Raw genomic sequence first — 60948 nt, 5'->3', positions numbered from 1 at the left:
AATCTGTGATCCCATAGGAACAAGCTGGTCTCTGGTGAACCCAAGGGAACACCTAAGACGATCGGGCTGTGAGTGATCCCGTCAAATCACTCAAATCATGTCTATGTCAATATCAATGTCAGACTGGCGGTCCCATCGGACTACGCAGTCATAAGTGTGAGCGATCCCGTCGGATCTCTCAAATCATGTCTGTGTCAATGACAATGTCGGACTGGTGGTCTCGTCGGACTACGCTGTCCTAAAAAGGTGGTGATCCCGAAGGACACCCATGTGGGTAGGACTCTAATAGATAAAGTTAACAGAACATCCTATCCATAGCATGTAGCACAACATAACATCATAACATGGCATGAATATTAATCTTAACGTCCTTTATCATGTGATTAATATATCATGCATCAACAATCATCAACAACATACTACCAGTCATTAACGTAACATCAGTCATCATCATCAATCATCCATAAAATGACAGTCATTATCAATAGCATCAAGTTATGCATTTTAGCTACCATCAATGCATAATCATAATTACATGCAGTCTCTTAAATTCAGTTCGAAGGCCTAGTAGGAGAATCTCTTACCTTGAGATTTTAGCCAAACAAAGGTACTCCCTAACTGACAGTAAAAATTCTCCAATTAACTTGATCCTAATCATAAAGGAAAACTCAATATCTTAATTAATGAAATTAGCAATTGGCTAACATCCAAAAATTCTCCCAAAATAATTAACATCTCAAACAAAAGAGGTTGAAACCAATTCAACCTTGATTGGGAAAAATCCAAGATTTTTAGATCTTAAAAAGTTTAGCCAATTGAACCTTTAAAGAAACCCCAAATAGATCCAAAATTAAATTAATAAAATATTAATTTAATTTCATTAGCTTACCAAGGTTACTCAGATGGAGGTTGAAAAATCCTCTTATCCTTGATGGAAAAATTCATCACTTTAAATTCTCTTAACTTCAACTGATGAGGCGACAACAACAGAGGGTTATCTTAGAGAAGAAGATGAAGAATCTTTTTTTTTTTTTTTTACTTTCTGACTTAAGCATTCCAATGCTATTTATAGATCCAATTAATAACAATAATATTTATTATTATTATTTCCTTTTGCTTTTCCTTTTAAGATATATATATAATACCAAAAATATACATATATCTTTATTCCCATTATCTTTTCTAAATAAATGCCTTAAATGCACAAAATCTTAGGCATTTATAACCATTAATAATAATAATAATACTTCTTTATTATTATTATTATTATTTTCTCTCATCAAAATCTAGAATAAATATATATATTTATTTAAACTATTATTCTCTCTTATAAATAAATATATATCTTTTTCGTCCAATCAAAACAACCATCTCTCTCCTCATGGATTATCTTCTTTTCCAAACAAATATAATTATATTCCATCATATAATTAACTTCACTTTTCCAAATTATTAATTAAATAAATATATATATATATATATATATATATCCATATATATATACTCAATTAAATCCAACTCCACCAAAACCAACTTTTCCCTCCAAAATCTCAAATTAACTTAGATCCTCAATTATTTTAATCAATCAAAAATTTTCCAATAAATCACTTATGACTTCCAACATGAATTAGCTTAACCCAACCATAACAACTCCACTCCATAATCAAGATTATCTTTCTGCAAAATAATTAATTATTTTCCACAATAATTAATTATTATTTATCTTTATCTAAAATAATTATCCTTTTACAAATAATTATATTTTCCCAAAACATAATTATTTTACTTTTTCTCCCTTACTAAATATCCTTTCTCCAAAATACAATTATCTTTTCCTTAAATAATTATATTTCAACAAATATAATTATCTTTTCCTTTAACATAATAATTATATATATATCTCCACATATACATATAATTATCAAATCTCCAACAAACTTTTCACCCCACAATTTAATTAAATAACATCCATAATTATTTAATTAAATTCAACTTCAACAACACTAAAAATTCACAACTTTACTCAATTCTCTTAACTTACCATTTAATCAAAAACTCAACAAACACCACATGCCAAAACCTTTAATTAATTAAATATTCATCCAACAAATATTTAACTAATTTCAATTCTCACATAAATCCAATAATTCTCATTAAATGAATTCAAAATAACGCCCAATAAATTAAATCTAATTAAACAAAATTAAGATAATTAACTCCAAAATTATCTTAATTTTTGGGGCGTTACAAAACCACCTTAACTTTTGTACCTACAAATGATAGAAAAGGAGCCAATGCTAGTAATTTTGTGACTACATTGTTTAGCCGATCAGCATGGAAACGAGCATGTGCTAAGATGATAATTATGAATGAGTTGTCATTTAGATTTGTTGAGACTTAGGGTTTTAGACACTTTTGTAGTATTGCGTGTCCTAAGTTTGACGTTCCATCGAGAGTAACAATGGCTAGAGATATATATCAACTATATTTGAAGAGAAGAAAAAATTGAAATCATTTTTACTTAAAAACTCTAAGAGAATTTGTCTTACTACGGACACTTGAACTTCACTACAAAATGTGAACTACATGGTCATCACGACACATTTCATTGATTCTGAATGGGTCTTACATAAGAAGATTTTGAGTTTTTGTTAAGTTGCTAATTATAAAGGGGAGACTATTGAGAGGGCAATAGAAAGTTGTTTGTTGGAGTGAGGGATTGATAAAATCTTCATAATCACTGTTGATAATGCAAGTTCCAACGATGTGGCTATTCCATATGTTAAGAGAAGACTTAAAAGTTGGAAATCCATTGTTTTAGATGGAGAGCTATTGCATATGAGGTGTTGTGCTCATATAATTAATCTTATTGTAAATGATGGATTGAAAGATATGCATGATTCTATTGCTAGTGTTCGTAATGTTGTGAGATATGTACGATCATCACCTAAGAGAATGGATAATTTTAAAGCATGTGTGAAGCAAGAAAAAATTCAATGTAAGGCTTTTTTTTTTGTTTAGATGTAGCTACTAGGTGAAATTCTACATATTTAATGCTTGAACATGTAATTATATTTGAAAAAGCTTTCAAAATTTTCAAAACTTTAGAGGAAGAGAAAGAGTACTAAGATTTTGTTGAGTATTATGAGGAAGATGATCGTGGAAATAAGAGATTGGGGCCCCAATTGTGTTTGATTGGTTGGAGGTAGGTGTGTTTATAAAGTTTTTGAAAGGGTTTTATGAAACTACTACAGAAATAAGTGGATCTTCATATGTGACTTCTAATGTTGGTTATAAGGAGATTGACAAAATTCAATTTATTTTGAACAAATGGAGCTACAACAACTCTGTTCTTAGTTTGATGGCTATGAATATGAAAACGAAGTGTGATAAGTATTGGGGTTCGCTTGAGAAGATGAATAAGTTGATGTTTGACGGCTATGGTGATTGATCCTCGATACAAGTTAAAGTACTTCACTTATTGTCTTTCCAATGTTTATGAGAGTGATGTTGTTAAGGATGTAGTTGAGAGCGTGAAGATATATTTGTATCGTCTATATGACTTTTACAAATCACAACACAACCCTTCTACTCAAATTGGTCATAACATGGATGATGAAAGTGGAGAACAATGAAGAAGTTGATCCATGGATAACATTTTGTGCTTTGAGAGAAGAAGAAAGCTCAATGAAAGTGGAGAATGACTTGACTTCTTATTTTTCTGACAAGGATGTAATAGATAAAGAGGAATTTGATATAATATATTAGTGAAAAATGAACGGGTACAAATATCCCATTCTATCAACAATTGTTCGTGATGTTTTGGCGGTTTTAATATCTACGGTGGCTTCTGAATCTACATTTAGTACAGGTCAGAGGATTCTTGATTCCTTTCGTAGTTCTTTGACTCCTAGAACAATCGAAACCTTGATATGTATGCAAAATTGGATTTGATGCGGCTCGGTGTTATTAGATCTTCATCCATAACTTGAAGAGTTAGAGACTTATGTGAATATTGAGACAGGTAATTGATTGCTTTCTTTATTCTCGACTAACATATATTATTCTAAGTATATTTTTATTTACTTTTGTATGATTTATTTTGTAGAGAACCCATCATCTTCTATTATTTTGGATTAATGAATTGGATTTGGAAGAATAACTTATTGATAATTAGTGTGAGTTTTTATAGCATTATATGTTATTACTTATATTATATGCAATTCTTATGTGTTTGTATTTCTTTCAGAAGAACAATCACCCAAACAAGTTTGAATGTTTTTTTTGTTGAACTTTGAACATTTTAACGTATTTTTAGTGGACATTATTTAATTTTGAACTTTTGAATCTATTTTTCAATTTGAATTGACATTATTAAACATTATTGACATTCTTTATTAATATCTGTATGAATATGAGTTTTTGAATGTATTTTTAAATTTTAATGAACATTGTTATTTTGTGTGATTATTAATTTTTTTTAATCATTTTGAACTTTTGAATGAATATTATTGTAGACTTAGAATTTAAAAACAATATGAAAATTTGGGTCGAAAGACTATGAAAATGATGAAAATTGAATTCTTACCATTATAAAAATTTGAAATACAATATAATTACAAAAAGGCCAACCCGCCAACCCAACCCGGCCCAACCAGAATTTTTTCGGTTGGGTTGACCTTTGAATATTGAATCATAGGGTTCAAATTTTGCCATCTCGATCACTTTTGGTTGGTCCATATTTTTCCTCCAATCCGATCCAACCTGGCTTATATACACCCCTAATTCGGCCCAACCTGGCTTATGTACACCCCTAATTTGTTTAGAGTAAGATTACTTGCATACCTGTGTGGTCGATTAATCGCATGTTGACAGAGATAATTTTTGTATTTCTCATGCTAGACCTGTGGCCTTTTTCCATTTTTAAAATGATTGTGTATGGTGTAAACATTTTATTAGTTTGATATATTTAAAAAAAACCTAAAGTAATTAGATATTTTAAAAAATAAATAATTTAAAATTTGAATTGAATAAAATTCAATTTCAATTTGAATTTTAGGTGATAATTCAAGATGCAAATTGAGATGGTAAGTGAGCTTCGTGCATATAATCTAATTGGACCTCGAACTCCACCTTGTTTCTCTATAATTAAGTATTATTTATAGGCAAATTGGATTTGCATAAGAGAAAAATATATATCTCAATATTATTTGAGCAATTGATGGAGGATGTTAGAGCCTTTCTTTTTAGTTCATTTTTCTCTCTCAAATATAGGGGTGTAAGAATAACCCGAGCAATATGACAAATGGGTTAAATTTTTTGATGCTTTTCGGGTTGGGTTGGGTTGCGGGTCAACCCAATCCAACCCGAATTAATATAATAAATATAGATATTAAATAAATATATATTATATTTCATTATTATTTATTTATTTAATCTTGAGTTTCGAGAGTTTTTTTTTTTTGCTTAACTTAATGCAAAACATATTTGATTTACGGTTGATGCTTTCCATTTACAAACATTAAAATTTAGAAACGAAAAAAAAAAATAAAAATAATACAACCCGACAACTCAACCCAACCCCACATATATTTTACAGGTTGGGATGGATTGGTAACTTAATTCGGGTTGGCAATGTAACGATTCAACTTTCCGGACTAAGCTAAAGTCACTACGTATTACTACGACTCGACGTAAAACACACAACTTATAAAAGACCTATTACGATTAATTAAAAACATTCGAAATGTCACAAAAACAGTTTTGGACCCTATTTTAAATCACGTTCCCAAAAGTTCCAAAATATAGTTCACAAAATCATCAAAACAAAATAACCAATCAAATGTTCTAACCAAGAATCTATTTAGTTCTCAAAAGAAATAGAAATTAACAAACACGTCAGCGGAAGCATAAACAAATTAGACGCGTCCAGATGGCCTTCACGCACCATTCTTGCCCTTTGCCATACCATTACCTGAAAAGTTTAAAGAGAAAAAGGGTGAGTATAAGACATACCCAGTAAGGGACTCACTACTGGGCCCATTAGGGTAATAACAGTTACCTTCCTATTAAGGGGGTACCCTACATAAAAAGTCTAGTGGTTCCGTAAAACGCACACATCAATCAGCCTAGTGATCCCGTCGGATGCACATATCAGTCTAGTAATCTCGAAGGATGCACATATCAGTCTAGTGATTCCGAAGGATGCACATATCAGTCGAGTGATCCTGAATGATACACATATCAGTCTAGTGATTCCGAAGGATGTACATATCAGTCTAGTGATCTCGAAGGATGCACATATCAGTCTCGTGATCTTGAAAAATACATATATCAGTCTCGTGATCCCGAAGGATGCACATATTAGTTTAGTGATCTCGAAGGACACTGTGCCTGTAAGGTATGCTACCCCATAGATAAAGCTAATCGTTACCCCCTATTCCATACTAAACCATTTACAATAGTCACATCACAATACAAGTTAATGGTTCAGTTATAAGCTTAGCCAGTCAGATAGTTTAGGTTTAATCAACAGTCTTCTCAGTCGCTATAAGTATATCTAATTCACACGTCATCGTGACATTTCCTTAAATCCAATCAACTAGTCAAATCATCACTTTGTGAATTCACCTGACGGTAGTTCGTCTCAGTTCAAACTCTAGCACATCTACAGGTAATCTATGTTATGCATAACGTCCATATTATGCATAACAGTCGTATTCAGTCTATAGCACAGTTCAACAGCATATACACAATCTACACAAGAGGTTTCTGAACTCTTAGTCCCTCCATGACGTAACTCCATAACCAGTATCCCGACAACAGACTTCAACTTTACATAACATTAAGATTTTCATAATCCATCGACATTACTATTCCAGTTAACAGCACAGCCCATCAACATAACTACAGTACACAAAACATTTGGGCATCTGTGCCTATTCGTAGAAATAACTCATTAACGTATATAAGTACATAGGCTACAACTAACGATCACGTGACATTTAATCAGTCAAGAGTGCATATTAGTGATGTTTTCTAGGCAAACATGCATCAATCAATTTGGTACAGTTGCTATCATATAATTCACATGTAGGTTACTACGTTTCCAGTCTCGGTCTGAGGTCCAGTAGTAGAAAATCCCTTACCTGAACTGTAGCTAAAATTCTTGTTCAATTCGACGTCCAAACGAATCCACCTAAACACAAACATAAGGGTTTAACAATGACATCACCAAAAATTCACATTACAACACGTTCCAAAGCAACATCTACCAACTTACCCAAATAGAGGAGAGTTGGCTCCAACTACACTTGCCGTAACACCCGAGAACCTGAGCGTCACCTCGCTAACACCTTCAGGGGATCAACAGTTAACCCAACCAATAAGTTCAACATTTTAATTCAACATTTAAACTTGCATTGACTATTGAAAATGTTAGAAATTCCTCACATTGTCCTTACCAAGACTCGGCACGAATGGACATGGCTTAAGTGGCTCGGTGGATAACGAGATTGACTTGGAAAATCGACTTGGCTGGTTTAGCTCGCGGCTCGGCTTGGCTTGGTTCAGCTCGCTCGACTTGCCTCGGTCGTTTGTAGCCAGCGCATATGTGAACAGCTATTTTTCTGCTTCACGCGACGACGGCTGAAAGAGGGACGCATGACGGCGAAAATGAGCGGTACAGCGACGACGATTCTGGGACGAAAAGGATGAAGATGGAAGAGTTGACGGACTACCGACTGCGGGTAGAGACGGCTGACTCCCTCGCATTCGTCCGACATTGCTGGTGTAGAAAGGACGTAACCTGCACGGACGATGGCGGCGGAGAAGAGACGCCGAAATGAACAGAAGGGGACGGCGAGCGGTTAAGGGTTTAAAAAAAAATATAATAATAATAATAATAATAATAATAATAATATAATTTATATTACATTATTATTATTATTATTATTATTATTATTATATCATATTATTAAAATTTATACCTTTCATTTTATTTTTCTTTTCTCCTCTAAACCAAATAAAATTTAACACTCAAAATTTTAAATTCTCGAAAATTAACATAAAAAAGTTAAAACTTACCTCGAAATTTTGGGGCGTTACAGGCAAACCAACCAATCAGAAAATATGGGTTGAGTTGAGAATGTCTCTCAACTCAACCCAACCTAACCCGTTTACACCCCTACTCAAATACACAGTAAAATTGATCATCAATTCGATTCTAACTCGCATGATCGTCTACTGCTTGAAATTCTAGAAATTGATCGACGAAACCGATCAAGTATTACAGGTGAATTTCAAATTTAAAGATTAGTGTTCTTGATTTTTTTTTCAATTACAATGTCATGTTCATTCGATGAAATTAGAGTGTTATTTTGAATTCTACTTTTGTTGTCATGCTTGTTCATCCATCCATTGGTATCAGAGCATGTTTGGAATACTCAGTTTCATGTGGTGGATGTTATTTTTTTCATCAAATGTTCTTGGTTGCTCATTTTTTGAATCCTACGTTTTGGAAAATTTTCCAAGCTTTTTTAGTTGATTAAAGCTGTATCTATTGAGTTGTATATATTCTTGGGTGTGTAAAGAGTATTGTGTAATTTTTAGAGATTTTTTCGGGTTGAAATCGTGCTGAAAATTGAGATCCAAACTTGCATCCATGGCTGGCTGAAAGAAAACAGTGCACCTGGAGCTTGAAATCCGGAAATTTGTTCACTGTGTTCACGAGAAATGAAGAAGAAGATGGGTGGACTGGACCGGTTCAACTGAACCGGTTGGGTTGGTTTGACCAATATTGGTCGATTTAGCCTATTTTTAGACCATTTTTTCCGGTTCAAGCTATTTCTAGGCTATTTGGGTCGTTTGGAAGTGTTCTAGCCCGAGTTCTTCATTTATTTAAATTGTTTTCCCTTAAAAGATTGTCAAAACCCGGTCCAATTTGAGTTTGTTTTATTAATTGTGCATATTTAATGAATGTTTTAATTAAATTGAACATTTCTGTGTATATAGTATGTCATTTAGATTTAAACATCCATTGTAGATTAACATGTTCGGTACTTGTTATAATGGTTATAATGTATAGTATGCATGTTAATTAATTAATATGTTTTGAATTAATTTTGATTAAATATGATCTAATGAATTTAATTAATTAATTATTTTTTGATTTATTTGGTTTAATTAAATGTTAAATAAATTAAAATTTATATTAATTGATTTTTTTGTATAATAGTTATATAATGTTTGGAAGAATGTTATAGTGTTGTCTATTTATTTATAATTTATAAGTGTTACAAAATGAATTAGACTTTTAAAATCTATAACAAAGATAAGTTGCATGTGCTCACCTAGGTTAAACATATCAACCTTCTTTTTTTTTTTTTTTTTATAAAACTAGGTCGATATCTTGTTACTGGTTACAAGAAACTCACCTTATTCGATCTGGTCAAGAAGTCAGATAAGATGACTAAGGTTGAAGGTTCTTAAATTGACAGTTCACAAAACACCTGCTACTTAGAGATCGTAATCAGTTCTTAAGCCTAGTTAACCTAGTTTTATGAGCATGCGTGAGAGATGTAAGGTTATAAAACTGGTTTATCATCTAGACATTGTAGGTGAAAATCCAGTATAAAAGTTATACTGGTCCCTTGTAGGTTAAATATTAAAGTATTTTATAATGAGCACATGTGATATCTCTTGTACAATCTTGAATTTATCTTTGTAAACCTAATCTAATATATTTGAGATTATGAATTTATTAAGAAAAATGTTTGGGAAATCAAAATCGTCTCTAAGACACGAGCCAATCAAATACATTTACACTAAGCGAATGAAGGATAAGACATCAGTTAGAGAACATGTCCTAGACATGATGATGCACTTTAATATTGTTGAAGTAAATGGTGGTACCATCAACAAGGCTAATCAGGTTAGTTTTTTCTTAGATTCTCTTTTGAGGAGCTTCATACCATTTTAGATGAATGTGTCTCTGAATAAGATATAGTTTAATATGACAATCCTTCTAAACGAGCTCCAGCGATTCCAGAACCTTACCATGGACTTAAGAATATTTTGTATGTACCTCAAATGAAAAAAAAAAAAATATCTATCTCTTGTATTTTGGAACAAATGTATTAAATACCTTTTGAAATTAATGAAGCATTTATTTTCTATAAAGGTATTCAAGTTCGTTTTGCTATACTTAAAAACAACCTTTATAAGTTAAGATCAACTAGAGAAAATTTTGTCTTAAATACTGAAAGAAGAACAAAAACTCAGAGTAAAACACAAAAAGTTTCTTTTAATTCCCATTTATAGCACTTGAGACTTGATTACGTAAATTTCAATAGGATTGGGAGATTAGTTAAGAGTGGACTTCTAAGTCAGTTAGAATATAACTCTTTACCTCCTTATCAATCTTGTTTTGAAGGAAAAATGACCAAGCGATCTTTTACTGGAAAAGATCTTAGAGCCAAAGTACCTTTAGAGCTCGTACATTCGGATCTCTATCGACCAATGAATGTTAAAGCTCGAGGTAGGTATGAATATTTCATCAGTTTCATTCATTTAATCAATGACTATCCAAGATTTGTTCATGTTTACTTAGTATGTCACGAGTTTGATTCTCTTGAAAAGTTCAAAGAATATAAGGCTAAAGTTGAGAATGAATTAGGTAAAACAATAAAGATACTTCAATCAGATCGAGGTGGATAGTATATGGACTTACGATTTTAATACTATTTGATAGAACATGAAATCAAGTCACAACTCTTTGCACTTAGTATGCTTCAGCAGAATGGTGTATCAGAAAAAAGAAACAAAACCTTATTTGACATGGTTCACTCTATGGGCTTTGCTCTGTTACCAAATTCCTTTTGCGGATATGCTTTAGAGACAGTTGTCTATATTTTGAATAATGTTCCCCCTAAAAGTGTTTCATAAACAACTTATGAGCTATGGAAAGGACGTAAAGGAAGTTTACGTCACTTTAAAATTTGGGGATGGCTGATACACATGTTGGTGTAAAATCTTAAGAAATTGGAACATCATTCAAAATTATGCCTATCCGTAGGTTATATATTTTAAGGAATTAAGAGGTGGTTTGTTTTATGATCCTCAAGATAATAAAGTAGTCTTAGAGGAAGACCACATCGAGGATCGTCAACCTCATAGTAAACTAGTATTAAATGAGATTTTCAAATATGCTACAAATATACCCAATTCATCCACTAAAGTAGTCGATAAAACTAGGAAAAATCTGGTCAATCACATTCTTCTCAAGAGTTAAGAGAGCCTCGACGTAGTGGAAGGATTGTTCATCAGCCTGATCTTTACTTGGGTTTAATTGAAACTCAAGTCATCATATCTGATTATGGCGTAAAGGGTCCATTAACCTATAAACAGGCAGTGAATGACGTGGAACGTGACTGGAGGATGAAATCCATGGACCTCGAAATGGAAACTATATACTTCAATTCTGTCTGAACTTAATAGATCAACTTGAAGAGATGAAAGCTCTTGCACAGCGAAAGTATTACAAAACCAAAACTTAATTTTAATTGGAACCTAAAAATTGCATTTCTGGATGAAGGAGTTAATTTTTTTGTTAAAATCTTATTTTGGTACTTGAATTTTGTATCTTGTTCTATTTTGGTCCCTATAATTTTAAAAGTGTATGTTTTGGTGCTTTAACTATTGAAAAAACTTACTTTGGTCCCCGTTGTAAGAGTTAACAGAATAATGACGTGGCTTGTATAATTGAATGATTAGGCTCTAGATTAATTATATTAATTAAATTGAAAAATAACCAAGAAATCTTACAAATTTAGTCCATAAATCTTTTATGTCAACACCACTTGAATCAAATAAAACCAAAATTTAAAATAATTTTGTTTCTTTTTCTTCAAAAAAATTTAAATCTCTCATATACCATTTCCTTCTCCCTACCCTTTATTTATTTATTTTTTCAAATTGAAATCTTGAAGCAAATCAAGAGGACGACATTGAGTAGAATAATAATAAAGAAAGAACTGATATATTGGTGATAACATTCATGATAAAATAAAATAAACTAGAAAATAAAAATATGTACAACACATGTATAAAATAAACTATATGGAATTGCTGATAAATATTTCCATTATGAATCATAAAAGCCGAAAAAGAAAGGAAGACGAAAGAATTAAGAGGAAGAGAAAAAAAGCACCACAATAAATCACAAAATAAGCGAAACTTGAGGCACTTAAAAATTTGTATGTGGATTCATTGCATCTAGCATGTGTGTCGAGAAAATGACGGTAGAATGACAATTCACTAAAATAGTGATAATTAAAATCTTGAAGACAAAGTGATCTTTTGAGTTTTTCGCTAAAACATCAATTTACCATCTAGCCTTTGATTAAAAATCAAAACCTTATATTATAATAGTCATCCAAATGTAGAAGTCATCTCATTATTTCATTAGAGTTAACGAAATCTTAACGACAAGGATCAAAACATGCTCTTTATAAAAGTTAAGGGACTAAAACAAACGTTTTTAAAAGTTTAGGGATCAAAATAGAATAAGATATAAAGTTTAGGGACCAAAATAGATTTAAACCTAAATTTTTTTCATAGTTTTTCTAGCCAGGTTGTTTCGTTATTCCATGTGACAACATTAAAGTCTCCTCCAATAAGCCAATTTGGAGCACAATCATCGTGTAAGGTATAGAGCTCTTCCCAAAACTCATTTTTATTTCTTCTATTTGCAGGTCCGTAAACAATCGTGATCCACCAACTGAACCCATCATCGAAAGTAATGTTAGTAGATCTAGAAATGGAGAGGTTTCCTTCAATGTAGTTGGTGACCGAGTGCCTAAGATCATTCCACATTACTAATGTATCCCCAGATTTGCCTTTTGCTTTTATAAAAAGTCATTTGATACTGATGAAGCTTTATAAAGATTTGATCAAGGTTTTGTTAATAGAGTGCAGTTTAGTTTCAAATAGTAATACAATGCTAGAAATATAAGATGAAATTGCAAGTTTTATTTGGGTTCTTTTGGAAGGAAAGTCTAACCCTCTTACATTCCAAGTCATAATTTTCAAGAACTATTAAACCTCGACGGATCTAAGCCTATGTTTCCCTTATTGTCACCCTGTGGATTTACACTAGAAGTACTCAACATTGAACTAAAGAATGGTTCTAGTTTCAAATTGTTTTCTTGTAACCATTTCGCTAGTTGTTGCTAGAAAGCCTTTTCATAATTCTCTATTTTCCCAAGAAGGTTAGCTTCTCTTCAATTTGCTCTTCTTCCTCACGGGTCAACATGGACCCCAAGCTATCAAGGATGATTTCAGATTGAGTGAGAGATTGTTGAGTAGAGGAAGATGTAAGGATTTCAGGGTTCCATACATAACCGATATCATCATTCTCCAATAGGGGAAATATATCTTAAATCAATTGTTAAGGAGAATCCTTGTTTCAACATTTATGGTGTGGTTTCGTAAGCCTGAGTCTTTATGTCACAGGTTGGCCTTTTATTTGTAGTGCTTTCGGCTATCTTCTTTAATCTGTATATATACTTTTGGGTCTTCTTCCATGGAGTTTTAGTCCCATTTGGACAAGTAGGGATGCACTCTATTGGGTTTTTTAATCTAAATAGGCTGATTGGGGCTTTTTCAAGATTAAAGAAAAAAGTTCGTTTTTTGGTGATGGAAATGATACTTTTCTATTAGAATTTGAAAAGCCAGTGAGATAATCAATTAGAACTCTAGTTAATAGTAAAGCTAATAACAATTGTAATAGCTAGAGGGGCAGCAGAGAAGAATAACACACGAAACTTTGTTAACCCAGTTCGACTAGTATTGCTTACGTATGGGGAGCTGCGTACAGCCCTGATGAGTAATCTTTATTAATATTCACTTGAGTTAATATATATCGATACAACATATGGTACTCTACTCAATAATATAACTTTATAACATGCGTCTTGACATCAAACTCCAGGCTCCCCCTGAGTTACTTATCTTCACGATGTCTAGCTTCAGGCTCCCCTTGAACACATGAATGAATATCTTTGGCGACGTCTTTAGACCCCTTTAAAGGTCCTCGTGATCATACCAATCACTTGTTTTCTCTGTTACTCATCATTAATTGTTACTACGATCAACATGACGATCTCATTGACATAAGATCATCGTACCTTTTTAACTCCGTAGCTTCTCGGACGACCTTGATGCAAACGACCGTCTTCAACCTGTGTTTTTCGCTTTTTTGCCACACAACCTCTCCACAGCATAACGTCACATATATAATATATGTATAGATCTTCTTATCTTAACAAGATTCCTAGAATAGTGGGAAATCTTTTTATCTCTTAAATATCTCATCTTTTAATTCATTAATCAAAGATAATTAGTCAAAGATATTCCATAAAATCTTTTAGACAAAAACTCCAACAAAATTAGATGTAATTTGATACTTGCCATAGTTATCATTGTGGATCATAATTCCCTTTCCTTTCTTCATTTTCAGGTTCATGAAACAAGTTTGGGCTTATTTTCACTACTTCTACCAACATCAGTGATAGTAAGTGCCTCCGATTTTGTACATTTAAAATTTGAATTTTCTACTCTTCAACTTTCAGTTGGGTTCTATTTCGAGTTTTTTCAGTGATATGCGTCACCACGTATCCGAGACGATGCGGAGCAACCAACGTCCTTAAAAAGGATTTAATTTTAAAAACGAAAAAAAAATCGCCACCAATCTTTTTTACGGTGTAATTGGATACCAAAATAAAGTAAATCATTTTAAATAAAACAAAACTGGTTTACGAAAAAAAATTAGAGCTGAGTTCGGGAGTCATTTATGTATGGGGAATGTGTTAGTATCCCGTAACACCCGTTTAGAAAACGGTGGCCAAATTTAATGTCTTGAATAAAATTCATTTTTTTTAAAAAAAATATGTCTTATTTGATTGTTCACCACTCCAATATTTGAAGCAATGATCCCATAAAATAAGTGGGATACACACATTAATTAAACTATATTGAGAAAAAATTCCCCACCTTAAGAGAATGAGAAATTACTACAATTTCTCAAATTCTATCATAGGCTAATCTTCGAATAAAGTATTTTTTTTAAAACATTGATTAAATTTATTTTTTCTTGGGATCAAATCTCGAACTCCCAAAGATATTGATCCTCATCTCAAGAATCTAGAAATAATAAACTCCTAGAATTTTTATTATTTCTAGATTCCATCGTAGGGGTTTTTTTAGCGAAATCGACCTGGGTTATTACAAAAAAAGTTAATTAGGAAAACTTATGAAATATATATTTAATTTTGAGTTTAAAAGAAATAATTTTAAAGCAAAAAAAATTCTAAATGGTTTAAAGAGAAATTTTTTAAAAAGATTTCGAAATTACATGTAATTAATGTTAAAAATATTTTAAAAACTTCAAGAAATTTTTAACGATGGTCAAATAGGAATAATGTACCATAAAACAAATCAGATATACCACACAATAAATAAGGCAAATAACGTAAGATATCAATGCATATATCTATGTATTTGAAGCCATAATATAATAATTATTAAGATGGTAATGAAAACGAGTTAAAAGAAAATAAAAAAGAAACAAATAGGGAAAGATGAGAGAAAGAAAAAAAAGAAAAAAATAGATAATTAATCGAAGAAGAAGAAAGAAAGAAAAGAAATAAGAGGGGCGACAAAAAAAAATATAAACATATATATATAATAATAATAATAATAATAATAATTATTATTATTATTATTATTATTATTGTAAATATAATGATATATTATAAATGTAGATATCCATAACGTACGTAGGTTACAATTTTCATATAACTCTCACATTCAATTCCATATTGTAACATTCATCCCATTGAATTCCATAATGTAACCTATATTATAATATGTCCTATAAATAGAGGAGTGTGGTGCCTTTGTAAGACACCACAATTGAGTTCAATTGTCTTCTTTTCTTTCTCTCTTCTCTATTCTTCTCTTTGTTTGTTTCATTATCATTTATTTTATAATAATAATAATAATAAGTTTAAAAATTATAAATAAAAGAAAAACTAAATAAATAAATAGAAAATAGAAAAGAAAAATAATAAAATATATAAATGATAATAATAGATTCATCCTTATTTCTCTTTTCTTTCTCTCTATTTTTTCAGAGAGAAAGAAAAATGTGGCTTTTTTTTATAGAATAATGATAAAAAATGTAAAAAACATAAGAAAATTTCCTTATACATTTTTTTTCTTTCTCTCTAAGTTTAAAAAAGAGAATAACAAAAATAAGGATTCAATCTCGAAGAAAATTACTTGTTGTATGACGTGCGGATCATTGAGAGTAAACCTTACCTAATGCAACCTCCAACCAAGTTTTTCCTTCGTTATGCGATTAGATTTAGGGTAAAAAAAACAATAGGAAGATAAAAATAAAAACAATAAAGCAAAAAAGCTAAGAACCCACATTTTTGCAAAGGAATATGTTTCTTCAAAATCCATTGCAACTTGCATAGTAAAGGTTCCATGGTGATAACGTATGAAATATACTATCTATTTTCACTTAATTTAGGCTTGCTCCATGATTTTATGTTCTTGATTGGATGTTTTATAGATGCTTAGCAATTAAAAGGTAGAATTTGGAGTTGATGGCATTTTGGAGCTAATTCGAGCCATTTGGAATCATGCGACATCAATCGAAGCGAATTGAGCTAATATGGAGCAAGAATTTGAACATTGACATTATGAGCCTCAATGTGAGGCAACACCGAAAGGCAGAAGCTACTGCCTTTCACATAAAAAGCCAAACGTCGTAGTGCTCTGAAGTTGAAGATTGACATCATAAGCTGGGGCGCTATAGTGCCGTGTGTTTTTAGATATATCGACGTGTGTCGCCAACTGAACACCATTCCGAAAACCAACCATTTCTTTCCACTTTTCTGATCCCTATTTTCTATAATTTTTTATGTTGTTTTCAATCTCGAACGATCCCTTATCATCTAACATCTGAATGAGAGACTAAGGTACTCGTTTTTTGGCTTGGTTTCTTAGTTTCTCCCTTTATCCCTATGAATTTATGAGAACTTTACTTAGTTTTATGTAATCTTTGGTTTAATTTTGTTATTGAATGATGTTTTGTCATATGTTTAGATGCATGGAAAATATATAACTCTCACTTTGCATCGAATCGTTGGCTCGTGACAATTAGATAAAATTTGGTTAGAAGCAATAGGTTATGTTAGCTTGTAAATCTACTTTGATGCACATTGATTTTAACCAACCTAGAATTGTATTTATTGAATGTCAATTAGACGCATGGAAATTAGGCACTCCACCTAAGGATCTCTAGAACTTCATGTTATTGGGAAATTCAATATTGCATGCTTAATTATATTGGATCAGAATAATTATAACCTTGTGACAATTTAGTTATCTGAAGTAATTAAATTGGTTAGGTGAAGGTTGCATTTAGATAAGTGATGATGATTTGATGAATGAATTATATGGATAATAGAGAAGTTCTAATAACCCAAGCGAGATTCCTTTTGTCATTGAATTTTTATAAGTTTCACTTTCTTTCTCTACAATTAACAATTAATTTCAACTCAAAACCCTCCCTTCAATTACATGGTTGAAATTTAGTTTGTTAGAGAATCGATATGCTTGTTGTGATCGACTCAGACTTACAACTAAGACTAGTGCTTTGTGAGTGAATTCAATTATTTATTTGGCACGAGTGTAACGAAACCCGTCTACCACATGGATTCTTGCATTTTTTTTCAACAAGTCATCTTCTCTCTGTTTGGGTCACTGTTTAGACAATATATCTATTTCCAATTTCATCAATAATGTTTATCTAAGTTTGGGTGAAGCTTGTGTAGTTATGTTTCACTTTTATCTTAGCTTCAAAATATCCGTTTTCTCCCATGTTCCTTTTACAACTTCCATGAAACCCCTTACTTGCATCACCAATATGTTCGAAGGAGTTCATGCTCCATACATAAAGGGAATGCCTTTGATTCATATCCATCCACTAGCTAAGGATAGGTTTTTGACATGCATGTATATGAGAGACCATTTTTCAAACTCCACACTAGAAGTGTAAGAATAACCCGATAACCTAGATAATTCATACTATCCAACCCATATTATAAGGGTTGAATTGAGTTAGTTTAAAAATTGGGTTGGGTTGGGTTGAGTTTCTATTTATTTTCTTTTGATTGAAAATTTTGATTCAACTAAATCCAACCCGAATTAATGATATATATATACATATGTATATGTAATGTATATGTATATACATATCCGTATGTATACACATGTATATGCATATCCGGATGTATACATGTGTATAATATATATATATATATATATATATATATATATATATATATATATATATATATATATATATATATATATATATATATATATATATGAAAATTGTTAAAAATTGAACATTTGACAAAATATTCACACTTCATAAAATTGTTATTTTTATTGTTATTTTTAGTGGTTTTATTATATATAGTATAAATAGTTTGACAAATTTTCTATTTTTGAAAAAATCTATATATATATTTATATAGTTTTATAATTTTATTATTAATTTTGTAAATACAAAATAGGTCAGAATTTTCAATTTCACGCCACTTCAAGAGGTCGTTCACGCCGCCTCTCTAACTCACCTCTAGTCTCGACCTCTCATCTCACGCTGTCGCCGGCGTTCAATCGTCCCTCCTTCTCAGTCACCGACGTTGATCTCCGACCGTCTCTCCTCCTCAGAAGTCTCGTGCTCGGCTCTCCCTCACCGTTGCGTTGTTGTGTTGTCGCCGGCTACCAATCAGATTATTTTTCTCAAGGTAAATAACTTTGTTTCTGCATTGCTTGAGTGAGTACATATTTTTGCTCCACTTAGAATTTTTGGATGACAATTATGAACCTACTTAACAATATCTATTCTATAGATTGTACAACTTATTATCCTAGAGTTCTTCGAATTGTTGGATGACATTTTTGCTTTGGTAGTTTTATCATTTATTATCTACTTGGTTTCATTCCACTTTGTTTAAGTGAAAATGAGGGTGGAGAATGGGGAAAAACAAGTCATATTGACCTTATTTGTTTGTCTTCAAAAACACTCTTATTTTCACTTAAAATAATATAATCTAGGTTGGGTTGTGTTATGAATTTGGTTATTCGGATTGGTCCCAAGATGTCCCCAACCTTACCTAAGCTTAAATGTAGGAAGGAATAAAGCAGTGACAAATGCAGCAGCTTTAGTAATTTTATTCTGGTTTAGAGCATAAATGTATGAAAGAACAAAGCATGACAATAGTAGCAGCTTCAAATGTTTCTTTAGTAAATTAACATATGGAATGACTTTTTAGGTGATTTGTTAAATCGATTAAATGTTAGGGTGCGTTTGGGGCAAAGAAAGAGTTATGGGAAAAATGATTATAATAATCCTAAGATTATGATAATCCTAGTGCTATAATAATATGTGTTTGGGGGAAATGTTATTATTGGTAGTGTTATGGTAATATGTGTTTGGGGGAAAAAAATAATAAGGGTAGTGTTATAATAATATGTGTTTGAGAGAGAGATTATGATAGTAATGTTATAATAATATGTGTTTGAGGGAAGATTATGATTGTAGTAATTTAAAAAATAATAATAGAATTTGGATTGGGTTATTTGGATAGGATAATGTAAGGTTATAAAAAAGTAAAAAAGAGGATAAAATAGGGTTATTTAGGATTAGATAATCCTAATCCCTATTTATCATATTCGTTGGACCAAACACGGTTTAGAGTTTAGGGCCAAACCGTGTGTGGCCAAATTTCCTAATCCTTTTCCTTCTAAAATCCCATACCAAATACACCCTTAAAGTGTGAGCCGTCAAATGTGTGAAATCAAAACTTTAAAACCCTAAACGGATCCACTAAAACCTTTTTTTTTTTTTTTTTTTTTTTATCTTTATAACAAATTTAGGAACTCGTTGAAGAATAAAGGATACTTTGTTTTATGTATAAATATTTTGGCAGGTTTTGGAAACAGACTTAGGTTGATTTAAAAAGTTTCAAAACCCTAATCTAAAACCCTTTATTCTCTTATCGACACATTTAGAAATTCCGAGAAACAAAGGTCACCATGGCTCTGAGCTTCGTGTTCGAACCACCCAGCGATGAGGAAATTGATCTCTCCGAAGAAGAAGAACAGCAAGAACAAGCGGATCAAGGAGGAGAAGAGGAGGAAGACGAACCTCTTTCTCGCCGTCGTACTGAGTCTCCTTGGGATTTTGCTTCATACTCCGAGTCAGTGGCTGATGAACATGCTCGTAGAAGCACTACTTCTGTTGATTTCAAAATCTCCAAATTGCTTGAAAATCGCTCTGCAAACTTCACTCCCACTGCCGATGATGATGGTCAAAGTTCGGAAGAAGAATCTGATAGACAAGTAACTTTTGTCGCTCTATTTCTTTTGAGGCAAATGTGAATTCATTTAATGCTAATTCTGCCGTTTTGATTTTTAGGAAGATTATAGACCGGAAGACGACGACGATGGAACTAGTAATGCTGGTGACAGTACGTCGTTTTTTGCGCCTTCCGATGGGGCTTCCTTTCATGCCAATTCATTCATGGAGCTCAATTTGTCGCGCCCTCTGATTCGAGCATGTGAGGCTTTGGGATATGCAAAGCCGACGCCAATTCAGGTTCTTTTTTTGTGAATTTTTTTCTTTAATATTATTAATATTTTGTGGTTTTGAATTTGATTTTCTTACTACTCTTCTTGTGTAGGCGGCCTGCATACCGTTGGCATTGACTGGACGAGATATATGCGGAAGTGCTATTACTGGTTCTGGGAAGGTGAGGATTTATCATAAGTTTCTTTGTAGTAAATTGCCACGAGAGTTAGAGTTATTGGAATAGGACGGTAGTTTTGGCTTTTGGGGAATTAGTTTTATTAACTATTTTAGAAATTCTGTGAGCTGGATTAGTATGGAGTGATTTGGAAAATAAGTGTGAAAACTCTAGTATTGCTATTGCTACTGATCTTACTCTTTTCTGACAGACTGCGGCCTTTTCACTACCTACTTTGGAGAGGTTACTATATCGGCCAAAACGTGATCGGGCAATAAGAGTTCTAATCCTTACTCCCGCTAGAGAATTGGCAATCCAGTAAGTATGTTCTTAAAGATTGACTATTTTTCCTCGCTTGTTTCCATGTAATCAACCTATTTATATGCCATTTTAGATTCAGTCTGCAGATTTGTCTTGTGGGAAAGTTGTTAGTTAGCTTTTAATGAAGTGCCCATTTTTAGTTCTTGTGGCTCGGTGCATGGTTAGGCCTTATTGTAGAAATATCTACTTGAAAGATATTGAAAGAGTTTTTTAGGGCTAGATTCTTATTAGTTAAGAGGCTTTAAAGGGTTAGACTGGATTAGTCGAAGTCTCAGAGTTATGTTGGAAAGGTTAGGATGCAGGTTAAAGAAAAACTGATTTCAGGAGGTTGTGGAAAAGAGAGGGAAGGACATAGGAAGTAAGAAGAGAAAGAGATGATAAATATATCATAATATTAAGAAGAGTGAAATAGTGATGGATCAAATTAAGGTGGAAAGAGATATTAGAGGTACAGGCAGGAAAAAGAGTATTTTGAAGGAAAAAAGAACATCGGATGTAAAGAAAATGGAGAAGACCTGTTATTGAAAATGAAGGAGAAATAGAAGAGGAATAAAAAAGCTGGTGGGAAAATGAGTAAGTGAAAGATGAAAGAGTGAAAAAGATAAAGGCTTTAATATCTCAGATTCACGAAGTCCATCTGTTTTGGTTTCAGCTTGCCGGCCCATTCCTTGGGGAAGCTGAAGGAGTGGGTAAATCCTTTAACATGAAGCCCAAAACGCAATCCAACGGGAAGCATCTAGCTTCTCTAACCTTATGAGAAGCCCCTGTCAACAAGAACATGCTTTGAGAGATTGTAAACCCATGTAAACCCACATTTTATTCAATAGTTACGAGTTGGTCCAGTGGTAAAAAAGGGACATGAATTTAACTAAAGGACTTGGAGCCGAGGGGATGGGTGCAATCCATGGCGGTCACCTGTCTAGGATTTAATATCATACAAGTTGCTTTAGATGGATTGTAGAATTAGATGGGTTGTCTTGTAAGATTAGTTAAGTTGTGTAACCTTGCTCAAACACTCACACTTAAAGCATAGGAACTTCTCCCTGAGGCAAAAGAATGCAACATTATTGTCTTTGACAGCCTAATTTCTTGCCTTTTTACTCAACGAAATCAGTTGTATCCTAGTCAACATTCCGTTAAGTCAGTAACTGTTCTGATATCTCAAGGACTAAAATTGAGCATTACTGAAATCTCAAGAACAAAAGTGTTAGATTTTGAAACATAGGGAAGAAACTAAACCTAAAATCTAGGGACCAAAGGGTACTTTTCCCTTAAAAAAATATTGTTTTTGACCACCTAATTTCTCCCGATAAAGGTATATTTCATTTAGTGCCCCATCAAACTGAAAGCAAAGATTAAACATTCTTTGAAGGATCTATTTTGTATGCATTTCTCCTGTACATTTTCATGTTAATACTAAATGAAAATAAGGAAACTGTGCCGTTTTTTCCTCCAGAGTTCACAGTATGATAGAGAAACTTGCTCAATTTACTGATATCAGATGTTGCCTGATCGTTGGTGGGCTTTCAAGAAAGGTATTTGTCGTATGACCTAATTTATTATTTTTCTGTTTATTTTTTATGACCTAGTTTACTTTGATGACATTATTTCCATGAAGAAGAAATTTTGATCTGTTTATATATATCATTTACTAGGATTCTTATTCTATATTCTAATGACTGGGATTCTTATTCTATATTCTAATGTACTTTCTAATTAATCTGTCATGTATATCTTCAGTTCACATTATATATCATGGTTCTGTTTCATCGTAAATGTGAAGATATAATAAAGAATCAAAATGCATTGCTGCAGGGTTGTTGGATTTGTCTTGCGAAGAAATATGTTTGATGCTTTCCTTTTTTTAGTTAAGGATATTTTATTAATTTAATTTTGTCCAGGAGCAAGAGGCTGCCTTAAGATCAATGCCTGATGTTGTTGTGGCAACTCCAGGACGCATGATCGATCATCTGCGCAATTCCATGTCCGTAGATTTGGATGATTTAGCAGTTTTAATTCTGGATGAGGCAGATCGTCTTTTAGAACTTGGATTTAGTGCTGAAATTCGTGAATTGGTATATTTGGCCTCCATGATGCAAGTTTAATGATAAAGATCATACCTTTGATACATCTATTGTTTAACATTTGATGTAAATAGTTCTTTATTTTCTTTGAAGGTTCGTCTATGTCCGAAAAGGAGGCAGACAATGTTGTTTTCTGCTACGATGACGGAAGAAGTTAATGAGCTTATCAAGCTTTCCTTGACTAAACCATTGCGCCTCTCAGCTGACCCAGCTACCAAGAGGCCAAAAACATTGACAGAAGAGTAATTTGCAACTTGATTTCTCTTCTGGAGTTCATTAAATAATTAATTTTTTTTTTTGTAAAAAAACACGTCTCAACCTCAAAGCCCTTTATCTGTTGGATGATTTTTTAGTTATCAATAATGTGTATTCTGCTTGCAGGGTGGTCAGATTACGTAGAATGCGTGAAGTGAATCAAGAAGCTGTCCTCCTATCTTTGTGCTCAAAGACATTTACTTCTAAAGTTATTGTATTTAGGTACTGGAGACGAAAATTTCATGAGCTAGCTCCACTTTATTTTTGGCTCTTTTTAACTGGAAGGGTGCATCTAATTCTTTCTCTTAGAAGCAACTGCCTTCTGGATCGACTGAGTCTAATCAATTTATTACTTTTTCCGTAAACTAGTCAAATTTATTTTCATCGTTCTTTTTGGTTGACCTAGTGGAACCAAACAGGCTGCTCATAGGCTAAAGATTTTATTTGGATTAGCTGGTTTTAAAGCTGCTGAACTTCACGGAAATCTTACCCAAGTTCAACGTCTTGATGTGAGTGATTTCCCGTTAACATGTTTATTATAGGAATAATTTAATCAAGACCCACAGTTTCCCCTTGTGCATGCTGATCATTATTTGATTTTCTTATGTGTAGGCCTTGGAACTTTTCAGGAAACAGCAAGTTGATTTTCTTATTGCTACTGATGTGGCTGCTCGGGTGCGAACTCATTTTGATTTTGTTTCTTGTCTTATAGATACTAGTTGAGACAAAATCAGGTACCTTAATTTTACTGATATGTTTGTGGCAATTCATCTATGGTTGAAATGTTGTGTAGGGACTGGATATTATTGGTGTTCAAACTGTTATAAACTTTGCATGTCCTCGTGATCTCACCAGGTAGGTATTGGGTTCTGATTTGTGTTATTTGTCACCAAACCATGTTTGCAATTATTGGCATCGCATCCTTATTTTCTCTTCTTGGAGTATTCACTTTTTATTTTGTTTTAATTCACATTTATTTCGTATCTTTCATCTTGGTTGAATGTTTCTCATAAAAAAGTGTGTACACTCTTTGCATATTTCTTTTTGTTTCTGGAGCAGCGAGTATGGCTTTCTAATACCCCTATTGGGTTGGAAGTTTTGCATATGATTTGTGTCCATGATTCTTATTGCCTTCTGCCTGTGATCTTTTCCCCACAATATTTTACACTCTGTTTCCTTTCACTCTTCAAATATCTAAGTACTGCATTTCCATTCATGTCGAGCAGTTGATTTGGATCTGATCGTCTATTCTTATCTACTAGCTCATTCTTGGGTATCTTTTATGAAAATTTCATGATTGATTGAATCAAATGACCCTGTATAAATTTAAAATAACAGATGAATCAACGATCTTTATATTTATTATAAGGAATATATGGAATTGATTATATTCTTAATTTTCATTTGTTTTGCAGCTATGTTCATCGAGTGGGTCGTACTGCAAGAGCTGGTAGAGAAGGATATGCTGTTACGTTTGTGACAGACAATGACCGATCTCTTTTGAAAGCCATAGTGAGTGAATAACAATTCATTAGGGCAGATACAGCATTCAAGATCTTAAATTGGAGCGCTTTAATTTCTCCAGCTTGAATCTGTCCCAATGTGTTTTGTACTTTTGATTTTACTGTCTTGTGTAATCTTTTAGCTTTCCTCCTTTGTTTAGTTTTTATTTTGCTTCTTGTTCCAGTTATCTTGTAAGCTCTTGTATTAACTCTCTTGTACATTGAGCTTGGGCTTGTTTCAGTTATCTTCATGATCTTTAGGAAAAGAAAATTGAAAATTTAAAGTTGCAGCCTTTTATGAGAAATCTTATGGGACAAGAGGGGTTGGTCATTTTATGCTGTCTAGAATCTATCTGCAAGGGCGCCCTTTCTTAGGTTCATGCTTAAAGCTGCGCTTAGGTTTTCTGATATCTCTGGTCTTTCAACCGGAAGCTGAAGATAAATTTAGTTTCATTATTGCTATTGAGATTTACAATAAAGAAGTAAGGAAATCTTGTACAAAATTATTATAGAACATTGAACTCTTTAGATATAATCAACTACTTCCGTCGAACTGTTAGTTTCAGGAGACTGCACACAACGTTCTTTAGCTGCTTCCTCCTTTTTCAGGCTACATTTACTGTTTGTTGATAATTTTGGGGTTATCTCTTGTGATTTCCGGTCGAGTTTTTTGTGTGACCTAGTTTTTGTTGGTTATTTTCTGTCTTATCTTTATACATGTTTTGATCATTCTGAACTAAGTGTGGGTCCTGACTTCCATTGACAGGCTAAGAGAGCTGGTTCCAAGTTGAAGAGCAGAATTGTGGCTGAGCAATCAATAAAAAAGTGGTCTGAAATAATTGAACAAATGGAAGACCAAGTGACTGCGATTCTTCAGGAAGAGAGGTTTCTAACGTTTCTTCATATGGCTGTTTGTCTGCTTGTTTGTTCAATTTCCCCATTCATTGTACTGTTGTTAATTTTAATAATTTTGTAGGGAAGAGAGAGCTCTAAGGAAAGCTGAGATGGAAGCAACAAAGGTACTATTCATATTTCTATGTTTTCAACTTTTAGGTTTTATTATTAGTTGGCAGTTTGCATAATTTCGGGTGCAACATCACATACCCTCTACTTTTACTGGAACCTTTACCAACCACGGTCGAAATTTTCTTCTTTCTTTGTGTACACAGGCAGAAAACATGATTGTTCATCAGGAAGAAATATTCTCACGCCCTAAAAAGACCTGGTTTATTACGGACAGGGAGAAAAGGCTTGTGGCAAAAGCAGCCAAGGTAAGTACCTGTTGATATATATGCTTAGGAAAATCCAATGTTTGCAACCTAGTTTGAAATTTTCCTCGTCGCGTGATGTGGACTTGGGCTCTTAAGCTTCAGCTTTCCTATATGATAATTTTATTTCCTTGTCTGGAACATGTACTGTTATAATTGCACCGTTTCAACTTCAATTTCTTTCCTTGATTTTCCCCAAATGAAACATCAAATTTACTTCTGTTGAGAGAGAAAAAATTGCTCTCTTGTCAAAGCCAAAGAAGATTAAGTTCATTTTGCCTTGAAATTGTAGAAAAGTTGAGCATTTAAGTACTGTCTTTAAATTACTAAAGCATTAGATTCCTCGCCTGTTTGCAAAGTTTAGTATGAATACTTGTGCTTTCTATTTTTTTCCTCAACTAGGCATCTCTGGAGAAAGGAAAGACCTCTGGAAATGAGGCCATAAGTGCTCAACAAGCCGAAGAAGAAAAGATGAAAGAAAAAAGGAAGCGTGAGCGTGAGGTGTCATAACCTTGCATGAATTAAAGCATTCAATATATATTTTACATTTGTTAAGTTTAAAGCAATAACCGTTACTTGATGTTATCTATTTGATTTGAGCAGAAAGATTTGCCAAGGAAGAAGCGTAGAAAATTGGAGGCAGCTAGAGAAATGTTGGAGGAGGAGAAGCAAAATGACAAAACAGGAGTATGACTTTCCTCAATTTCTCCTATTATGTCATTTAAGCAATGTACATTTTATCCAAGCTATTAAATATTATTGAATAAAGGTTTAAAATCAAATTATCCAACAAGTGAGAACGTAAATTTTAGATCTTCCCATCATTTATCTTATAGATTTTTCTCTAAACTTTGGTTTATCACACAATTATAAAATAAATGTAGGGTGGATTATCACTTATGAAACTTGCCTACCGTCGGGCAAAAGCAGTAAAGGCTGTGAAAAGGGCAGTTGACTCAGGCAAGATTGTAAAGAAACAAAACCAGAAAACAAAAAAGTCTTCCCATAGAACTCAATCAAGATCGGAAGAGATGCGAGAGATGTTCCAAAGTGATATGAGCGAGCAGAAGCAGAAACGACGTGGCAGCGGCGGTTTTGGAAAGAAAAAGTCTAAACATTCTTTCAAAAGCAAGTCAAGGTACAAACTTATTGCTCAACCTTCTAAGTTATGATAAGAGGCATCTAAACTATTAGCTCTTCTTCTCTTAATATTGTCGTGTCACTGTCGAATGCATTCTTCTAGGTACAAGCGTAAATAGAAACTCTGATCGGAAGTCGATTGGCCTTTATTTGATTGGGATGCTGCTTCTTTGAGTTCACAATCTACATTCCTTGCAACAGTTTTGATAGCAGATGGGGAAGAGGAGCTGAAGTTTTATACTCCAAAATTATGAAGAGTTGTATCATTTCTTTTTTTCCCCTAATAGTTCATTGCTTTCAGTTGTGATGTGCATTGAAAGTCAAAATGCACCATTCAACTTTGAAGCATAACATAGTAACACTGGATTTATTTGAAGAGTACTTTATTACTAGGACGTGTATTATCAAAGTATAATTTCTTTATAAAAATTAGGTTTTATTATTTTAATATATACTGATATTAATCTCGTATTGTTCATTCAATCAATTTTAATATATACTGATATTAGCTTACAAATCTTTTGTTTTTTACCCTGTTCAATAAACCCATGTAGTCAAGATATATCGATACTTACCAAGATTACCATTTAGCAAAGTTGTCTTGACATCAATTTCTCAAATTTCATAATCATAGAAAGTGGCAATGGATAAAAGTATATTCTAATTGATTTAGGCGTAGCAACAAGAAGAAATATTTTTTTTTTTGTAGTGCACCCCCTCTCTTTGGTTATAACCCCCTTGCTACAATCTTGCCTTAAAAGTTTTACTTTACCAGCTTGGTCTCGTTTCCTTTTGTAGATCCATTTGCAACCAATACGTTTCACCACATCTAGTTGATCTATAAGTTCCCAGATAGAATTAAAGTACATTTGATAAATTTTGAGGTCCATTGTCTCACCTCATCTTAGATTATCCTCTAAACCTATGAAGAAGTGTGACCTTTTTTTTTATGGTAGTTATCATTTGAACTAATCGTACTTTCGTGAAAATTTTCACATTTTCTCAAAACATAACCAAACAAGAACCATTTTAAACCAAATATATCTCGTTCCTATATCAATTATACATAAGATACACTAGCTAAAATGTAGGGCCTAGCCTTATCATTTGCACGAATCCATCGTTTATATGTCTCTCGAACATTTTTATTAGTCAATGAGTCAAGATTTGGAGGGCAATCCTCCATCAAGACAAACTTTAACTCATCATTCGATATTCAAATTGGATTTTCAAGTTGTATAGTTGTCATTGGTAAGTTTATTGAAAGCTAGTAACTGAATTATCAAGCTATACATGCTGAAAATATAAACAAATTATATTAGAGAAATGCTAAAAACTCTTATAAATCCAATCGGATTTTAGCAAAAGTAATAATGTACCTATCATTGTACTATTTTGCAACGACATTTCAGTGCTTTAGAATAATCGTCATAAAGGAGTTGTTGATTATCCCTCCAATGAACCAAGAGATTCTTAACTCGATATTAATACTAGAATAACTTTTATTCCTATAGTATTTAGTTATCGTTACTTTGATTTATCCATTTTTCAAATTTCAAAGACTGGGATGAATAATGCTTGATAGCACAAAAAAATGTGCTACCTAGATTCGCTTAATTCAAAGTTGTTTATATATTTTATGTGTTTATGTGATTATTTTATAGGTTTCGAGCATTAAATTGGTATAATCGAGAGTTAGGAAGAAAATGGAGCTAAAACGTACTGTTGCGGTCCATAGCGTAGATATAAATCTATAGCTTCGGTTTTTAGGTCATATAATCTCTAAAGCGCATTGTGGTTAGTTAACTTTATTAAGATACTTCTCATCCAATAAAATTGGCTAATTTGGTATTTAGGATAATTGGTTAGCTTTTCTAATCAATTAAGCTAAGCATAGGTAAGAAATAAAAATCATATATCAATAATTCGATGATCAAAATTATATTAGACGACTCCATTCTTCTATGCTAGAACATTTCGTTGCACTTCTATCTTTATTTTTCTTGCACTTTATTCACTTAATTTGACTAAATAATTATCTTTGAATGATCTGAAAATTTTAGGATTTGAAAATTAGGAACTCAATTGGTGAGTCTTAATGTCAAATTCTAAAACCTCCAGATTAATTCGACAATAATCCAAAAGGAAATACTAAAATTTGATTAAACTTTTGATCGAAGACCAAGAGATAAGACTCAAGGTTTGAACACTCCATAAGCAAGATGATCAATTTTACTTGAATGCTCAAACATGTAACCCTTTAGATCAAGAATCGCAAAGGTTGGTGATGAATCTCCATTAACATAGAGCAAAATCTCATTCCAAATTCAATATGCCAAAAACTCACTTAAACAAAATAAAGGTAAGACTTAAATAGTTCCTCAATAAAACCCTAATGCACTATAAAAAGACTAAATTAACCCTACTTAAATGTTATTAAAAATGATAAAACTGGAAAACATTAAAATTACATAACAAATTAGTAATAATTTTATGTTTGGTTGGTTCATATCATTAAGAAACTAATCTTCATGATTTCCTATGGATTTGACTATCAGCAACTACTTCGAAAGAAATTATTTCTCTAATACCTCACCATTGGCGATCGATTTCTTTATTTTAATTTCGCAATTTCTCTTTTGCAACGATTTTTTTTCTATTTCACAAACAAAACTGCAACAATCTCAACTTTTTTTTTATTATTTCACATTTTTTTCTGATTCAATCTGAAAGCTTCTTCACAATTTTTTTTTCAAATCCAACCTTCTAGCAGCATAATCAACTTCAATTCATAGTTAAATTTTTTCCCTTTTTCAAACAAGAACAAACAAAAATCCTAATTAGAAATTAGACTCGATCAACATTATTAGACATATACTCAATGTAGAACCTAGTGTCACATCCTGCTAAAATGACCCAAAATTGTGCCAAAATGAACCCCAAAGCTCGTTTAGCAAAGCCAAGGAAGAGTCCAACGTGCCCCGTATTAGACTTATTTAAATAATACATATAATTAAAGTGTGGACTATGTATGTGAATTAGTAATTTATCATATTGGGTTGTTTTATTTAATTGGACCTATTATGTGATCTATATAGTTAAGGCCTAGGATTCCTAATTGAGTATAGACTAAATGGATAGAAGTCTACTCCTAGAGTAATTAGAATTTAATGAGGATCCTAATTAAACTAGTATATAAAGAACTTTAAGACTATGGTCCCCAATATACCAAAACAATAAACACTCAGTTTTTCTTTTATCCCATCAAGAGAAAGATCCCACTAATGATATTTAGGGTTTTGGTTAAGAAAGACAATAATCATTTTATAGCAATCAGTTTATAGCTATCATCAATTTAAGGAGATAGATTCTGGTATGTAATTTATTCTTGACAATAGAATCTGGTAGGTAACTTCTTGACAATTTGACATGAATGATCTTGGGTTATTCTAATATATATATTTAAAGTATTTTATTCTAATACCCCCATTGACAGCTCATGTATGGCTAAAACACAATCCCATGACACAGACATGTGCCCATCCAACGCAGCCAAGCCCTGCAAGTGTGCCTGAATAGATACATGCCTCGATCAAGACATGTGCAACAAGGCTAAGACTGCACGCCAAGGCACGAGTGTGCATGCATATGACAGCCCATGTGCGTGTCCATGTATATCCCATGTGCACAGGCATGTGTGCATGCCTGTCAGATGCTTAGGCATACAAGCACACAAGTGCATGCCATCCCAAACAAATGCCCATGCTCGTAGATGGGTGCATGCAGCAACTTACTTCTATGCCCCAGAAAGAACTATGACATGTGTACAGTCATGCCCATACATGTAGCGCACGCCTATCATGCACGTCTTATCAGACAACATGACATGCACATTGCTTTACACATATCAGTTATGCATGCCCATCGTGCGTGCCCCCAGAAACCCTCATGGTATTGTACGCTAAATCTAACACATATATGCCTTTGACACATGGCACCTTGCACACACACCCATGTAACAGATGCCATTAGAAGATTCTGCAAACCTCTCAAAACTTCTAGAAGGCTCAGGACAACCCCAGTGCCCTCGCTACACGTCCATACATGTCTAAATGGCTTTAGTGAGTGCCAAAAGTGCTTGGAAGGGCATGAACAAGCCCCATGGCGGTGTCGCACCATTCATCCATGCTCTAGACAAATCATGTAGGCTCTAGAAGACCGAAGACACTACCAAAGCATGCTAGAAGTGTCCAGACTACTCAGGAAGACTCTAAAACGTGCTTGAGGATGCTAGACAGGGTTGGGACTTTTAGTGACGATTATGGGCTAAAGTGTGTTAAAAGTATCTAGATGGGTCTAGGTGTGTCTAGAAAGTTCTAGGCATCACATGTAAAGGTTAAGACAAGTTGAGATTGCTCTAGAAGAGGCCATAACTAACCTATTTATGGTTCTAAGGTCGGCCATGCATGTATATATATACCCCAAAGGGGCTCATTTGTACACAATTCCAAATTGAGTTAGCAATACAACTGTAAAAAATTAATTACCAAAGTTCTCGTTCTCTCAAAAATCACTTTTATTACTTGCCACTATTTTCTTCCACCGCATAACTAACCCTAAGTGCTTTATGCATTGTCCTCTTAGCTCATAAAAACTTAATTGGCTTCTTTAATTATATAGTCCAATTGCCTCACATTTGGTTAGTTGACAATTCTAACTACGTGACATTATACTCTAATTCTAAAATGATATGAAAATCCTAGAATTTGAAAGTTAGGAACCCAATTGTTGAACTCCTAATATCTAATTCTAAAACCCCAAATTAATTTGACAACAATCCAAATAGAAGAACTAATTAGATTACCTTTTCATCTAAAACCAAGAGATAAAACTCAAACTTTGAACACTCTACAAGTAAGATGATCAAACTTACTCGAATGCTCAAGCATGAAACTCTCTAGATCAAGAATTGCAAAGGTTGGTGATGAATCTTTTTCATCAACACACAACAAAATCTCATTTCAAATTCAATATGCTAAAAACTTGCTTAAACAACCTAAAAGCAAGACTTAAATACTCTCAATAAAACCCTAATGCATTGTAAAAAGATCAAATTAACCCTACTTAAATGTTATTAAAAAGGATAAATCTGAAAAAAAAATACTAAAATTGCATCACAATTATTAAATAAAATCTAATTAATAATTTGATACTTGGTCAGTTCATATCATTGAGAAACTAATTTTTGTGCTTCTCTGCAGACCGACCCGGTCTTGTCACTTATATTACTTAGTAAAATAGGAAGCACTTATTGATATAGTATAAATTTCATTTGATTGGTTTACAAGTGATAGTAAAAGGTTGCATCAATGCTCTCGAAACTAAAAAGACAAAATTGAAAACAAATCTAAGAAACCCTATCCATTTATGAAGCTTGTGATTGCTCTAGGATAGATATGTAAGCGCATTATAAGAATCAAATAGTACGATCTAATGGAAGAGATCATAGGACATGTAGACACATATCCTTCACCCACTTATTATGAACATCAACTTCCCCTATTTACCTTGATATTGATCCATGCAAACATTTTTCGAAGGGAGGTTTCTTCTAGGACGACATAAGGTCGAGCATGAATATCACAGTGTGAACTATTAGGGATGCTAGAACTAAGAATACAATACTTATCTCTAGTTGATGTGTTCTAGAGATGATTAGGGTATACTTTTACTTAGGCATATACTTCTACTAATAAAAACATATTCTAAGCCTAGGTGGTTTATCCAATTATAACTCTTATACTGGTTTTTAACCTACGCTGTTTAGGCGATAAACCAATTTTATTACCTTGCTCATAAAATTACGTTAACTAGACTCAACAATTGACTTCAACCTTTAGGTAGCAGATGTTTCTTAAATTGTCAACTTAAGAACCTCCAACCTTAGTCATCTTATATGAATTTTTATCAAGATCTAATCAATTGAGCCTCTTATAATTAGTTTTACAAGATATCGACCTATTTCTATGAAAATTTGTTTAACTTAGGTGAGTGTAGCCACCTATTTTTATCCTACATTTTTTTATTATTTAAAAAATATATAGTAATAGTAATAATGGTTAAATTTTTTTTTTCAAAAGGCAAAATTCTTGTAATAATATAAAATCCTATAATAATTATTTTTTAAGTCTTTTATAAAAAGATTAAAATAAAAACCATTAATGAGTGTATCTATCATTCTTTCTTAAAAAATCAATTTATTTATAAAAATCTTTTAATATCATATTTGATTTATCATTTTAAGAAAATTAAATTTATTTTGGACAAAATCTTTCAATATCACATTTTTACTATTTTAGAAAAAAAGAAAATTATCACTTAATATCTAATTTGATTTTATACATATTCAATTTTCCTAATTTGTGGTTCATCCCGAGGTCTATAAATAAAGACCTTAGGTCATTTGGAAGGAGAGGAGAAAAAATTGGCTTAGAGAGAATCTCTTGGAAAAGAGAAAAAAAATGTTTAGAGAGAATCTTTGCGAGAAAAATTCTTTAAAGAAACTTATTTCTATATGAAGGGTGGGTGCATTGGGTAGTAATTTCCTTCAAATTCTTATTTTTTGTTATTTTTTAAAGGTAGAGAGAAAAAAATGCATAAGAAAAATTTTATTATTTTCTTTTTATTGTAAATATAATGATATTATAAATGTAGATATCCATAACCTACATAGGTTACAATTTTCATATAACTCTCACATTCAATTCCATATTGTAAAATCCATCCCATTGAATTCCATCATGTAACTTATACATAAGATGTTCTATAAATAGAGGAGTGTGGTGCCTTTGTAAGACATACCACAATTGAGTTCAATTGTATTCTCTTCTCCCTCTCTTCTCTATTCTTCTCTTTGTTTGTTTCATTATCCTTTATTTCATAACACGTTATCAGCACGATACTCTACAATTTTGTTATTTACAAAAGATAGGTTATAATATTAGTTTTTTTTTTCTTTTGTATTTGTGAATATTGCATGAAACAATCCATGTATACATCATGCATAGTTTAAATGCTTGAGAATGTAATATTTTATACCTATTGCATGTTGTAATTTTACATATTACGTTTACATGGTTATTGTTTGTTAAATATATATATATATTTAGTTCATATAAGATTATGATTTAGTTCATCTTTAATTTCTTTATGATTTATATGATCGTTTATGTTTGGTTCTTATATCAATTATTTTAAGATCTATGTATAGTTTATGGGTTCTTTATAATTTGTGTTTATAATTTAATTGTTTACTTTATATTAGTATAAGTTTTGTAATTGTTTTTATGATCTAAATACTTTTATCAATTTACTTAAGTATGTTATAAAATTAACATTTTTGGTGTGTATTGTTGTTAATTTTCCATAAAATGTATATGTAATTTTTATTTGTAATTTTAATTATTGTACATTAATATGCATGTTTTGAATTATTATATATGGGTTCCATTGATTTTTGTATCATGTGCATAATATGATATTTATCTAAGTTGTCTTAGAATGCATGTTTGACATGTTTATTAAATTTCTAATATAAGTTAGTTTATTTGTTCTTTGTTATAGTTTAACCATGTCAAGTCTTACCAAATTAGAATTTCTAGCTCTTGATATCAATGGTGATAATTATTTATCATGGGTACTTGATGCTGAAATTCATTTGGATGCCATGAATCTTGGAGAAACGATTAAAGAAGGAAACACGACTTCAAGTCAAGAAAAGGCGAAAGCCATGATTTTTTTTCGACATCATCTTCATGAGGGACTAAAAATTGAATATCTTACGATAAAAGATCCCTATGAACTATGGCAAAGTTTAAAAGAAAGGTATGATCATAAAAAAAGTGTGATTCTTCCTAAAGCTCGATATGATTGGATGCACTTAAGGTTGCAAGATTTTAAATCAGTAAGTGATTATAATTCCGCATTATTTAAAATTTGTTCAAAATTATTATTATGCGGAGAAAAAGTTAATGATGAAGATATTTTAGAGAAAACCTTTTCAACATTTCATGTCTCGAATATGCTCATGCAACAGCAATATCGAGAGAGAGGTTTTAAAAAGTATTCCGAACTCATATCATGTCTTCTTGTGGCTGAACAAAATAATGAGTTATTAATGAAAAACCATGAATCTCGACCAACTGGAGCAACACCATTTCCTGAAGCGAATGTTGTATTTTTAAATAATATTAATGATCGAGGTCGAGGTCGTGGTCATAATCGTGGCCGAGGTCGTGACCGTGGTAGAGGAAGAAGTAATTATACTTTACGTGGTAATAATCATTTAGATTTCAAGAAAACCACAAATGATGATCATAGAAGGAAGACTCCACAAAATAAGAAAATTAAAAATGGTGAAAATCAATGTTTCCGTTGTGGTATGAATGGTCATTGGACTCGTACTTGTCGTACATCCAAGCACTTAGTCGACCTCTATCAAGCCTCATTGAAGGAAAAAGGGAAGAATGTGGAAGTAAACTTTGCCTATCCAGATGATGTATTTGACCCTTTCAACATGACCCATTTAGATGTGGCGGACTTCTTTGAGTCTCCTGAAGAGAAAAATGATGTTAATGAAGGAGTAGCAAATACTTCCTTTAATTATGATAATGTCCAAAACTAATATTTGCATTATGTTTTCTCTATTTAACATTTACCAGTTTATTTACATTGTTTACATTTCAAGGTTAGTTTTTTTTTTCCAAGAGGCTTATTGTAATCGTTTTTTTTAATGAAGAGTTATGGACATTTCTCATATTTTGGTTGATTCAAAGATGAATAATGAAGACTTATGTTTGGCAGATAGTGCAACTAACGCACACAATACTTAAAAGTAAAAAATATTTTTCTACATTGACAATGCTTGAAGCAAATGTCAACACAATATCAAGTTCTACAAACTTGACTGAAGGTTTTGGTAGAGCAAACCTTATTTTGCCTAGAGGAACAAAATTCACAATTAGTAATGCTTTGTTCTCTAGTAAGTCAAAAAGAAACTTATTGAGTTTCAAAGATATACGTCAAAATGATTATCATGTTGAAACTAACAATAAAAATAATATAGAATATCTTTATATTACATTTATTGTCTCACATGAGAAGCGTATATTGGAAACATTGCCTGCCTTTTCTTATGGATTATATTATACTCATATACGAGTAGTTGAAATATATGCCACCATGAACCCGAAGTTCATGAATTTAAATATGTTTACTATTTGGCATGATCGATTGGGTCATCCTGGGTCAATAATGATGAGAAGAATTATTGAAAATTCTCACGGACATCTACTAAAGAACCAGAAGATTCTTCAATCCAAAGAATTATCATGTATTGCTTGCTCTCAAAGAAAATTAATTATTAGGCCATCACCAGCCAAAGTGGGAGTGGAGTCACCTACATTTTTAGAACGAATTCATGGTGACATATGTGGACCAATCAATCCACCAAGTGGACCATTTGGATAATTCATGGTTTTAATTGACGCATCAAGTAGATGGTCACATGTATGTTTATTATCAAGTCGAAATCTTGCATTTGCACGATTACTTGCTCAAATAATCAAATTAAGAGCACAGTTTTCGGATTATACAATAAAAAACATTCGACTTGATAATACTGGTGAATTTACATCCCAAGCATTTAATAATTATTGTATGTCAACTGGGATAAATATTGAACATCCTATAGCTCATGTTCATACATAAAATGGTTTGGCAGAATCATTTATCAAGCATTTACAATTGATTTCCAAACCATTACTTGTGAGATATCTTGAACCTTGATGGGAGATGTATTTACTACACGATTCGCTGATTGTCATTTTAAGGAGACAAATTTTCCAACATTAGGGGGATGAATTAAGAAGTTGGAAAACTAAATTGCATGGAATTTATCATTATTGTCTCATTTAGATCCTCGTACAAAGCAATGTGAACTAGAAGTTCATAAGATAATTCATTTACAAAGTGTAGCAAACCAAATGCCAGATGCATTTACAGATACTAAGAAAGTGACCAAGTCATATATTCCAGCTGCAAATGCTCCATCTAGAATTGAAATCCCAACTCAGCAAGTTGATACAATTAATGAATCAACGCTGCGCCAAAAGCGTGGTAGACTGATGGGTTCAAAGGATAAAAATCCTCGAAAAAGAAAAGTGACCAATAGTCGAAATGACTTAATTGACAATAGAAACATTCAAGAAAAAATCATGGACACGACTAGTGGTAAAAATGTAGAAGAGACTCAAGTATATGAAGATAACAATGAGATCTCGATAAATTATACCATGACAGAAAAAAGGTGGAATAGAATTAATGTAGTTGTGGACAACATTTTTGCGTATAATGTTGCACATAATATCATTCATGAAAATGAGGATTATGAACCTAAATCTGTTGACGAATGTCGTAATAGAAAGGATTGGCCCAAGTGGAAAGAAGCCATCCAAGCAGAACTAAACTCACTCACGAAACGTGAAGTTTTTGGACCTGTAGTTTATACACCTAAAGGTGTAAAACCTATGGGATTTAAATGGGTATTTGTGCGTAAACGAAATGAAAATAATGAGGTCACTAGATATAAAGCACGACTTGTTGCACAAGGATTCTCTCAAAAACCAGGCATTGATTATGAGGAAACATATTCTCCTATGGTGGATGCTATTACATTAAGATATTTAATTAGTCTGGCTGTATGTGAAAATCTTGATATGCATCTTATGGATGTAGTTACAACATACTTATATGGATCTTTGGAAAATGAAATCTATATGAAAATCCCTGAAGGATTTAAGATACCTAAATCATATAATTCAAACTTTAGAGAATTATGTTCAATCAAATTACAAAGATCATTATATGGATTGAAACAATCAGGACGAATGTGGTACAATTGCTTAAGTGAATATTTATTGAAAGAAGGTTATCAAAATAATCCAATTTGTCCATGTGTTTTTATTAAGAAATCACAGTCAGGATTTGCGATTATAGCTGTATATGTTGATGATTTAAATATAATTGGAACTCCTGAAGAGCTTTCAAAGGCAATAGAATATCTCAAAAAGGAATTTGAAATGAAAGATCTTGGTAAGACAAAATTTTGCCTTGGCTTACAAATCGAGCATTTAGCCGATGAGATTTTTATTCATCAATCAACATATACAGAAAATATTTTAAAAAGATTCTACATGGACAAAGCACACCCATTGAACATTCCAATGGTGGTTCGATCACTAGATGTAAAAAAGGATATCTTTCGACCTCGAGAAGATAATGAAGAATTACTTGGTCCTGAAGTACCGTACCTTAGTGCAATAGGTGCACTAATGTATCTTGCTAATAACACAAGACCAGATATAGCATTTTCAGTAAATTTGTTAGCAAGATATAGTTCTTCTCAAACAAAAATACATTGGAATGGAGTTAAGCATGTACTTCGTTATCTTCGAGGGACAATTGATATGAGTTTGTTTTATTCAAATAAATCAAACTTTGATCTAGTTGATTATGCGGATGCTGGATATTTATCTGATCCACACAAAGCAAGATCTCAAACAGGTTATCTGTTTACATGTGGAGGAACTGTTATATCTTGGCGATCTGTAAAGCAAACCATGACGGCCACTTCATCGAATCATGCAGAAATTCTTGCAATTCATGAAGCTAGTAGAGAATGTGTATGATTGAGGTCAATGACTCATCATATTCGAGAAACATGTGGTTTGTCTTTCAGTAAAAATTTACCAACAATATTATTTGAAGATAATACCGCATGTATAGCACAAATTAAAGGAGGGTATATAAAAGGAGATAGAACAAAGCATATCTCACCAAAACTCTTCTATACGCATGACCTTGAAGAAAATGGTGACATCAGTGTTCAACAAATTTCTTCAAAAGACAACTTGGTGGACTTATTCACAAAAGCATTACCCACATCAACATTTGAAAAGCTAGTGCACAACATTGGAATGCGACGACTCAGAGAACTTAAGTGATGTATCCATAAGGGGGAGTAGAAATATTGTCCTTAAGGAATAGGAATAATGCATTTTTTTTCCTTTGACTATGATTTTTCTCATTGAATTTTCCTAGCAAGGTTTTTATGAGGGAGTTACTAATGTATAAAAATGATGTACTCTTTTTCCTTCACTAGGATTTTTTTTCCCATCGGATTTTTTCCTAGTAAGGTTTTAACAAGACATTTATTTTTATATAATATGGATATCTAAGGGGGAGTATTGTAAATATAATGATATTATAAATGTAGATATCCATAACCTACATAGGTTACAATTTTCATATAACTCTCACATTCAATTCCATATTGTAACATCCATCCCATTGAATTCCATAATGTAACTTATACATAAGATGTCCTATAAATAGAGGAGTGTGGTGCCTTTGTAAGACACACCACAATTGAGTTCAATTGTATTCTCTTCTCACTCTCTTCTCTATTCTTCTCTTTGTTTGTTTCATTATCCTTTATTTCATAACACTTTTGCCACTTTTCTTTATTAGCATTACTTTTTTCTTTTTTTGTATCCTTATTCTATTAAAAAAAAAACTTTTGAACCTTTTTCTTCTCTCTAAAAAAAATAGAGAGAAAGTAAGAGACATAAGAAAAATATTTGTTTTATTTATCATGATATTCATTATCCTCTTTTTAAAATTCCAACTCTAACTCTTATTTTCTCTTCTCTAAATTTTGGAGAGAAAGAAGGGCTACTACTACTACTATCCTTTTTCTTTCCTTTCTCCCTTCTTTCCTCATTTTCATTACTCATAATAATTATTATTATATGACCTTAAATACATATATGCATGCATTGATATCTTACATTGAATTTATTTTGTAATTAGATTGATACATTTTTTACATTATTATTCTCTTTACATTTTATCCTTAAAAACTTCAACGACGGAATTAGAAATATCTGGAAGTTCAATATCTCTAAATTCTTGTGGTGAGGGGACTGCTTCTTTGGGAGTCTGAGATCGATCTCCAATACTTTTTAAAAAACAAAATCTTATGTTATTTGCTTAATTTATTGTGTGGTATATTTGATTTAGCTTTTATATGGTACATTATTCCCTATTTGATTGCTATTTAAGATTTTTCAAAGTTTTAAAATTTACTAACTTAAATCACAATTGACTTTTAAACTCTTTCCTAAATTTTCTTATTAAAGCGATTCTCTTAAAAATTATATTTGTCTATGTTTTTTTTTAATTCAAAATTAAATCTATATTTCATAAGGTTTCCCAATCAACTTTTTTAGTAACCCATGTCGATTTCGCTAAAAAAAAATCCTACGATGAAATCTAGAAATTTCTGGGGGTCTGTTACTTCTAGATTCTTGAGGTGAGTGATCAATATCATTAGGAGTCTGAAGTTTGAGCCCAAGAAAAAATGAATTTAATCGATATTTTTTTTTAAAAAAATATTTATTCAAAGACTAGCCTATGATAGATTTTGAGAAATTGTAATAATTTCTCATTCTCTTATGGTGGAGAATTTTTCTTCAATATAATCTAATTAATGGAATGTATTCCACTTATTTCATGGGATCATAACTTCAAATATTGGAGTGGTGAGCAATGAAATAATAAGACATAAATTTTTTTTTCCCTAAATGAATTTCATTCAAGACATTCAAGACATTAAATTTGGCCACCGTTTTATAAACAAGTGTTACAGGGTGCCAGCACATTTTCCGTACACAAATGACTCCCGAACTTAATTCTAGATTTTTTGCAAATCATTTTTTTATTTTATTTAAAATTATTTACTTTATTTTGGTTTCCAATCACACTGTAAAAAAGATTAGTGGTGACTGCATTTTTTTTTCGTTTTTAAAATTAACCATTTTTTAAGAATGTTGGCTGCTCCGTGTCGTCTTGAGTATGTGGCGACAACTTGGAGACTCCGTTGGGGACATGAGATTCCACCTTGAGAGTTTGGTCTTTTCTTTTGTCCTTTCTTTTGTATATTTATTTTATTGTTTTATTTTTTTTTTCGTTTTAGTGTGTTGTTTATTATTGTTTCAAACACAATTACATGCCTCTTGCCCGGGCTCTACCTTATAGGATTAGAAACGAGAATGGAAAGGTGTTGACCTTCGAGGAGCTTATGCTTTCGTGTAGGCACACGAAAAGTTCTCACTCAATTTGGTCATACAATCACGTGTAACTGTTATGATCAAATTGGGGGCCTTTTGTCCTTTAGGACTTATATTCAACTTCCACTCATTATGATTCACATATCATGTCAACTCATATGTTTTAAAATGTTAATTTTCCTACCTTATTATATTACTCTCACACACTATCACAAGCACTCTACTCGGGTTATACCTGTAGGATTAGATCTGAGAATGTAGTAGTGTTTGACCTTCGAGGAGTTGTTGCTCTCATGCAGGCACACGAAAAGTTCTCACTCAATTTGGTTGTGTGATCAAGTGTGACTATACACCATTTTGAGGGCCCGTGTCAAATAGAATACTAATATTAACTTCACTAAGTTTGTTTGAACCATTGCATTATTATTTGACTATTTTCTTCATCGCACACTAGTAGAAAAAGGGCCTACAATGATAGTTAAATGCTGTCATTAAAGGGTTTCGTGATAGTTTTTTGCAGTCATTGATGCGACAGTCATGGAAAGTATTTTATGACAGTTGTGTAAAACTGTCACGAAATGTGGTTTTCATGACATATATTAAATGTCACGAATTAAATATTTTATGACAAATTATAACTGTCATTATTTATTTTCGATGACAGTTAATAACTATTACAATTTACATTTTATGACAGAGAATCACTGTCATTATTTATTTTCGATGACAGTTAATAACTATCATTGTTTATATTTTATGACAGCTTATAACTGTCATAGTTTACATTTTATGACAGAGGATAATTGTCATTGTTACTATTGTATGACAGATATTAAATGTCATTATTTATCATTTATGACACTTTTTAACTGTCATAATCTTACTTACCATGACTTTAATTAACTATCGAAAAAACTTTTTCGATGACAGTTTTATTTTTCAATTAAAATGTCATAGTTGTGTTTTTAGTCACTGTTTTGAATATCCCTCTTTCTTATTGAATCCTGTATTTCTTGACGCCCTGCCGTTACACATACCATTACACAGACCAATACAATCATATACAAAAAAACGGTGAACGCTTTAATAGAAAGAAACAAAAAAGAAACATACACTTTGTAATATTGCTTTAATTGTTAGTACAAATGTGTTTTGGTACGAACAAACTATTTAAATAACTACATTTAAACAAAAAATTTCCTACCAAACCTACAAAAATGCCTATACAACAATGAATTGGCGTAAATATTTTGCTCCAATGAATTGTGACAAAACCTAGTAAGAAAAGAAAAGGGAAAAAAAATGTTTCAACAAGACAACACATTCACCCACATAAACACATCACATTCACTTCATGATCAACAACACACTTCAACAACACTTCATGATCAGCAACACACTTCAACAAAATTTCATGATCAAGAAGACACTTCAACAACACTTCATGATCAACAACACACTTCAACAACACTTCATGTCAACAACACACTTCAACAACACTTCATGATCAACAACACACTTCAACATAGAGCACATACACACTTCAAGAACACATAATTGCAAACACCAAATTCAGCCCACAAACTTACCTAAATTACATACACACTTCAAGAACACATAATCACAAACACCAAATTCAGCCCACAAACTTACCTAAATTACATACACACTTCAAGAACACATAATCGCAAACACCAAATCAGCCCACAAACTTAGCTAAATTACATACACACTTCAAGAACACATAATCGCAAACACCAAATTCAGCCCACAAACTTACCTAAATTACATACACATTTCAAGAATACATAATCACAAACACCAAATTCAGCCCACAAACTTAGCTAAATTACATACACACTTCAAGAATACATAATCTCAAAGACCAAATTCAGCCTACAAACTTACCTAAATTACATACACACTTTAAGAACACATAATTGTAAACACCAAATTCAGCTCACAAACTTAGTTAAATTCATTACGAAACTTCACAAAAATGTCAAAAACCAACAGCGGATAACAAAACTCAAAGCTAAAACACCTACAAGCATATCAATGGCTAAAAGTAAAAAAATTGATCAAACGATGCACTAGCACAAAGTACAAAAGGAGAGAAAAACAACCTTTTAAATGAAAATGGATTATGAAGTGCTGGGATTTGAAGTAGAAGGCTGAGAACAATTTTTAGCGCCTGGCAAGTAAAACAGAGTGTCTCATCTTAGCAAAAAATGTATTCAAGTTACAGATACTAAATCAATGGAGATTTTAATCAACAACATATGAAAGTATATAATTTGATGAACTTCAAAAACTGCATTTTAGTCATTTCTAAGATAACCTTACCTTATTGATATTGAACATGGCAGCTATATTTTCCTCCAGCATTGTATTTTCCATGGTAGCTAGAACACAAAAAAAATGTGACAAAATATGTGACAAAATATATGAAAAAATATGTGACAAAATATCTTATCCTAAGCACAATGTACGTGCTTTCCTACAAACTCAACCCACTCAGACCTTATACAATCAATGTCATCCTGTGTGTAAGCACGGGGTGAATCTTTCATCTGTAAACAATAAAGTGGTTCTAAATGAGTTTCATTCACAAAAAAGTATATATGCACGCTAGTTTTATAACTGTTATGCTTACTATGTGTATGATAGAAGTACTCCTTGACAATATGATATCACGCATGAACCGCATCACATAATAACCACATTCTACTACTCCTGATTGCTTAGCACACTGGAGATACACATACAAATGACTTGACCTATGTTAGAAATATAAATTAATTTACAACCTATAGCAACATAGATATTCGCATACCTTCACGACCCTCCAATTTAGTTTTTTCTTCTTCATTATGTTGAACGACCTACAAAAGAATATGAGAGTTTGAACTACTTAAACTATTGTCTCATTAAGAAAAAAAGAAATAAAGGTAAAAGTAAGTATGACATACCTTTCAACTACTTCGGTTACATCTGGGTCAATACAGTTTTTCAAAGGGTCTATCCAAAAGGCAGCACCCTTCGTAAGGTTTATTACAACCAAAGTCCAATGATTTCTAAATATATGTGTGAAACAATAATACTACATCTTAGACTACTGTAAGCACAATTCGAATCCTTTACTTTAGGTTATCGACATACCCGAAATTGTAAGGAATCAGTAAGAGTTGATCGTAATCTGTTCCAAGTAATCATGCAGTCAACAATTGGGCTTGTTTTTCTTTAGAACTCCCACAACTAATCGACCCAGCGTCAACGAACTTGTATAGATTTAAATGATTCCATATGTGTGTATAGATACCTACGAGTGCATTACAAAGACATTAAAAGAAGATAAATTTCAAACAAACTTACTAATGAGTAACACTGTAATAACATATCTTACATTATGTACGCATCAAGGAAAGCGGTAGCTTTTGGTCGCATAGATATGAAATCCTTCAACGACTCTATCATTATGTAACATTTTCTTTGGACCCCAAATACGTCATATGGTGTGGTGATTTGAATTGTTGACCTCATATGTTCAACCATTTGTAGTAAGAATCGAAGTGCAACTGAAGCATTTTGAATTGGTGTTGGTGCGAATGTGGTCATATTCTTAGTAAATTCCCCATAGTCCATCTATAAAAGATATTGCAATTAGGGTTAATACAAAATGCGACATGTATATCCTTCAATGAAAAATTCATTACCTTTATATTGTCAGTAATGACAAGATGTCGTGGCTACAATATGTGTGAACCAACTTCCTGGGACATTTTGTACATCCCTTGCTCTGATGGAATGGAAATTGCACAATCCCCATCCACCACGACATCTATTGCGACTTTAACATTGTCACCTTATATATCCGAATCAAATATGGTCCTCCATGCAACGACATGATCTTTTCTTTCAAACGCCAACTTGCACGGGGTTCCAACCTATTTAGAAGACTTTGTCAAATATGTATACCTCACAAAAGTTTAATTACTAAATGAAGTTAAACTTTTGATTCACTAACCTTCATTTTCTCTAACGTCACACCTTCCACCTACTCATCGTCCTTCACTATGTTGACCTTTACGAATCCAAGTCAATGGTAAGAATAGTATACACATAGAACATGTAACCTTATGGATTTAAGGTCTTTAGAAAAACATACCTTTATTTTTTCATTCAATTCAACAACATCCTCTACGTCTTTTTGTGATTCTAAATCATTTGATAGATCTTCAAAATCGTTCAGATTTTCAGCCCTTTCCATGGATGATTTTTCTTTAGAACCCATATCTGGTTCTTCTTTTAAGTCGCCTAGGCAATCATCCTTCTCTTTCATTTTCAACAATTCGTCCTCCAACTCTTTTATTCTTTTCGCCATTCAATCGTGTTTTTTAAAAGTGGCCTTCTCATCCTCTTTTTCATTTTTTTTTGTTGTGTTGCGGTATGGAAGTACTTTTTCTTTGTGACTAATTGCTTGACCCAACTCGTTGTACTCAATCACTAATATTTGACCCTCACTCCTACCACGAGTTATTTCCTTCATTTTAGTTGGACCACATTTTCTTTTTTGTGTACTACTTTCTCCTCTTTCCTTCGGTGTAGCAACATCCTGCAAATCAACCATATCTACAATACTGATGTAATAGTGAAAGAAGAAACGATTAGTAACAACCATATCTACAATACTAATGTAATAGTACGAAAAACAATTAGATTCAAAACCGCAAAAGGAAGTTCATAGTTCAAAAGATCTCAAATGTTGGTTGTGAAATAAGTAACAAATTGTTCTTACAAACGCTAACACCATGATTAACTCATATTAACAATAATAGAACACATAGTACTTTAAATATGGCAAATAAAAGACTTAATAATGTTCGAAGTTGTAAAAAAAAGTCTTGAACATGAAATATTTTTGCTTCATAACAGTAGGGTTTGTATCTCAAACTGACTTTGTCCTACAAATAAACAACAAAGATCATTATCATTAAACATAACCAAAAACGGACATCCAAAGAGACTTTAATTACTTTACATACCTATGAAAGTCAAGTGGTAACCCATGTGCCTTCACAGTCAAGTCTAGTGTATGTATCCCTACTTTCATCAATGTCACTTGTTGTATTCCATTTTGAGACTGAGGGGTAGTGTGACAACATATCTCCAAGGTCATCATTAGCACATTTGTATGGAAAGTCTTTTTGTGGTGGCATTACAACAACCGACCATCTTGGATCAACAGGATCTGAGACAAAAAAGACTTGTTTTCCTTGTGTGGCAATAATGAAGGAATCTGAAGAATGTCCAATTCGACTAAGGTCAACCAACGTGAAATGAAGATCGTCTGTTCGAACACCAATCTTATTTTCAACCCATTTGCATTTGAAAAGAACAATATTGAACGTATTGTAACTAACTTCCCAAATGTCTTCAATGATTCCATAGAAAGACATGTCACCATCACTAGATTTTTGTCCTTCGCACTAGACACCTGCATTGTCGTTGCTACTAACATAATCCCACTATTTTGAACAATTTGATGGTCATCACAAGACCTAGTGTGGTAAGAACATCCATTAATCATATACCCATCATACGTCATTACACCACAATTGGGGCCATGTGCAAGCCATCGTATTATGTTTGAGACTACCTTTCCTTCGTGTAATTCACACATCACCTATTAAGAAAAAAGAGTTACATGTTGGAACTGGTAACCAATAATAATAAAACAACATGATTGAAGTATTCATTCACCTTATCTCGTATCCATGCACTGAATGATCGATTATGTTCAACTTGTAATCATTTTTCATTTTTTGCTCTTCTTGGGTTTTCAATTTTGAGATGGTTCATATGTTCTCTACAAAATAGGTAATAAATATAAATTATATGTTGTGAAGGGTAATTTAATGGTGTTAGTGTATGATGATAAGAAAGCATACTCTATATATGGATGTACTTCTTCAGTGTTCTGTAAAATGTGAAGATGTGCTTGCTTCAATTGTTGTATATCAAGGAGGACATAGGTTTCCGCTAACAGCAGTCTATCAGTTTGTTTGTCTTTTCTTGGATTTAGTGATCCAAGACCAATTGGATCTAATCCAGAAAGGAAATCCGAACAGAATTGAACAACCTCTTCACATACTTGTGCTTCTACAGTGCATTCTTCAGGTCGATTTCTATTACGAATAAAACTTTTCAACACTTTCATGTATCTTTCAAATGGGTTCATCCACTGCAAATATACAAGACCACAAAGTTTTACTTCTCTCACAAGATGAACAACAAGATGAACCATAATTGTGAAAAAAGAGGATGGAAAATATTTCTCAAAATTACATAAAGTCATAACTATATCTTCTTGCAATGCATCAAGCTCTGATACGGAGAAACTTTTAGCGGAAATCGCATTGAAGAAAAAACACAGTTTACTTATAGTGTATCTCACATTCTTCGGTAAGATTGAAAATATTGCAATTGGAAGCAATTGTTGCATTAAAACATGACAGTCATGCGATTTAAGGCCATTAAGTTTTAAGTCATCCAAAGAGACAAGACTTCTAATATTTGATGAATATCCTCTTGGAACTTTAATTTCAGACAAAGTCTCACAAACTTATACTTCTCTTCTCTTGACAATGTATAACATGCTGCATGTATGTAAGTCTATTACCTGTAACCATTGGTGCCACTTCTGGTGTTATATTCATCTCCACTAGATCAAGTCTACTATTCATCCCATCTTTACTTTTGTCTGGTATATCAAGCAAAGTTCCTACTATATTCCTGCATATATTCTTCTCAATATGCATTACGTCTAGACAATGTCGTACATGCAAGTTCCTCCAATATGGTAGTTTGAACAAGTCTAATCTTCTTTTCAATAGTCATTGTCACCTTTGTTATTATTCTTTCCACTCTTCTTTCCACATGAAAATATCATTTCTTTGAGTTTAAAGTAGATGGCCTCTCCTGACAAGGGATGTGGAGGATTTCCATGCTCTTGCTTACCATCAAAATTCTTTTTCTATATTCTATAAGGATGATGTCTTGGCAAATATTTTATGTGTCCCATGTATGCATTTTTTTTCCATGTTGTAGTCTGATTGAAATAGTCTCTTCTCTACATATTGGACAAGCCTTAAAACCTTTGACACTACACCGACATAAATTACCGTATGCAGGGAAATCATTGATAGTCCACAATAAGATGGCTCGCAAAGTGAAATATTCTTCTTTATACGCATCAAAACATCGAACCCCTTCTTCCCATAAAATTTTGAGATCATCAATTAAGGGTGCTAAGTAGGTGTTGATATCATATCCCGGTTGCTTCGGACTTGATATTAACATTGTCAACATCAAATATTTCCTTGTCATACACAACCATGGTGGAAGATTGTATATTATAGTAATAACTGGCCAACAACTATAATTCGACGATAAATCTCCAAATGGGTTAATTCCATCAGTTGATAAACCTAAACGAAGATTTCTTGGTTTTGACCCAAATGTTTGCCACATGTAATCTATCAACCTCCATGATGGAGTGTCAGCCAGATGTCTCATAATACCATCGACTTTTCTATCCATCGCATGCCAACACAAGTTCTTAGCATTCTCTAGGTTCTTAAACATTCTTATAAATCTTAAAACTATTGGAAAATACCACATCTGCTTGGCAGCCACTTCACTGTTTTCCTTTGTTGAGTTTTTAATGATCTTTCATCTTGACAAACCACACTTAGGACACTTTGTCGAGTTTGCATACTCTTTTCTATACAAACAGCAATCATTAGGACATGCATCAATTTTTTGGTAACTCAGTCCTAAGGCACCTAGTGTTTTCTTCGCTTCGTATAAAGAAGTTGGTATTTCGTTGTTGTCAAGTAGGAGATCACTTATTATGGACAACAATTTAGAGAAGCTAGTGTTACTCCAACCATATCTAGCCTTTAAGTTGTACAGTCTCACAAGTACTGATAACTTCGTGAATTTCTTACATCCTGGATATAAGGGTTTCTTTGCATCATTAAACATAGTATCAAATGTATTGGATCTATTACAAGATTCGTCATGAGCAAATTGAAACATGTTTACTGTATTAAACAAATCTTTGTGTGTTCATATTTTTCATCAGCTGTATTTTCCATTTTACTGCTAATGGTCTTTGAGTTCAAATCTTCATCATGCTAGAACCATATCTTGTAACTTTTATTAATTCCATTGGCATACAAATGATACCGAACTATTGAGACATCCTTAAGTAAGCGATTCCTGCATCTCAGACATGGACATCTTATCGAATTAGAACCTTTGGCATGAGACAAACCAATTTGAATAAAACTTTCAACTTTTACATCATATTCTCTAGACATCCTATTTTCCATCATCCATGATTTGTTCATTCTATAGATGTTACAAACACCAAATCTTCTATAATTGCCCTCTAAACAAACCTAGGTTACAAAAGAGATGGATGACAACTCAAGGAAGAGTATCAGTAACTACATCCTATTATACACATATTTCATATAGAACCCACTACAAAATAGAAGAGCAAGCAGAATAATGATTGCATTAATAATGAGGTTGCATTAAAAGGAATGTAGTGACTTCAAATAAGCTAAATTTAATAGGCAACATATCAAATTATGTAAATTTTATATATTCTAAACTAAATTTAATTTGAGTAAGGACACAATGATTGTGTTGGGGTTGATGCCCTAAATCTCGTGGTCTTGTAGTTTGTAATTGTATATATAATACAAACTTTTTATTTATCTAATAAAATAAAGTGTTTTATTTTATTTGATATTTAGTTGCATTAACTCACAAAACCAATAAACTAACATCCAAGGTTATCTTCTGTAACCTAAACATGTATGTAGAGACATACAAGTGGATCATGTTTAAGTGATAACCTAAATGGTCTGTAGTAAATGGATAAGGCTGGATACCTTATCCTGGTGACACTACGAATACGGTCTGCTTTGTAGTTGTTACAATTATTCTAAAGTGCTACAAATGATTTGATCCTAATCATTTATGTCGAGACATTAGAGCGGGGGTATTCTATACAAAGAGTTTGTATAAGACCGGACCATGAAATGAATAGTCTCTCTTATTAACACCGTTACTAGTTGAGACTACATTTCACCAGGATGACTATAGGTGACTTGACCTGAATCTTGAGTGAGTTGTGAACTCCTGCCTATGTAGGCGATCCTTTGATTTGTATGGGTGAGAGTGGCCTATGTAGCCGACTCAATATGCCTACCATTTTGGGGATTCGTCTGATTGGGGAGCTGGGAACGCAGCTACACAAGAAGGAATTCACTTCTTCTCTATAGATGGAGTAAGTAGAGAATTTGCTCTCTTAAGGGTTGATTTCAGGGCTTGAACAATGTGGCGCCACACCCTCTCTTGGCCTGAGAGGAGTTCAGTTATAGTAGGACTATAATTATTGTTCATTAGAGGAATCAATGGTACTTAAGGAGTTAGATGTAACTACAGGGGCAAAACGGTAATTTTTGGCCTAGCTGTACTTACGAGCAATTTGTGAAGGGTCATTGCACTGTTGATTGGTTATATCTAATGGACACAAAAATATATCTACAGTTAGAAGAGTGCAACTATTAGTCTTTAGTGAAATGACTAATAGTTAATGAATAGAGATTAAATTTAATTAAAGAGTTTAATTAATTAATCTCATTTCATTAGAGCTTCAATCTGTAGGTCCATAAGGTCCCCTTGTTAGCTCAATAAGGATAAATGAGAATCAAATTTATTTTGGTTTAATTTGAATTGTTCAAATTGATTAAAGGGAATAAATTGTATATGATACAATTAATATAATTTATTTGATACATTATAATGTAAAGTTTTTTATGAGAGAAGTTAATATTTGAATATGATTCAAATAATAATAATAATATGAATGAGATTCATAAATAAACTATAGGTTAAAATTGAAATCGATTCATATTAGAACTATAGATTATATGAGAGATCTAAATCATTGGTTATATTATATATGATATAATATAAAGTTTATATTATATGAGATATAATATATTTGTAATTAAATTTATATTAATTTTATGTTATATGAGATATAATATATATTAATTAAATTTATATTGATTTTATTTAATTTAATTAATATATATATATATATATATATATATATATATATATATTAATATATTTAAATAGAATAGAATAACTCCCTTGGGAGTTATTCTACGTGGGAAGGATGGGGAAGTTTATATTAATATATTTAAATAGAATAGAATAACTCCCTTGGGAGTTATTCTACGTGGGAAGGATGGGGAAGTTATTTGATAACTTCCCCCTCCATTGTTGAGATTTGTTTTAAAAGAAAATAAAAAGAAAGGTTTCTTTTTTAACAGCAGAACACAATCTTACGATCTCTCTGTATCCCAACAAAACAAAATTCTCTCAAAAGCTTCTTCCCTCACCAAAATTACAGAAGCCCACAACTCTCTGTGATTCTTTACTTGGAGAATAACGAGGAAGATTTTGTGGTGCCACGAAGCTTGGAAGAAGAATTGGTTCTACAAAGGTCAGTTTATTTTCACCTTTTCCATGAAAAGCATGTTTATTATTTTTCTTTGAATTTATTGGTTTCATAAATTGAATTTCACTCGCACGGGCGTTCATAAGCTTTCGCTTTAGGAATTCCATTCCTTCAGATTGTACTTAGAATTATTTTCATTTAAGCCAATTGATAAAATGATAATCCTATTCTTAACCAAAATACCCCATATATGAACTATTCTCACTAGTAGAAAAAGAGCCTACAACTTACATAAAAATGATATTGGATGCTTAAATCTTCGGACCAAATTCGTAAGTATAATAAGTGATAGTGATAATGAGACTCGTGCTTGGTTATTTAGAGCAAGGTAAGTCAGTAAAGTCATTCAAACAAAAGATGTGAAATCAATTGTACTTGAAAAGAAAAGGTAGGACAAAGAATAAATATACCTAAATACCAACTCCCCTTTCTCTCATCATATGGATGGTTATCTCAACCTATCAATGTCAAGCAATCCTATTGTCTTTTTGCATCTCAATGGTCAAATATTGCATACAAATTACACACTTTAAAGGACATTGACAATTTGCATCTCAATGGTCAAATATGGTCAAATTTTCAGCCCAAACAACAATTAAAGAACATTGATAATTTACAATTCGAAGCAAATATACCTAAATATGCTAATGTAAAATGACTTGATTAGTGAGATAGAGTGGGAGGGGTTGAGAACTCACCGGTTGTTGGCAGAAGATTGGGCGGACGGTGAAGCGTGAGCGGAGGCAGAACAGTTGGCCGACGTTGAATCGTCGACGGAAGACACACGGTCAGCCGAAGACGGACGATCGGCGGATATCGTTCGATCATGGGCAGAAGAGAAATCAAATGTGGGTGACAACAAATCGAGGCAGAAGAATATCGGGCCGGAAGATAAACTAGGCGTGCGAAAATCAGACGTTGAGGAAGAATATCGGGGTGGAAGAATTGGACCTGAGGAAGTCAGACGTCGAAGAAGACGATAAACTTGGGAAGGAGACGATATCTTGAGGAAGACGCGGCCGCAAATGGGAGGGATTGAAACATTAGGGATTTTTAATTTTTAATCAATTAATTTAATAGATTTGGGGATTTTTATTTTAATAAAACATAGAGCCTTTTATGACAGTAAATAACTATCACGGAAAATAATTTTAAAAAACAACGTCTTTTACCGGCAAAAACGCGCATTTTGACATATTATGAGAGTTTTTTCTTCTCTCCTCTCCATTTTTCTTGTAATCAAATGTCATAGAAGGTAACTTTTCTTGTAGTAGCATTTGCCATTTACATCTAGAATCATTCTAATTCAATCATTATTCTCTTTTTAAAAAGATAAAAAGCCAAAACTTACAAAATCGCTCAAGGTTCACCACCTCAGCATCCATATTGGACAAGAAGAAAGACAAGAATAATGGATGAGCAAACCAATGATCAGGTTCAAGCAATTCGTCAAGACATTGAAGGATTGAAAGATCAATTGGCAAAGGTCCTGAAATTGCTCACTACTAGAAGAGGAAAGAGAGTTGTGGAGACTTCATCACAAGTGGAAGTTGATCTGAACAAGGTACTAGAGAACATGCCTGCATACCCTTCGGGTTTTATTCCTCAAAGATCGTCCAGTCCACGCATGGCGAATATGACATATCCTATATCCTTTCTCACGCAAAATCCTAACCCGACCTCACAACAGGCAGCCCGTGTAAGTGATCTCATATCTACTCCAATTACGGAAAATGGTAAGAAAGTTTCAGATGATCAGGGTAATAAAAGAAGGCTAGAATTTCTGGAAGAAAGATTGCGCGCGACTGAAGGTGAAAAACATGCATTATTGAATTTTTTCAATCACATTAAGTTCAAGAGATCTTTAGTCGGAATGACCAATTTTCATGCATCTAATTGAACATTCATTAGGTACAATCCTAGGTTGGTTAGAATAGTGCTCATCTAAATAGAATAACAAGCTAACCTATTGCTTCGAGTAGAGGCAAAACCAAGATAATAACAACATTAAAACCACCAAACCTCGAGGTTGTACCTATCCATGGTTGATACAAAGCCAATCTTCATCCCACAGGCACATAAATAAACCCACTAGGTCAAGCAGAAGTTTGCCGTCGGGCTTGACTCATATTCGCCTCGCCGAGGTTAATCGTATATCTACTCACTAGCCTAATCACATGTCCTGGGTACCAGTGGTTTGAAAACCATTACCCATAACTATTGTAATCTTCCATAAAAAATATATCTTCATAAATAACAATTCAATATTCATAGAGCATTTTCATAAATCATTTTCAATGTTTTGTCATCAAAACACGTATTTTTTATAAACATTTTGCTTTAAATAACTTTTGTAGCTCAAAACTTCAGTCATTAAGGTTACTTTTCAAGAAACATTCTAGAAAGTAAAACCACACTAAAATCTTGATTTTGGAGAATCATTAATAAAAATCATCAAAAGCAAGGCAAAATATAATCTTTTCAACCATCCATTCAAATCCATACGAAGATTTTGTTTTTATTAATTTGTTTTATATACTTTTCAAAGTTCTTTTAAGGTGTAGATAAATATTTATCACATTTTTTTTCAAATTTTGATTTAAGATCAAATCTAAATTTCTTCACTATATGTTTCTAAGTGGGTTAGTTACGTTTGAGATTTAATTAAAGGTTTTTAAAAAAATATAACTATCTAGTAAAATATTTAATTATGTTATGAAATCAAGGATAATGAAACAAACAAAAAGAAGAATATGGAAGAGAGGGAGAAGAGAAGACAATTGAACTCAATTGTGGTATGTCTTACAAAGGCCCCACACTTCTCTATTTATAGGACATCTAATGGTATAAGTTACATTATGGAATTCAATAGGATGGATGTTACAATATGGAATTGAATGTGAGAGTTATATGAAAATTGTAACCTATGTAGGTTATGGATATCTACATTTATAATATATCATTATATTTACAACTCCCCCTTAGATATCCATATTATATAAAAATAAATGTCTCGTTAAAACCTTACTAGAAAAAAAAGCCGATGGGAAAAAAATCCCAATGAAGGAAAAAGAGTACATCATTTTTATACATTAATAACTGCCTCATTAAAAACCTTGCTAGAAAAATTCAATGAGAAAAATCATAGTCAAAGGAAAAAAATGCAGTACTCCTATTCCTTGAGGACAATATTTATACTTCCTCTTATGGATACATCACTTAAGTTCTCTGAGTCGTCGCATTCCAATGTTGTGCACTAGCTTTTCAAATGTTGATGTGGGTAATGCTTTTGTGAATAAGTCCGTCAAGTTGTCTTTTAAAAAAATTTGTTAAACACTGATGTCACAATTTTCTTCAAGGTCATGAGTATAGAAGAGTTTTGGTGAGATATGCTTTGTTTTATCTCCTTTTATATACCCTCCTTTGATTTGTGTTATACATGCGGTATTATCTTCAAATAATATTGTTGGTAAATTTTTACAGAAAGACAAACCACATGTTTCTCGAATATGATGAGTCATTGACCTCAACCATACACATTCTCTACTAGCTTCATGAATTGCATGAATTTCTGCATGATTCGATGAAGTGGCTGTCATGGTTTGCTTTACAACCGCCAAGATATAGCAGTTCCTCCATATGTAAACAATAACCTATTTGAGATCTTGCTTTGCGTGGATCAGATAAATATCCAGCATCCGCATAACCAACTAGATCAAAGTTTGATTTATTTGAATAAAACAAACCAATATTAATTGTCCCTCGAAGATAACAAAGTACATGCTTAACTTCATTCCAATGTCTTTTTGTTAGAGAAGAACTATATCTTGCTAACAAATTTACTGAAAATGCTATGTCTGGTCTTGTGTTATTAGCAAGATACATTAGTGCACCTATTGCACTAAGGTACGGTACTTCCGGACCAAGTAATTCTTCATTATCTTCTCGAGGTCGAAAGATATCATTTTTTACATCTAGTGATCGAACCACCATTGGAATGTTCAATGGGTGTGCTTTGTCCATGTAGAATCTTTTTAAATTCTTTTCTGTATATGTTGATTGATGAATAAAAATTCCATCGGCTAAATGCTCGATTTGTAAGCCAAGGCAAAATTTTGTCTTACCAAGATCTTTCATTTCAAATTCTTTTTTAGATATTCTATTGCTTTTGAAGCTCTTCAGGAGTCCCAATTATATTTAAATCATCAACATATAGAGTTATAATCGCAAATCCTGACTGTGATTTCTTAATAAAAACACATGGACAAATTGGATTATTTTGGTAACCTTCTTTCAATAAATATTCACTTAAGCGATTGTACCACATTCGTCCTGATTGTTTCAATCCATATAATGATCTTTGTAATTTGATTGAACATAATTCTCTAGAGTTTGAATTATATGATTCAGGTATCTTAAATCCTTCAGGGATTTTCATATAGATTTCATTTTTCAAACATCCATACAAGTATGCTGTAACTACATCCATAAGATGCATATCAAGATTTTCGCATACAGTCAGACTAATTAAATATCTTAATGTAGTAGCATCCACCACAGGAGAATATGTTTCCTCATAATGAATGCCTGGTCTTTGAGAAAATTATTGTGCAACAAGTCGTGCTTTATATCTAGTGACCTCATTATTTTCATTTCGTTTACGCACAAATACCCATTTAAATCCCACAGGTTTTACACCTTTAGGTGTATAAACTACAGGTCCAAAAACTTCATGTTTCGTGAGTGAGTTTAGTTCTACTTGGATGGCTTCTTTCCACTTGGGACAATCCTTTCTATATCGACATTCGTCAATAGATTTAGGTTTATAATCCTCATTTGCATGAATGATATTATGTGCAACATTATACGCAAAAATGTTGTCCACAACTACATTAATTCTATGGTATAAGTTATATTATGGAATTCAATGGGATGGATGTTACAATATGGAATTGAATGTGAGAGTTATATGAAAATTGTAACCTATGTAGGTTATGGATATCTACATTTATAATATATCATTATATTTACAATAAATTAGAGGTTTTTTAAAAATATAATTATTTAGTAAAATATTTACATTTGCAGGACATTTTGAAAGTCCAACCACAAACTAAGACTCAACTACAAAAATGTCCTTTCTTTAAACGAAAAAAAAAACATATTAATTTTCAAATTACAGATCTATTTCTGTCTATCTCGGATAGATAGTGATAGATCACAATCTTTGTCTATAGTGATAGATAGTGATAGTGATCTATCACTTTATTATCCCAAACGCTACCACAATTGTATATCATGTTTTTTTAAAGTTCTTACTTTCTATTATATGTTTGCATAGATGAAGATGATCTAATATGATTTGGCAACTATTGGAACCACAAATTTAGAAACACCCAAATCGCAATTGTTGAAGGAGGCTTAATCTTTTTCAAACTATATATCCATTATCTATTTGGGATAGATAGTGGTCTATCTCTTTCTAAGATAGACAGTGATAGTCCTCTATTTCTATATAGAAATAGTGGTCTATAACTGTATATCTAGAATGATCACTTTCTTTTCCCAAACTATTATACAAGTTTTTAGTAAGTTTTTACAAATTCTTACTTCCCAAGAAGAAATTAAAGTTCAAAAAGATGAAAAGGTTGAAATAGAAGAACTTTATATTGCCTATTTGAGATAGAAAGTGATAAAACTATATTATTGTCTATCCAAGAGAGACAAAGTAGATAGTGATAAAATCCAATTACCATTAGAACATTTTGATGCACTTTTAAATTCAATTATTATTTGACCTTTACAATTACCATTAGAACATCTCGATTAACTTCCAAATTCGTCTATAGATGGAATTATTTGTTTTCTAGGTCTTCCAACTTTTATGTTTTCATGACTGTTGAACAGGAAATTTTGACCAATTAAGTCACGCCACGTCATCACAGCAAAATTGAGATAATTATAATTTGATTGGATTTAGGTAGTCAAGTTTTCTCATACCCAACCTAGTTCAAGGCCCTAAAAAAAATTGGGCCAAAGAAATAATGGACCCGAGCTTGCGCAAATAAGTGGGTCGAGTTCGAGCCCACCAAGCAAATGGATCCAAGCCCAAACCGATCGAGCAAATGGGTCCGAGCCTAAGCCTGTCAAGAAAACAGGTCCAAGCTCAAGCCCAACAAGCAGATGGGTCCAAGCCCAAACCCAACAAGCAGATGGGCCCAGGCCTAAGCCTGCCCAACAAGCAAATGGGCCCAAGCCCACCTAAAGCCCATCGAGATTCTCTATAAATAGAGACCTTCTCATTCATCTTGGGGGGACCTTTGATTGAAGAGAAGAATCGAAGCTCTGAAGAATTGAAGACAAAAACTTCTGAAGACTCTCAAGACGTGCAAGTTATCATCAACCTCAAAAATAACCCTTCTGAAAGATCGAAGACTTGGAAGATCAAACTTTCCTTGGATTCCAGAAGATTGAAGCTTGAATTGACTTGTAGTTACAACTTCTTGAAGATCAAAGACCACAAAGTTTTAAATTTTACTTTTTGTATCCGAGAGAGGGAATCAAAGGAGTAAATATTAGAGATTGTATCCACAATACATAAATCAATACAAAGTTCGATTCCACGAATTAAATTTCTCCTGAAATCTCGTGTGAACAATTTGGCACGCCCAGTGGGACGATCTCTACCTTTCATCTCTTTCTCTTTTCGAAGAACATCCAAAGAAAATCATGACATCTCAAGGCAACACTTCCAAAGCTCTTAGTGACATCGGCAAACGGCCAAACACCCGTAGCCGCTCAAGGGAGATTCAGTCATCTGAAGATATGCCTCCTTTTGAAGTTGCAAAGAATATTTGGGAGCAAATCTCTAAGCCACCAAAAGGTGGAATTGTAATCAAAGAGAATCCTGCGGTTGATGAACACAACTCGTTGTCTGAGTGCTCAAACGAGGAGGTTCCACAGCCAAATATAATGTCAGTTATGGTAACTAACGTGGATACAAGTGAAAATAGAATGGCAGAGCTTGAAAAGAAGGTGAACATGCTCATGAAGGTGGTGGAAGAAAGGGATTATGAGATTGCATTTCTAAAGAATCACATTGAAAGTTGTGATGCTGCTGAATCAAGTCATAAACATACTGTCAAGAATACTGACAAAGGGAAGGCAGTTATGCAAGAAAGTCAACCACAAAATTCGACCTCAATTGCATCGTTGTCTGTTCAACAATTACAGGAGATGATTGCAAGCTCCATCAAAACGCAATATGGTGGACCTGCTCAAACTTTCTCCTTGTACTCCAAACCATATACGAAGAGGATCGACAATCTCAGAATGCCGAATGGATACCAACCTCCCAAGTTCCAACAGTTTGATGGAAAAGGCAACCCAAAACAACATGTTGCTCACTTCATCGAAACATGTGAAACTGCTGGTACGCGAGGAGATTTATTGGTCAAACAGTTCGTTCGAACTCTCAAAGGAAATGCCTTCGACTGGTACATCGATCTGGAACCTGAATCCATTGATAATTGGGAGCAACTTGAGAGGGACTTTCTCAACCGTTTCTATAGCACCCGACGTATCGTCAGCATGATGGAGTTGACAAACACAAGACAACAAAAGGGAGAACTAGTCATCGACTACATCAACCGATGGAGAGCTCTGAGTCTTGACTGTAAGGATCGACTCACCGAACTGTCTGCAGTGGAGATGTGCACCCAAGGCATGCATTGGGGACTTCTTTATATTTTACAGGGAATAAAACCTCGCACGTTTGAAGAGTTGGCAACTCGTGCCCATGATATGGAATTGAGTATCGCCAATAGAGGAGTAAAAGATTTCTTGATTCCAAAATCGAGGAGTGACAAGAATGAATTTGATGACACTAAAAAGATTGCAAATAGTGTCATAAAAGAGTCAATGGTTGTTCATGCAACTCCTTTGAAATCTTTCTCTAAAAGAAAAGAAACAAAAATTGAAAGAAAGCATGATGGCGATGAAAAGCGACAGTCAACTCTTAAAGAAAGACAGGAAAAAGTTTATCCATTTCCTGACTCTGATGTTGCGGACATGTTAGAGCAGCTGCTAGAGAACCAACTTATTCAGCTGCCAGAATGCAAACGACCAGAACAAGCAGGAAAAGTAGATGATCCTAACTACTGCAAGTATCATCGGGTCATTAGTCACCCTGTTGAAAAGTGTTTCGTGTTGAAAGAGCTAATTCTAAAGTTGGCTCGTGAAAAGAAGATCGAGCTAGATATTGATGAAGTAGCTCAGACGAATCATGTTGCGATCGAGATGACTTCAAATGTTCCGCCATTAACACAACTTGATGATCAAAGAAAAAGCTTGATTCAATTTGGGACTTCTGCACCTATACTTGTTCTATTCCAACAAAGGATCGTGACGATAAACTCCCAAAATAAAGAAGCGCATGGTAAAGATGATGGCGAAGGATGGATAACAGTCACTCGTCAAAAAGGGAGACAACCAAATTCCATTCAAAAGCAGTCGCGATTCCATCAAAAGTATGCAAAAGGAAGCATCTCCTATAAAAAGAAAGGAAGAAGGAACAAGAAGATGTGGAATCCTAAGCCCATAAAAGGAAAAGATGAGGACTTCCTCCAACTTCGACGATCGATAACTTTGGCAGAATTCCTCCAAGAAGTTTCCTTGAGGATCATCCAGA

At 32.8% G+C, this 60948-nt stretch overlaps 1 protein-coding gene across 2 annotated transcripts; it reads left to right on the top strand.

The window, feature by feature from the left end:
- The first annotated feature begins 18660 nt into the window (after window positions 1–18660).
- LOC103503953 (DEAD-box ATP-dependent RNA helicase 28) lies at window positions 18661–27908 on the top strand. Of its 2 annotated transcripts, XM_008468355.3 has the most exons (20): window positions 18661–18887; window positions 20155–20484; window positions 20561–20740; window positions 20826–20894; window positions 21100–21206; window positions 22666–22744; window positions 23111–23284; window positions 23387–23535; window positions 23675–23770; window positions 23955–24057; window positions 24161–24223; window positions 24342–24403; window positions 24964–25060; window positions 25817–25935; window positions 26027–26069; window positions 26220–26321; window positions 26721–26819; window positions 26922–27005; window positions 27203–27456; window positions 27562–27908. In XM_008468355.3, the coding sequence occupies exons 2-20, from the start codon at window positions 20179–20181 to the stop codon at window positions 27575–27577; spliced, it is 2202 nt and encodes a 733-aa protein (XP_008466577.1). In that variant the 5' UTR covers window positions 18661–18887; window positions 20155–20178; the 3' UTR covers window positions 27578–27908. The 2 variants fall into 2 exon arrangements, with proteins under 2 accessions (XP_008466577.1, XP_016903576.1); XM_017048087.2 differs by lacking the exon at window positions 18661–18887 and having other exon boundaries at window positions 20337–20484; window positions 20565–20740.
- Window positions 27909–60948: the final 33040 nt, after the last annotated feature.

The sequence above is a fragment of the Cucumis melo genome, chromosome 4 (genome assembly GCF_025177605.1).
Source record: "Cucumis melo cultivar AY chromosome 4, USDA_Cmelo_AY_1.0, whole genome shotgun sequence".
NCBI classification, from domain to species: domain Eukaryota; kingdom Viridiplantae; phylum Streptophyta; class Magnoliopsida; order Cucurbitales; family Cucurbitaceae; genus Cucumis; species Cucumis melo.
This window is presented reverse-complemented; position numbering and strand designations above follow the sequence as displayed.

What these genes read in the sequence shown, in the direction of transcription:
- LOC103503953 (XM_008468355.3), top strand. Translation starts at nt 20,179, where the DNA reads ATGGCTCTGAGCTTCGTGTTCGAACCACCCAGCGATGAGGAAATTGAT. An exon ending in GTGCTGAAATTCGTGAATTG is followed by an intron (nt 23,285 to 23,386) that starts GTATATTTGGCC and finishes TTTTCTTTGAAG; the next exon opens with GTTCGTCTATGTCCGAAAAG. An exon ending in GCGATTCTTCAGGAAGAGAG is followed by an intron (nt 25,936 to 26,026) that starts GTTTCTAACGTT and finishes ATAATTTTGTAG; the next exon opens with GGAAGAGAGAGCTCTAAGGA.